The sequence below is a fragment of the Heptranchias perlo genome, chromosome 3 (genome assembly GCF_035084215.1).
Source record: "Heptranchias perlo isolate sHepPer1 chromosome 3, sHepPer1.hap1, whole genome shotgun sequence".
NCBI classification, from domain to species: Eukaryota; Metazoa; Chordata; class Chondrichthyes; order Hexanchiformes; family Hexanchidae; genus Heptranchias; species Heptranchias perlo.
The window spans coordinates 139,227,785-139,299,873 of NC_090327.1; the positions used below are offsets into that span (position 1 = coordinate 139,227,785).

Genomic DNA, 72,089 nt, shown 5'->3' on the forward strand with positions numbered 1-72,089 from the left:
TTCCTGCTCTGTGTGGGGCTCAGTATCACACCGGGTGAGATCAGGTAAGACAGCACTGGGTGGGGACTGAGCCTGGGCCTTTCCTGCTCTGTGTGGGCCTCAGTATCACACCGGGTGAGATCAGGTAAGACAGCACAGGCCAGGGACTGAGCCTGGGCCTTTCCTGCTCTGTGTGGGGCTCAGTATCACACCGGGTGAGATCAGGTAAGACAGCACAGGGTGGGGACTGAGCCTGGGCCTTTCCTGTTCTGGGCCCTTCCTCCTCCAATGCCTCTCCTCCATCGTCTTGCTGGGTGGGCCTGAGCTCGCCTGGTTCCATTCTTATCTGTCCATTCACAGCCAGAGCTTCTCCTATATTGGCTTCCCTTCCCACACCCACACCGTTACCTCTGGAGTCCCCCAAGGATCTATCCTTGGCCCCCTCCTATTTCTCATCTACATGCTACCCCTCGGTGACATCATCCGAAAACACAACATCAGGATCCACATGTCTGCTGATGACACCCAGCTCGACCTCACAACCACCTCCCTCGACCCCTCCACTCTCTCTCATTTGTCACACTGCTTATCTGACATCCAGTATCGGATGAGCAAAAATTTTGGGAAAACCGAAGCCATTGTCTTTGGCCTCTGCCACGAACTCCGTTCCCGATCCACTGACTCCATCCCTCTCCCTGGCCACTGTCTGAGGCTGAACCAGACCTTTCACAACCTTGTCGTCCGATTTGACCCTGAGATGAACTTCCGACCACATATCCGCTCCATCACCAAGGCCGTCTACTTTCACCTCCACAACATCGCCCGTCTCCGCCCCTGCCTCAGCTCATCTGCTGTTGAAACCCTCATCCATGCCTTTGTTACCTCCAGACTTGACGACTCCAATGCTCTCCTGGTTGGCCTCCCATCTTCCACCCTCCGTAAACTCCAGCTCGTCCAAAACTCCTGCTGTCCGTATCCTAACTCGCACCAGATCCCATGTGCTCGCTGACTTACATTGGCTCCCGGTCCAGGAATGCCTCAATTTCAAAATTCTCATCCTTGTTTTCAAATCCCTCCATGGTCTCGCCCCTCTGTATCTTTGTAACATCCTCCAGCCCTACAAGCCTCCGAGATCTCTGAGCTCTTCCAATTCAGGCCTCCTGCACATCCCCAATTTTAATCACTCCAACATTGGTGGCTGTGCCTTCAGCTGCCTAGGCCCTAAGCTCTGGAATTCCCTCCCTAAATTTCTTCGCCTCTCTACCTCCCTCTCCTCCTTTACGATGCTCTTTAAAACCTACCTCTTTGACCAAGCTTTCGGTCACCTGTCCTAATATCTCCTTATTTGGCTTGGTGTCAAATAGTGTTTGATAACGTTCCTGCAAAGCACCTAGTGATGTCTTACTACATCAAAGGAGCGATATAAATGCAAGTTTTTATTGTTGTGTAAGTATTTACAAGGGTCTGTGAGAGTGAGTCGATATATAAAGGAGTGCTCAGGATTGGAGACATTCAGGGAGCCCCCAGACTGTGTCAGTCTGAATCGGGGCCTGTGGGAGTGAGTTAATATTTGCAGGGGTTCCAAGGACCGTAGACATTCAAGCTTTATCCAGACCTTGTCAGTACTTACAGAGGTCTGTGGGAGTGATTCAATATTTATGGTGTTACTCGGCAGTGTACACATTTAGCCAGTCAACAGATTGTGTCAGGAAATCTGGAAGTGGGCCAATATTTTTAGAATTACCCAGAGCCTTTATCACAGTCTGTAGGAATATTTGGAGGGAAATCCATAGACTGTGCGAATATTTACAATAGAATCCAAAGAATGTGCCATTATTTACAGGTAAATCCAGAGACTGTACCAATATTAAGAAGAGGTTCCATAGACTTGCCAATATTGATGGGGTATCCAGAGATTGCACCAATATTCACAGGGTGGTCTCCAAACTAACTGGTAGAATGGTTCAGTTTCCATCTCTGAGTTTAAACCCGATTCTTGAGAAATGGATAGAAACTCTCTGAAATTAAAGGATTTCACTCCGAAATAATCTGAAATCTGTAAATGAAGCTGCTCTCACTTCACATCCATGCTGTCAGACTGTGGGCTCATAGTTCCTGTTGTTCCAAATATTTATTAAAATAATATACTGGGCTTTGGGTTTTCCATCTGCATAATATTTGGTTAAATATATGTTGTGCTGCAAAAGTTGTTGGATTGAAAGTTGTAAACAGAATCTGTTTGTTCAGTGACTGTAATTAATGTCAGTCTCCATTGGCCCTAATTGTGTCACTGGAGTGTTTCTCTCTGTTATTTATAAGCGACTACTTTCAACGTGTTATCCCATAGTGTCAGTGGGAGCATCACCCCCGGCACTAACAGGGATCAGCGGCTCCACAGAGAGGGAAAGAATAGATCGGAATCTGAGAACAATAGATTGGAATGTTACAACAATGGGTCGGAATCTGAGAACAATAGATTGGAATGTTACAACAATGGGTCGGAATCTGAGAACAATAGATTGGAATGTTCCAACAATGGGTCGGAATCTGAGAACAATAGATTGGAATGTTACAACAATGGGTCGGAATCTGAGAACAATAGATTGGAACAGTCCATTCTGGTTATTTCAATATCTCGACGTAAATTATGATTTTGTCTCATTCGAGGATCGGATAAATTTTGTGCTTTTGGGTATACAAGTAATTTACTATCCTCTGCTCGCTGCTATTGGTGTTTCTGGTAAGTCTCTATATCCAGCTATTAATTCGATAAAACATGTTTCACTGCATAATTGTTCTTGTTCCCTGTCCAGCACTCGCTGCTGTTTGATTTGATGGTAAGTCTCTATATCCAGCTCAAAAATTAAAAGGGGTACCCGGGCTGGGAGATACATTGATGGGGGAGTGGGATCAGTGATGAGAGATATATATACGGGGACTTTCTGGGTGTGAGATTTAATTCACAATAGGACCCTGAAAGTGAGGCTGTACTTCAGGGTCCCTGAGCATGCACCTGTTTTACAGGGTCACTGGGGTGTGTCAGTATTGGAATGGGGTCCAGACACGATACTAAAATACAGAGGATGCAGAGACAGTGATAATATACAGGGGATCCAGAGACAGTGATAATATACAGGGGATCCAGAGACAGTGATAATATACAGGGGATCCAGAGATGGTGATAATGTACAGGTGATCCAGAGAATGTGATAATATACAAGGGATCCAGAGATGGTCATAATATACAGGTGATCCAGAGACAGTGATAATATACACGGGATCCAGAGATCGTCATAATATACAGGGGATCCAGAGACTGTGATAATATACAGGGGATCCAGAGACTGTGATAATATATAAGGGATTCAGAGATGGTCATAATATAGAGGGGATCCAGAGACAGTGATAATATACAGGGGATCCAGAGACTGTGATAATATACAGGGGATCCAGAGACTGTGATAATATACAGGGGATCCAGAGACTGTGATAATAGACAGCGGATCCAGAGACGATGATAATATACAGGGGATCCAGAGGTGGTGATAATATACAGTGGATGCAGAGACAGTGATAATATACAGGGGATCCAGTGACAGTGATAATATACAGTGGATGCAGAGACGGTGATAATATACAGTGGATGCAGAGAGGGTGATAATATACAGTGGATGCAGAGACGGTGATAATATACAGTGGATGCAGAGACGGTGATAATATACAGTGGATGCAGAGACGGTGATAAAATACAGAGGATGCAGAGAGGGTGATAATATACAGTGGATGCAGAGAGGGTGATAATATACACTGGATGCAGAGTTGCCGTTAATATACAGGGGATCCGGAGGTGGTGATAATATGCAGGGGTTGCAGAGATGGTAATAATATACAAGGGATGCAGAGTTGGTGATAATATACAGGGGATCCAGAGATGGTGATAATATACAGTGGATGCAGAAACGGTGATAATATACAGTGGGGCTGAGACAGTGTTAACTTACAGCAGAGCAAGAGAAGGTGATAATATACAGGGATTCCAGAGAGGGTGATAATATGAAGGGGATCCAGAGATAGTCATAATATACAAGGGGTCAAAGAAGATGATAATATACAGGGGATCCAGAGATGGTGATAATATACAGTGGATGCAGAGACAGTGATAATATACAGGGGTTGCAGAGATGGTAATAATATACAAGGGATACAGAGATGGTGATAATATACAGGGGATCCAGAGGCGGTGATAATATACAGGGGATCCAGAGACGATGATAATATACAGTGGATGCAGAGATGGTAATAATATACAGGGGATTCAGAGACGGTCATAATATACAGAGGATCCAGAGATTGTGACAATATACAGCTCCAGAGATGATGATAATATACAGTGGATGCAGATACGGTGATAATATACAGTGGATGCAGAAACGGTGATAATATACAGTGGATGCAGATACGGTGATAATATACAGTGGATGCAGATACGGTGATAATATACAGTGGATGCAGAAACGGTGATAATATACAGTGGGGCTGAGACAGTGTTAACTTACAGCAGAGCAAGAGAAGGTGATAATATACAGGGATTCCAGAGAGGGTGATAATATGAAGGGGATCCAGAGATAGTCATAATATACAAGGGGTCAAAGAAGATGATAATATACACAGGATCCAGAGATGGTGATAATATACAGTGGATGCAGAGACAGTGATAATATACAGGGGGTGCAGAGACGGTGATAATATACAGGGGATGCAGAGACGGTGATAATATACAGGGGATGCAGAGACGGTGATAATATACCGTGGATGCAGAGACAGTGATAATATACAGTGGATGCAGAGACAGTGATAAAATACAGTGGATACAGAGACAGTGATAATATACAGTGGATGCAGAGATGGTGATAATATACAGTGGATGCAGAGACGGTGATAATATACAGTGGATGCAGAGACGGTGATAATATACAGGGGATCCAGAGACGGTGACAACATATACTGGATGCAGAGACCGTGATAATATACAGGGGATGCAGAGACAGTGATAAAATACAGTGGATACAGGGATGGTGATAATATACAGTGGATGCTGAGACGTTCATAAAATACAGCAGATACAGGAATGGTGGTAACATACAGTGGATACAGAGACGGTGATAATATACAGAGGATGCAGAGATGGTGATAATATACAGCAGATACAGGAATGGTGATAATATACAGCGGATCCAGAGACGGTGATAATATACAGGGGATGCAGAGACCGTGATAATATACAGTGGATGCAGAGACGGTGATAATATACAGTGGATGCAGAAACAGTGATAATATACAAGAGATCTGGAGGTGGAGATAATATGCAGGGGTTGCAGAGACGGTGATAATATACAGTGGATGCAGAGATGGTAATAATATACAAGGGATACAGAGATGGTGATAATATACAGGGGATCCAGAGGCGGTGAATATATACAGTGGATGCAGAGATGGTAATAATATACAGGGCATTCAGAGACGGTCATAATATACAGGGGATCCAGAGATTGTGACAATATACAGCTCCAGAGACGATGATAATATACAGGGGTTGCAGAGACGGGGATAATATACAGTGGATGCAGATACGACGATAATATACAGTGGTTGCAGAGACGGTGATAATATACAGTGGGGCCGAGACAGTGATAATATACAGTGGATGCAGATACGGTGATAATATACAATGGATACAGAGACAGTGATAATATACAGTGGATGCAGAGACGGAGATAATATACAGTGGATGCAGAGACGGTGATAATATACAGTGGATGCAGAGACGGTGATAATATACAGGGGATCCAGAGACGGTGATAATGTACAGTGGATCCAGAGACGGTGATAATATACAGAGGATCCAGAGACGGTGACAATATATACTGGATGCAGAGACCGTGATAATATACAGGGGATGCAGAGACGGTGATAATATACAGGGGATCCAGAGACGGTGATAATGTACAGTGGATCCAGAGACGGTGATAATATACAGAGGATCCAGAGACGGTGACAATATATACTGGATGCAGAGACCGTGATAATATACAGGGGATGCAGAGACAGTGATAAAATACAGTGGATACAGGGATGGTGATAATATACAGTGGATGCAGAGACAGTGATAAAATACAATAGATACAGGAATGGTGGAAATATACAGCAGATCCAGAGACGGTGATAATATACAGTGGATGCAGAAACGGTGATAATATACAGTGGGGCTGAGACAGTGTTAACTTACAGCAGAGCAAGAGAAGGTGATAATATACAGGGATTCCAGAGAGGGTGATAATATGAAGGGGATCCAGAGATAGTCATAATATACAAGGGGTCAAAGAAGATGATAATATACAGGGGATCCAGAGATGGTGATAATATACAGTGGATGCAGAGACAGTGATAATATACAGGGGTTGCAGAGATGGTAATAATATACAAGGGATACAGAGATGGTGATAATATACAGGGGATCCAGAGGCGGTGATAATATACAGGGGATCCAGAGACGATGATAATATACAGTGGATGCAGAGATGGTAATAATATACAGGGGATTCAGAGACGGTCATAATATACAGAGGATCCAGAGATTGTGACAATATACAGCTCCAGAGATGATGATAATATACAGTGGATGCAGATACGGTGATAATATACAGTGGATGCAGAAACGGTGATAATATACAGTGGATGCAGATACGGTGATAATATACAGTGGATGCAGATACGGTGATAATATACAGTGGATGCAGAAACGGTGATAATATACAGTGGGGCTGAGACAGTGTTAACTTTCAGCAGAGCAAGAGAAGGTGATAATATACAGGGATTCCAGAGAGGGTGATAATATGAAGGGGATCCAGAGATAGTCATAATATACAAGGGGTCAAAGAAGATGATAATATACACAGGATCCAGAGATGGTGATAATATACAGTGGATGCAGAGACAGTGATAATATACAGGGGGTGCAGAGACGGTGATAATATACAGGGGATGCAGAGACGGTGATAATATACAGGGGATGCAGAGACGGTGATAATATACCGTGGATGCAGAGACAGTGATAATATACAGTGGATGCAGAGACAGTGATAAAATACAGTGGATACAGAGACAGTGATAATATACAGTGGATGCAGAGATGGTGATAATATACAGTGGATGCAGAGACGGTGATAATATACAGTGGATGCAGAGACGGTGATAATATACAGGGGATCCAGAGACGGTGACAACATATACTGGATGCAGAGACCGTGATAATATACAGGGGATGCAGAGACAGTGATAAAATACAGTGGATACAGGGATGGTGATAATATACAGTGGATGCTGAGACGTTCATAAAATACAGCAGATACAGGAATGGTGGTAACATACAGTGGATACAGAGACGGTGATAATATACAGAGGATGCAGAGATGGTGATAATATACAGCAGATACAGGAATGGTGATAATATACAGCGGATCCAGAGACGGTGATAATATACAGGGGATGCAGAGACCGTGATAATATACAGTGGATGCAGAGACGGTGATAATATACAGTGGATGCAGAAACAGTGATAATATACAAGAGATCTGGAGGTGGAGATAATATGCAGGGGTTGCAGAGACGGTGATAATATACAGTGGATGCAGAGATGGTAATAATATACAAGGGATACAGAGATGGTGATAATATACAGGGGATCCAGAGGCGGTGAATATATACAGTGGATGCAGAGATGGTAATAATATACAGGGCATTCAGAGATGGTCATAATATACAGGGGATCCAGAGATTGTGACAATATACAGCTCCAGAGACGATGATAATATACAGGGGTTGCAGAGACGGTGATAATATACAGTGGGGCCGAGACAGTGATAATATACAGTGGATGCAGATACGGTGATAATATACAATGGATACAGAGACAGTGATAATATACAGTGGATGCAGAGACGGAGATAATATACAGTGGATGCAGAGACGGTGATAATATACAGTGGATGCAGAGACGGTGATAATATACAGGGGATCCAGAGACGGTGATAATGTACAGTGGATCCAGAGACGGTGATAATATACAGAGGATCCAGAGACGGTGACAATATATACTGGATGCAGAGACCGTGATAATATACAGGGGATGCAGAGACGGTGATAATATACAGGGGATCCAGAGACGGTGATAATGTACAGTGGATCCAGAGACGGTGATAATATACAGAGGATCCAGAGACGGTGACAATATATACTGGATGCAGAGACCGTGATAATATACAGGGGATGCAGAGACAGTGATAAAATACAGTGGATACAGGGATGGTGATAATATACAGTGGATGCAGAGACAGTGATAAAATACAATAGATACAGGAATGGTGGAAATATACAGCAGATCCAGAGACGGTGATAATATACAGTGGATGCAGAGAGGGTGATAATATACACTGGATGCAGAGTTGCCGATAATATACAGGGGATCCGGAGGTGGTGATAATATACAAGGGATACAGAGATGGTGATAATATACAGGGGATCTAGAGACGATGATAATATGCAGTGGATGCAGAGATGGTAATAATATACAGGGGATTCAGAGACGGTCATAACATACAGGGGATCCAGAGATTGTGACAATATACAGCTCCAAAGATGATGATAATATACAGGGGTTGCAGAGACGGTGATAATATACAGTGGATGCAGATACGGTGATAATATACAGTGGGGCCGAGACAGTGATAACTTACAGCAGATCAAGAGAAGGTGATAATATACAGGGATTCCAGATAGGGTGATAATATGAAGGGGATCCAGAGATAGTCATAATATACAGGGGGTCAGAGACTGTGATAATATACAGTGGATGCAGAGACAGTGATAATATACAGGGGATGCAGAGACGGTGATAATATACAGTGGATGCAGAGACAGTAATAATATACAGTGGATGCAGAGACAGTGATAATATACAGTGGATACAGAGATGGTGATAATATACAGTGGATGCAGAGACGGTGATAATATACAGAGGATGCAGAGACGGTGATAATATACAGTGGATGCAGAGACAGTGATAATATACAGTGGATACAGAGATGGTGATAATATACAGTGGTTGCAGAGACAGTAAAAATATACAGTGGATACAGAGATGGTGATAATATACAGTGGATGCAGAGACAGTAATAATATACAGTGGATGCAGAGACAGTGATAATATACAGTGGATACAGAGATGGTGATAATATACAGTGGATGCAGAGACAGTAATAATATACAGTGGATGCAGAGACAGTGATAATATACAGTGGATGCAGAGACAGTGATAATATACAGAGGATGCAGAGACAGTGATAATATACAGTGGATGCAGAGACAGTGATAATATACAGAGGATGCAGAGACGGTGATAATATACAGAGGATGCAGAGACGGTGATAATATACAGTGGATGCAGAGACGGTGATAATATACAATGGATGCAGAGACAGTGATAATATACAGTGGATGCAGAGACGGTGATAATATACAGAGGATGCAGTGACAGTGATAATATACAGTGGATGCAGAGAGGGTGAAAATATACAGTGGATGCAGAGAGGGTGAAAATATACAGTGGATGCAGAAACAGTGATAATATACAGAGGATGCAGAGACGGTGAAAATATACAGTGGATGCAGAAACAGTGATAATATACAGAGGATGCAGAGACGGTGAAAATATACAGTGGATGTAGAGAGGGTGAAAATATACAGTGGATGCAGAGAGGGTGAAAATATACAGTGGATGCAGAAACAGTGATAATATACAGAGGATGCAGAGACGGTGAATATATACAGTGGATGCAGAGAGGGTGAAAATATACAGTGGATGCAGAAACAGTGATAATATACAGAGGATGCAGAGACGGTGATAATATACAGTGGATGCAGAGACGGTGATAATATACAGAGGATGCAGAGACAGTGATAATATACAGAGGATGCAGAGACAGTGATAATATACAGTGGATGCAGAGACGGTGATAATATACAGTGGATGCAGATTCAGTGATAAAATACAGAGGATGCAGAGACGGTGATAATATACAGAGGATGCAGAGACAGTGATAATATACAGTGGATGCAGAGACAGTGATAATATACAGAGGATGCAGAGACGGTGATAATATACAGTGGATGCAGAGACAGTGATAATATACAGTGGATGCAGAGACAGTGATAATGTACAGAGGATGCAGAAACGGTGATAATACACAGTGGATGCAGAGACAGTGATAATATACAGTGGATGCAGAGACAGTGATAATATACAGTGGATGCAGAGACAGTGATAATATACAGAGGATGCAGAGACAGTGATAATATACAGTGGATGCAGAGACAGTGATAACATACAGTGGATGCAGAAAGGGTGAAAATATACAGTGGATGCAGAAACAGTGATAATATACAGAGGATGCAGAGACAGTGAAAATATACAGTGGATGCAGAGAGGGTGAAAATATACAGTGGATGCAGAGAGGGTGAAAATATACAGTGGATGCAGAAACAGTGATAATATACAGAGGATGCAGAGACGGTGAAAATATACAGTGGATGCAGAGAGGGTGAAAATATACAGTGGATGCAGAAACAGTGATAATATACAGAGGATGCAGAGACGGTGATAATATACAGTGGATGCAGAGACGGTGATAATATACAGAGGATGCAGAGACAGTGATAATATACAGAGGATGCAGAGACAGTGATAATATACAGTGGATGCAGAGACAGTGATAATATACAGTGGATGCAGAGACAGTGATAATATACAGAGGATGCAGAGACGGTGATAATATACAGTGGATGCAGAGACAGTGATAATATACAGTGGATGCAGAGACAGTGATAATATACAGTGGATGCAGAGACAGTGATAATATACAGTGGATGCAGAGAGGGTGAAAATATACAGTGGATGCAGAAACAGTGATAATATACACTGGATGCAGAGACAGTGATAACATACAGTGGATGCAGAGAGGGTGAAAATATACAGTGGATGCAGAAACGGTGATAATATACAGTGGATGCAGAGAGGGTGATAATATACATTGGATGCAGAGTTGCCGATAATATACAGGGGATCTGGAGTGGTGATAATATACAAGGGATACAGAGATGGTGATAATATACAGGGGATCCAGAGGCGGTGAATACATACAGAGCATCCAGAGACGATGATAATATACAGTGGATGCAGAGATGGTAATAATATACAGGGGATTCAGAGACGGTCATAACATACAGGGGATCCAGAGATTGTGACAATATACAGCTCCAGAGACGATGATAATATACAGGGGTTGCAGAGACGGGGATAATATACAGTGGATGCAGATACGGTGATAATATACAGTGGATGCAGAGACGGTGATAATATACAGTGGGGCTGAGGCAGTGATAACTTACAGCAGATCAAGAGAAGGTGATAATATACAGGGATTCCAGAGAGGGTGATAATACGAAGGGGATCCAGAGATAGTCATAATATACAAGGGGTCAAAGAAGATGATAATATACAGGGGATCCAGAGACGGTGATAATATACAGGGGATGCAAAGACGGTGATAATATCCAGTGGATGCAGAGACAGTGATAATATACAGTGGATGCAGAGACAGTGATAAAATACTGTGGATACAGAGACAGTGATAATATACAGTGGATGCAGAGACGTTGATAATATACAGGGGATCAAGAGACGGTGATAAAATACAGTGGATACAGAGACAGTGATAATATACAGTGGATACAGAGACAGTGATAATATACAGTGGATGCAGAGACGGTGATAATATACAGGGAATGCAGAGATGGTGATAATATACAGTGGATGCAGAGACGGTGATAATATACAGGGGATCCAGAGACATTGACAATATATACTGGATGCATAGACCGTGATAATATACAGGGGATGCAGAGACAGTGATAAAATACAGTGGATACAGGGATGGTGATAATATACAGTGGATGCAGAGACAGTGATAAAATACAGCAGATACAGGAATGGTGCTAATATACAGTGGATACAGAGACGGTGATAATATACAGAGGATGCAGAGATGGTGATAATATACAGCAGATACAGGAATGGTGATAATATACAGTGGATACAGAGACGGTGATAATATACAGTGGATGCAGAGACAGTGATAATATACAGCAGATACAGGAATGGTGGTAATATACAGTGGATACAGAGACGGTGATAATATACAGAGGATGCAGAGATGCTGATAATATACAGCAGATACAGGAATGGTGATAATATACAGTGGATACAGAGACGGTGATAATATACAGTGGATGCAGAGACAGTGATAATATACAGCAGATACAGGAATGGTGGTAATATACAGTGGATACAGAGACGGTGATAATATACAGTGGATGCAGAGACAGTGATAAAATACAGCAGATACAGGAATGGTGGTAATATACAGTGGATACAGAGACGGTGATAATATACAGGGGATCCAGAGATGGTGATAATATACAGCGGATACAGAGACGGTGATAATATACAGGGGATCCAGAGACAGTGATAATATACAGGGGATCCAGAGACTGTGATAATATACAGCGGATCCAGGGACAGTGCTAATATTTACAGCGGTCCAGAGACAGTACTAACATTTATAGGGGATCCAAAGAAGGTACTAATATTTACAGTGGGTTCCAGTGACAGTGCTAATATTTAAAGGGGATCCAGTGATGATTGTAATATTTACAGGGTGATCCAGGGACGGTACTAATATTTACAGGGAATCAAGAGACTGTACTAATATTTACAGGGGATCGAGAGACTGTACTAATATTTACAGGGGATCGAGAGACTGTACTAATATTTACAGGGGATCGAGAGACTGTACTAATATTTACAGGGGATCGAGAGACTGTACCAATATTTGGGGGAATCCAGAGATGGTGATAATACATAAGGGATCCAGAGTTGGTACAGATATTAAAAGGTGATCCGGAGATGGGACAAATATTTACACGGGATCAGGAGATGGTGACAATATACAGAGCATCCAGAGACAGTGATAATATACAGGGGATCCAGAGACAGTGATAATATACAGGGGATCTGGAAATGGTGATAATATACAGGGGATCCAGAGATGGTAATAATATACAGGGGATCCAGAAATGGTGATAATATACAGGGGATCCAGAGATGGTGATAATATACAGGGGATCCAGAGATATTGCACATATTTACAGGGGATCCAGAGAGTGCGATAATATACAACAGATCCAGAGATATTACTAATATTTACAGGGGATCCAGTGATGGAACTAATATTTTCAGGGGCTTCATTGACGGTAGTAATATTTACAGGGGTCCAGAGATGTTACTAATATTTGCAGGGGATCCAGAAAGTGTACTAATATTTACAGGGGATCCAGTGCTGGGACCACTGCTTTTCTTGATATATATTAATGACTTGGATTTGGATGTAGAGGGCACAATTTCAAAATTTGCAGATGACAGAAAACTTGGAAGGGTAGTGAACAGTGAGAAGGATAGTGATAGACTTCAAGAGGATAGAAACAGGGTGGTGGCATGGGCGGACACATGGCAGATGAAGTTTAACGCAGAAAAATGCGAGGTGATGCATTTCAGTAGGAATAATGAGGAGAGGCAATAAAAACTAGAGGGCACAATTCTAAAAGGGGTACAGGAACAGAGAGATCTGGAGATATATGTGCACAAATCATTGAAGGTGGCAGGGAAGGTTGAGAAAGTGGTTAAAAAAGCATACAGGATCCTGGGCTTTATGAACAGAGGCATAGAGTACAAAAGCAAAGAAGTCATGATGAACCTTCATGAAACACTGGTTCGGCCACAATTGGAGTATTGTGTCCAGTTCTGGACACCACACTTTAAGAAAGATGTGAAGGACTGAGAGAGTGTGCAGAAAAGATTTACTAGAATGATTCCAGGGATGAGGGACTTAAATTACATGGATAGACTGGAGAAGCTGGGATTGTTCTCCTTGGAACAGAGAAGGTTGAGAGGAGATTTGATAGAGGTATTCAAAATCATGAAGGGTCCAGACAGAATAGATAGAGAGAAACTGTTCCCATTGGCGGAAGGGTCAAGAACCAGAGGGCATAGATTTAAGGTGATTGGCAAAAGAACCAAAGGTGACATGAGGAAAACATTTTTTAAACAGTGAGTGGTTAGGATCTGGAATGTACTGCCTGAGGGGTTGGTGGAGGCAGATTCAATCATGGTCTTCAAAAGGGAACTGGATAAGTACTTGAAAGGATAAAATATGCAGGAGTACAGGGATAGGGCAGGGGAGTGGGACTAGCTGGATTACTCGCGCATAGAGCCGGAGTGGACTCGATGGGCCGAATGGCCTCCTTCCGTGCTGTAACCTATGATTCTATAATTCTTACAGGGGATCCAGAGGCGGTGCTAATATTTACAAGGGATCCAGAGACGGTGCTAATATTTACAGGGGATCCAGAGACGGTGCTAATATTTACAGGGGATCCAGAGGCGGTGCTAATATTTACAGGGGATCCAGAGTCGGTGCTAATAGTTACAGGGGATCCAGAGACGGTGATAATATTTCCAGGGGATCCAGAGAGGGTGATAATATTTAAAGGGGATCCAGAGACGGTGCTAATATTTACAGGGGATCCAGAGAGGGTGATAATATTTAAAGGGGATCCAGAGACGGTGCTAATATTTACAGGGGATCCAGAGGTGGTGCTAATATTTACAGGGGATCCAGAGAGGGTGATAATATTTACAGGGGATCCAGAGACGGTGCTAATATTTACTGTTGATCCAGGGATGGTAATAATATTTACAGGCAGTTCCAGCCTGATGTACAATTGCCCTGTTTATTTCCCTTCCTTACAGTTAACTTATTGACGATAGTTATCCTATCTCGGGGAAAGTGCGGTCTCTCCAAATGTGTCACTCGTTACCTGGTGGCGATGGCAGCGGCGGATCTACTGGTCGTTATCTTCGATCTGATACTCAGGCAGATTCCCATTGTCTATCGGGGTCAGTTTCGTTTCCTGTGGTCCATCCCCGTGTGTAATATCCACGCCGTCCTGCTTTTCGCAGCCACAGACTGTTCCGTCTGGTTCACCGTCACTTTCACCTTCGATCGATTTGTGGCCATTTGTTGCCAGAAGCTGAAAACTAAATATTGCACCGAGAGAACGGCGGCTGTGGTTTTGGGAACAGTGAGTGTGCTGGGCTGTTTGAAGAACATTTTCTGGTACTTTATGTTCACAGAATGGTATGTGCTTTACAATGAACCGTGGTTTTGTTATGTAACAGCCAGTGTTATGGATTCACCGATGTGGGCAACAATTGAATTCCTTCATTATATCCTCACCCCGGGGATCCCATTTGTTCTGATTCTGCTGCTCAATGCTTTCACCGTCAGATACATTTTAGTGGCCAGCAGAGCCCGCAGGAGACTCCGGGGTCACAGCAGGGCGGAGAGTCCCAGAGACCCAGAGATGGAGAGCCGAAGGAAATCAATAATTTTACTCTTTGTGATATCAGGGAACTTTATACTGTTCTGGGCACTGTTTATGGTGTATTTTATATGGAACCGGGTGTGGATGTTGGGGTTTTATTCTGTAATTCTACCCAGGTTTATACAGGAACTGGGATTCATGTTCCAGCTCATGAGTTGCTGCACAAACACTTGTATTTATGCCGTGACACAGTCTAAATTCAGAGAGCAGTTGAAGAATGCGGTGAAATATCCCTTTACTGTAATTATAAAATTCATGAAATAATGAGAAGATCTGAAGACTTTCTCAGATCAGAGACCGTTCTGCGTCATACGGTGTCTGATTCTCTCTCCACCAGGCCACGGTGCTGCAAACACTGTGTATTCTCCAATCACTGAAACCTTTCTAACCTGAGGGAATTTATCAACTCATTTACAGTGCTGTCAAAGATTATATATCAGGAAAGTACAAGTTGTAAAATTATATATCACGACTAATTGCACCAATACTTTCATCATATTGGAGAATTTAAAAGATAAAAAATAAACAAAAATACAAGTCCAGATTCTCCCCCCACCCCCTGGGGAGAGCAGTGAGTAGTAAAGTCCACACTCTCTCCCCACCCCCTGGGGAGAGCAGTGAGTAATAAAGTCCACACTCTCTCCCCCCACACACCTCTGGGGAGAGCAGTGAGTAATAAAGTCCACACTCTCCCCTCACCCCTGGGGAGAGCAGTGAGTAGTAAAGTCCACACTCTCCTCCCACCCCCTGGGGAGAGCAGTGAGTAATAAAGTCCACACTCTCCCCCCACCCCCTGGGGAGAGCAGTGAGGAGTAAAGTCCACACTCTCCCCCCACCCCCTGGGGAGAGCAGTGAGTAGTAAAGTCCACACTCTCCCCCTACCCCCTGGGGAGAGCAGTGAGTAATAAAGTCCAAACTCTCTCCCCCCACCCCCTGGGGAGAGCAGTGAGTAATAAAGTCCACACTCTCCCCCCACACACCCCTGGGGAGAGCAGTGAATTTTAAAGTCCACCCTCTCTCCCCACCCCCTGGGGAGAGCAGTGAGTAATAAAGTCCACACTCTCCCCACCCCCTGGGGAGAGCAGTGAGTAATAAAGTCCACACTCTCTCCCCCACACACACCCCTGGGGAGAGCAGTGAGTAATAAAGTCCACACTCTCTCCCCCACACACACCCCTGGGGAAAGCAGTGAGTAATAAAGTCCACACTCTCTGCCCCACACCCCCCCCCCTGGGGAGAGCAGTGAGTTTTAATGTCCACACTCTCCCCCTACCCCCTGGGGAGAGCAGTGAGTAGTAAAGTCCACACTCTCTCCCCCCACCCCCTGGGGAGAGCAGTGAGTAATAAAGTCCACACTCTCCCCCCACCCCCTGGGGAGAGCAGTGAGTATTAAAGTCCACACTCTCCCCCCACCCCCTGGGGAGAGCAGTGAGTAATAAAGTCCACACTCTCCCCGAACCCCCTGGGGAGAGCAGTGAGTAATAAAGTCCACTCTCTCCCCCCACACACCCCTGGGGAGATCAGTGAGTAATAAAGTCCACACACTCTCCCCCCACCCCCTGGGGAGAGCAGTGAGTAATAAAGTCCACACTCTCCCCCCACCCCCTGGGGAGAGCAGTGAGTAATAAAGTCCACACTCTCTCCCCCCACCCCCTGGGGAGAGCAGTGAGTAATAAAGTCCACACTCTCCCCCCACCCCCTGGGGAGAGCAGTGAGTAGTAAAGTCCACACTCTCTCCCCACCCCCTGGGGAGAGCAGTGAGTAGTAAAGTCCACACTCTGCCCCCACCCCCTGGGGAGAGCAGTGAGTAGTAAAGTCCACACTCTGCCCCCACCCCCTGGGGAGAGCAGTGAGTAATAAAGTCCACACTCTCTCCCTACCCCCTGGGGAGAGCAGTGAGTAGTAAAGTCCACACTCTCCCCCCACCCCCTGGAGAGAGCAGTGAGTAATAAAGTCCACACTCTCTCCCCCCTCCCCTGGGGAGAGCAGTGAGTAATAAAGTCCACACATTCTCCCCCCTCCCCTGGGGAGAGCAGTGAGTAGTAAAGTCCACTCTCTCCCCCCACCCCCTGGGGAGAGCCGTGAGTAGTAAAGTCCACACTCTCCCCCCACCCCCTGGGGAGAGCAGTGAGTAGTAAAGTCCACACTCTCCCCCCACCCCCTGGGGAGAGCAGTGAGTAGTAAAGTCCACACTCTCCCCCCACCCCCTGGGGAGAGCAGTGAGTAGTAAAGTCCACACTCTCCCCCCACCCCCTGGGGAGAGCAGTGAGTAGTGAAGTCCACACTCTCCCCCCACCCCCTGGGGAGAGCTGTGAGTAGTAAAGTCCACACTCTCCCCCCACCCCCTGGGGAGAGCAGTGAGTAGTAAAGTCCACACTCTGCCCCCACCCCCTGGGGAGAGCAGTGTGTATTAAAGTCAATTTATCCTCTTCCCAATAATTCCGATGAGACACGCTCCGTTGGGAAAGTGGGAAGGAGTGGAACAGAAACAATGACAGTATGAAGACGGTTAAACATCGAATTTCTGAAGAAAGACCACTTTGATATTTATACCCTAAGGTCATCATTTACTGATATATTTTGTGCTGGACAGAAAATTAAGGGGCTTGAGAATCTAAAGTGGAAATCTGGTTCCAATTCATGCCGTCTTCTGGCCCATAACTGATGTCAATTCTCAGGTACAACAGTTTTACTGATCCCAGAAAATACTTTGTTCAGCCTCCTTCTCCAAAATAGTTAATAAACAAATGGCTCTTTCCAAGACTTTTTAAAAATTTGTTCTCAGGATGTGGGAGATTTGGGATATTCATTACCCATCTCTAAGTGCCTGAAGATGGTGGTCGGCAGCCTTCTTGAACTGCAGCAGTCTTTGTGGTGATGTTCCTGGGATTGTTTCTCAATTGCTGGGCAACATCAGAGAGCATTAAGGGTCACCAGATAGTTTAGACCAGTCGTGAGTCGGCCTGATCATGCAGGGTTGGTCGGAGGTTCCTTTCCCTGAAAGACATGAGTGAACCATTTGGGTTTTTACAACCATTTAGCAGCTATCATGCTCATTTTTTTCCAGCTTGCCCACAAATTAGGAAATCAAATTTTTCCTGACTTGTCTTGGTGAAATTTGAACTCATGGGGGGTTAACTCGATAACCCCCGAATCCTGGTGCGGAGGTCGCGGTGCGCGATTAACCCGTGCCCGGTCTTTGCGATGCAGACAGCACATGAGATTGGTGCTGTCTGGTGGTTTACCTGATTCCTGTGAGCAGCCAGGCCGAGCTGCATTGTTTAATGGCTTCTCACCAGCAGGGGGGGTCCCAGATATTGCGTGAGTGGCTCACACCTCTTAAAGGCAGCCTGCACCTCCTATTTGCAAAATATAAGATGTGGGTCCACATGGAATCTGAACAGAGATCAGACATCTCACACACAAAACACAGATGCAGCTCCCGTCCTTACGTCGACAAATTCTTGAGTTATGTTAAAATATTGAATAAAAGTTGTGCACTGCTAAATCCCACATCCTCCAATCTGCACGCCACACCTCACCAATCTGCCAATCTGAGTTGGTATCAGGTCTGTGAGACTGTGCGCACCAAGACTCTCTGCTGATGCACTACAGACCTTAGTGCAAGAGGTGGACAGAAGGAGGGACATCTTATATCCACAGGGGGGCAAGAAGCCCTCCAGACATGTGCTCCCGAGGCAGTGGGAGGCAGCAGGGGATGAAGTCAATGCCAGGCGTGTCATGAACATGGATACAGTGCAGGAAGAAGTTCGATGCTTTGACATGAGTGGTCAATGTGAGTGAGGTCAACTGTCAAGTGGCATCTCCCACCAACTGCACCACGCACTCCACCCCCATCACCCACATACCAACAAACTCTTTCAATCAGTACTCAACTCTTCAATCAGATGCTTCCTCTTACCCTCACACATTACCATTACTGCAAGCCACCCACCCACAACTCACAGGTCACACACACTGTCAACTATTCAATCACGACAGGCAGAGCACCCAAACCTCTTGCAGGACACTCACCGACACACGGGAGGAGAGTCTGAGAGTCCAAGGCAAGTCATGGCAGCAGAGCTCGCACCTGTGATACGCTCCTCCTGCACTATGTGGGAAGTCATGGACACTACCAGTGTTCCTGGCGACCATGTGTGCAGGAAGTGTGTCCAGCTGCAGCTATTGGCTAACTGTATTTCGGAGCTGGAGCTGCGGGTGGATTCACTGTGGAGCATCCGCGATGCTGAGACTATCGTGGATAGCACGTTCAGTGAGGTGGTCACACCGCAGGTAAAGATTACGCAGGCAGAAAGGAAATGGGTGACCGCCAGGCAGAGTAAAAGGACTAGGCAGATAAAGCAGGAGTCCCCTGGGACCATCTCCCTCTCAAACAGATATTCTGCTTTGAATGCTGTTGGGGGAGATGGCTTATCAGGGGAAAGCAGCAAGAGCCAGGTTCGGGGCAGCACAGGTGGCTCTGCTGCACAGGAGGGGAGGAAGAAGAGCGGCAGGGCAATAGTGATAGGGGATTCAATTGTAAGGGGAACAGATAGGCGTTTCTGCGGCCATAAATGTGACTCCAGGATGGTATGTTGCCTCCCTGGTGCTCGGGTCAAGGATGTCACGGAGCGGCTGCAGGGCATTCTGGAGGGGGAGGGTGAACAGCCAGTAGTCGTGGTCCATATTTGTACCAACGACATTGGTTAAAAAAAAGGGATGAGGTCCTGCAAGTTGAATTTAAGGAGTTAGGAGATAAATTCAAAAACAAAGGTAGTGATCTCAGGATTACTACCGGTGCCACGTGCTAGTGAATATAGGAACAGGAGAATAGACAGGATGAATGAGTGGCTGCAGGGATGGTGTAGGAGGGAGGGATTTAGATTCCTGGGACATTGGGACTGGTTCTGGGGAAAGTGGGACCTGTACAAGCGGGACGGGTTACACCCGAGCAGGACCGGGACCAATGTCCTCACGGGGTTGTTTGCTCATGCTGTTGGGGAAGGTTTAAACTAGAGTAGCAGGGGGATGGGAACCTGAGCGGTGAGTCAGAAGGGAGTAAAGTTGAGAGCAGCAAGAGAGGGGAAGACCCAGGGGAAATTTACAATTCAAATAGTACAAACAGTTGTTCAAGAACAAGTGAGAGGGAAAAGCGTAGAGCAGCGGAAAGAAAGTGTACTTTAGGCACGACAGATAAAGTAAAAACTAGAAGGCATAAGGCGATTAACTCAGCATCAAAGCTGAAGGTCAGGCTAGGGTGTGTGGCCCAACTAAGAGTTCTATATACAAATGCACGGAGTAGAAGGAATAAATTAAATGAACTGCAGGTTCAAATTCAAATTGGAGGGTATGACATGATAGCTATTACTGAGACATGGCTGCAGGATGGTCAGGATTGGGAACTAATTATACCAGGTTATAAGGTCTACAGGAGAGATAGGGAAACTGGAAGAGGGGGAGGAGTAGCCTTAATGATTAGAGATGAAATCACTTCAATGATAAAGGGGGATATAACGAGAGGTAAGCAGCCAACAGAGACCTTATGGGTTGAATTGAGAAATAGGAAAGGATCGAAGACTATAGTGGGAATTGTGTATAGGAGCCCTGGCAGCAGATCTGAAGTGCGAGATTGTATAAATGCAGAGATTAGACAAGCGTGTAAGAAAGGCATAGTGGTCTTAATGGGGGACTTTAACCTTCACATAGATTGGGAAAAGCAGCCTAGCAACTGTCAGAAAGGTAGCAAATTTCTTGAGCGTGTCCGGGATAGTTTTCGATAGCACGATGTGCGAGAGGCAACAAGGGGGCAAGCCATACTAGATTTAGTAATGAGTAATGAACCAGATTTAGTTAACGGCTTAACTATGCGTGAACATCTATCCAATAGTGATCATAACATGATCAAGTTCAATGTTGTGTTTGAAAGGGAAAAAAGTGAATCAGCTGCTAAGATTCTAGACTTGGGCAAGGTCGACTTCAATTGGATGAAACAGAGACTGTCCACAGTAAACTGGGCAAATCTGTTAATGGGTAAAACGACTGATGATCAGTGGGAAATGTTTAAAGAAACATTTAACGTGATACAGAATCGGTTTAAGAAAGGAGAGAGAGGGAAACTGGGGAATTATAGACCAGTTGGCCTAACATCTGTTGTGGGGAAAATGCTGGAGTCTATAATTAAGGATAGGGTGACTAAACACCGAGAATTTTCAGTTAATCAGAGAGTGCCAGCATGGATTTGTGAAAGGTAGGTCATACCTGACAAACCTGATTGAATTTTTTGAAGAAGTGACTAAAGTAGTGGACAGGGGAATGTCAATGGATGTTATTTATATGGACTTCCAGAAGGCATTTGATAAGGTCCCACATAAGAGACTGTTAGCTAAGATAGAAGCCCATGGAATCGAGGGAAAAGTACAGACTTAGTTAGGATATTGGCTGAGCGAAAGGCGACAGAGAGTAGGGATAATGGGTAAGTATTCACATTGGCAGGATGTGACTAGTGGAGTCCCGCAGGGATCTGTCTTGGGGCCTCAATTATTCACAATATTTATTAACGACTTAGATGAAGGCATAGAAGGTCTCATATCTAAGTTTGCCGATGACACAAAGATTGGTGGCATTGTAAGCAGTGTAGATGAAAACATAAAATTACAAAGGGATATTGATAGATTAGGTGAATGGGCAAAATTGTAGCAAATGGAATTCAATGTAGACAAAAGTGAGGTCATCCACTTTGGATCAAAAAAGGATAGAACATGGTACTTTCGAAATGGCAAAAAGTTAAAAACTGTGGATGCCCAAAGGGACTTAGGGGTTCAGGCACATAGATCATTGAAGTGTCATGAACAAGTCCAGAAAATAATCAAGAAGGCTAATGGAATGCTGGCCTTTATATCTGGAAGACTAGAGTACAAGGGGGCAGGAATTATGCTGCAGCTAGACAAAACCCTGGTTAGACCGCACCTGGAGTACTGTGAGCAGTTCTGGGCACCGCACCTTCGGAAGGACATATTGGCCTTGGAGGGAGTGCAGCGTAGGTTTACTAGAATGATACCCGGACTTCAAGGGTTAAGTTACGAGGAGAGATTACACAAATTGGGGTTGTATTCTCTGGAGTTTAGAAGGTTAAGGGGTGATCTGATCGAAGTTGATAAGATATTAAGGGGAATGGATAGGGTGGATAGAGAGAAACTATTTCCGCTGGTTGGGGATTCTAGGAGTCGGGGGCACAATCTAAAAATTAGAGCCAGACCTTTCAGGAGCGAGATTAGAAAACATTTCTGCACACAAAGGGTGGTAGAAGTTTGGAACTCTCCTCCACAAACGGCAATTGATACTAGCTCAATTGCAAAATTTAAATGTGAGATAGATAGCTTTCTGGCAACCAAACGTATTAAGGGATATGGGCCAAAGGCAGGTATATGGAGCGATATCACAGATCAGCCATGATCTTATCAAATGGCGGAGCAGGCACGAGGGGCTGAATGGCCTTCTCCTGTTCCTATGTTCCTATGAGATGTTAGTAACGGCTGGTTAACCTGCTTGCTTAGAACATGTTGTGATCGCGGGTTTGATTCCTTTATGGGCTGGTGAGAAGTGAACTTTGTGTCGGGTATTTTTTAACTTTTAAAATGCAAGCTTTGCAAACAAATCCAAACACCAAGTCACGGGGACAGTTTTTTGAATAACATCCTTTGCATCTTTACGCTTGTGGTGGAGAAACAGATCTTTCTTTTTATTTGTCTTTCTCCGCTTTGCAGATAAACGATGAACTCGCGGCCTGTCCCCATTAATGGTCATCAGCAGTAACAGACAGATAGAACGTGTCTGACCGCCTCGAGATGTGGAAAAGGCATCAGTTCAGGACAAATGCATCAAATCAAATGGTCACCCGGCACTGAGAGAGACAAAAACAAGAGATAAAGACAGAAGGTAACTGAGAAATAAAAGCTCAATGAAGACGATAGAAATATTTTCCAACCTTGACGCGTGTCTTTTACATCCCCAATCCTTCAGTGGCAGGAATAGATTTTCACTGTAAATAAATGCAAGAATCGACCCAAAGAAGCAGAAGAGCACGGGTGGCAGTGAAATCATCTCCTGAGTATTAAAATATTCCACATAGGAAAGAAAGAGGGAGATGAGATTTATGTTTCTATTTATCCGGCATGTTCAAATTCCATCACCTCTCAATGCCCAGCACCTTTCATTCTCTCTCTCCCTGCTCCCCATGTCAGGATGGGTTTCAGGAATTCGCTGTGATTGCTTCGAGCACCTAATTCACTTGGCAGCTGGGGAAGCAGAGGAAGCAGGAGGGAAGAAAGAATCAGAAACAGGAGAAGCCACGTGACCGGATTACAGGTCAAAATAGGACAAAAAGTGTTGACAGGGCAAAATTAAAGGCACTTTATCTGAAAGCACGCAGCATTCGCAACAAGGTAAATGTATTGACAGCACCAATAGTAGTAAATGGGTTTGATCTAATTGCCATTACGGAGACGTGGCTGCAGGGTGACCAAGGCTGGGAACTGATTATTCAAAAATATTCGACATTTAGGAAGGACAGGCAAAAAGGAAAAAGGAGGTGGGGTAGCGCAGTTAATAATGGATGAGATCAGTACAATAGTGAGAAAGGATCTTGGCTCAGAACGTTGAGATATAGAATCAGTTTGGGTGGAGCTAAGAAACAGCAAGGGGCAGAAAACATTGGTGGGAGTTGTTTCTCGGCCAGCAAACTGTAGTGGTAATGTCGGGCACGGTATAAAGCAGGAAATTAGAAGTGCATATAACAAGAGTAATGCAGAAATCGTGGGGGTCTTTAGTCTACAATATAGATTGGGCAAACCAAATTAGCAGTAATACTGTGGAGGACGAATTCCTGCAATGTATACGAGATCGTTTTCCAGATCAGTATGTTGAGGAACCAACTAGGGTACAGATCTGGTATTGTGCAATGAGAAAGGGTTAATTTATAATCCTGTAAGGGAACCCTTAGGAAAGAGTAACCACAATATGATGGAATTCTTCATTAAGTTTGAAAGTGATGCAGTTATATCTGAAACTAGGATCTTTAATTTAAACAACGGAAACTACGAAGGTGTGAGGCGCAAGTTTTCTGTGGTTGATTGGGGAACTACATTAAAAGGTATGATGGGAGACGGTCAATGGTTCGCATTTAAAGAATTAATACATAATTTGCAACAAATATATATTCCTTTACTGCACAAAAACCCAAGAGTTAAAGTGGTCCAACCGTGGCTAACAAGAGAAATTAAAGATCGTATTAAATCAAAGGAAGAGGGATATAAATTTGCCAGAAAATGCAGTAAGCCTGTGGATTAGAGCAGAATAGAATTCAGCAAAGCAAAACCAAGAAATTGATAAAGAAAGGGAAAATAGAATATGAGAGTAAACTGGCGAGAAACATAAAAACGGACTGTAAAAGCTTCTATTGGGATGTAAAAAGGAAAAAATAACTGGCAAAGGCAAATGTGGGTCCCTTATAGACAGAGACGGGATAATTTATAATGGGGAATAAGGAAGTGACAGAGAAATTAACAAACACTTTGTGTCTGTCTTCACGGAAGAAGACACAAAAAAACCTCCCAGAAATAGTAGAGAACCAAGGGTCTGGGAGAATGAGGAACTGAAAGAAATTAGTATCTGTAAAAAAAATAGTACTCGAGGAATGAATGGGACTGAAAGTCAATAAATCCCAAGGACCTGATGATCTATATCACATGGTTTTGAGAGGTGGCTATGGAGATAGTGGACGCATTGGTTGTCATCTTCCAAAATTCAAGAAATTATAGAACTGTTCCTGCAGATTGGAGGGTAGCAAATGTAACCCCACTATTTAAGAAAAGAGAAAGAGAGCGAACGGGGACCACAGACCTGTTAACCTGACATCAGTAGTAGGAAAAATGCTCGAATCTATTATAAAGGATGTGATAACAGGAAACTCAGAAAATAATAATAGGATTTGGCAGAGTCAACATGGATTTATGAAAGGAAAATCATATTTGACAAACCTATTGGAGTTCTTTGAGGATGTAACTAGTAAAATAGATAAGGGGGGACCAGTGGATGTGGTGTATTTGGATTCTCAGAAGGCTTCAGATCAGGTCCCACACAGGAGGTTAGTGAACAAAGTTAGAGCACATGGAATTGGGGATAATATACTGGCATGGATTGAGAATTGATCAACAGCCAGAAACCAGAGAGTAGGAATAAACGGGTCTTTGTCAGGTTGGCAGACTGTGACCAGTGGGGTACTGCAGGGATTGGTGCTTGGGCTCCAGCTATTCACAATTATATCAATGACTTGGATCAGGGAACCAAATGTAATATTTCCAAGTTTGCTGATGACACAAAACTAAGTCGGGATGTGAATTGTGTGGAGGATGCAAAGAGGCTTCAAAGGGATATAGACAGGTTTAGTAAGTGGGGAAGAACAAGGCAGATGGAATATAATGTGGAATAATGTGAAGTTATCCACTTTGGTCGAAAAACAGAAACACAAAGTATTTTTTAAATGGTGAGAGATTGTGAAATGATGATGCTCAAAGTGACCTGGGTGTCCTTGTACATGAGTCACTGAAAGCTAACATGAAGGTGCAGCAAGCAATTAGGAAGGCAAATAGCATGTTGGCCTTTAATACAAGAAGATTTGAGTACAGGAGTAAAGATGCCTTATTGTATTTAAATAGGGCCTTGTTGAGATCGCACCTGGAGTATTGTGTACAGTTTTGGTCTCCTTACCTCAGAAAGGATATACTTGCCCTCGAAGGAGTGCAACAAAGGTTCACCAGACTGATTCCTGAGATGGCAGGATTGTCGTATGAGGAGAGATTGAGTAGACCAGGCCTGTATTCTCTAGAGTTTAGAAGAATGAGAGGTGATCTCTTTGAAACTTAAAAAATTCTTAAAGGTCTTGACAGGTCAGATGCAGGGAGGATGCTTCCTCTGGCTGGGGAGTCTCGAACCAGGGGTCACGGTTTCAGAATAAAGGGTAGGCCATTTAGTTCTGAGATGAGGAGAGATTTCTTCATTCAGAGGGTGGTGAATCTTTGGAATTCTCTACCCTAGAGGGCTGTGGAGGCTCAGTCATTGAGTACATTCAAAACAGAGATCGATAGATTTCTAGATATTAAAGGCATCAAGGGATATGGGGATAGTGCATGAACATGGTGTTGAGGTAGAAGTTCAGTCCTGATCTTGTTGAATGGTGGAGCAGGCTCGAGGGGCTGGATGACCTTCTCCAGCTTCTAATTCTTAGGTTCCTGTGTGAAACGAGCAGAACCTTGTATGTGGGCAATTGCTTCACATGATCCAGGGCGACCCTGCGTCACCTCGCAGCTTTCCCGGGAGATGCATCGATTTGGGCCGTGCGTGCGTGTGTTTTGGAAATGAAAACAGAGACATCAGCAGCTTGTGTCGAATTTGACCTCACTTTCCATTTCACGCGCAGGCCTACCCGCACTCGGTGCTCTCACTGCCTCAACAAGTCATTCTTGTCTCACAGAAAATGCCACTTTGTGCCAGCAGCTTGTCTGGACTGGACTGCACTGAGCTGGGACACTGAGGACAGTCAAATACTGAAATCAGTTCTTTGGACAGAAGTTCTCGATACCTGAATTATTGTTTCATTCATTGGAACATAAGAGCAGGGGTTGGGAATTCAGCCCCTCGAGCCTGGAGGTTAACATATCCTTCCTGTGGCGCGGTGCCCAGAACTGAATGCAGTATTTCAGATGGAGTCTCTCCACTGGTCTGTACAGCTGGAACATAATTTCCACCCCATTGTAGTCCAATCCCCTTGAGATAAAGGAGGAGAGTGAGAGTGCAAGGGAGAGAGAGCAAGAGAGGGGGAAAGGGAGAGAGAGAGACGGCACCCTGTATTGGACAAACTCTCACTGCGGAGATTTCTCAAGAACTGATTTGAGCTCCAACTGAGCTTTCCAAACACTCCTTCTACTTTGGCAGGAGTTCCTTAGCAGCTTGTGGGTACTGTGATAGACTGTACCTTTTAACGGGCTCTATGCCGCAATGGATAGCCCATTGGATTTCTAATATAATGTTTAAAAAATCATTGAAAGGTTGTAACCTCTCGTCCTAAAGTAGTTGGATTTTCGTGGTTCTGGCGTTGGGAAGTGAAATTTTGAAGTAAAACAGCAACAGGGTCAATCATATCTTTAGAGGAAACGAAACTGCCCCTTACACTTCCTCTGAGACAAGTGAGGCGGTGGAGCAGAGGGGGGAGTGAGGAGCACAGGATCAGCTGAGGCGGAGGAGCAGAGGGGGGAGTGAGGAGCACAGGATCAGCTGAGGCGGAGGAGCAGAGGGGGGAGTGAGGAGCACAGGATCAGCTGAGGCGGAGGAGCAGAGGGGGGAGTGAGGAGCACAGGATCAGCTGAGGCGGTGGAGCAGAGGGGGGAGTGAGGAGCACAGGATCAAGGACAGCCAGCATGGATTTGTTAAAGGCAATTCATGCGTGGAAAATTTATCTGAGTTTTTTAAAGAAGTGATCGATTGAATCGATAAAAAGGATTGCAGCAAATGTCATAAATATGGATTTTCAGGAGGTGTTCAGCGGAGGGACGGAGGGAAGGAGGGACGGAGGAGCGGAGGGGCGGAGGGACGGAGGGGCGGAGGGGCGGAGGGACGGAGGGGCGGAGGGACGGAGGGGCGGAGGGACGGAGGAGCGGAGGGACGGAGGGACGGAGGGGCGGAGGAGCGGAGGGAGGAGGGGCGGAGGAGCGGAGGGACGGAGGGACGGAGGGGCGGAGGGACGGAGGGTCGGAGGGGCAGAGGGGCGGAGGGACGGAGGGACGGAGGGACGGAGGAGCGGGGGACGGAGTGACGGAGGAGCGGAGGGACGGAGGAGCGGAGGAGCGGAGGGGCGGAGGGACGGAGGGGCGGAGGGACGGAGGAGCGGGGGACGGAGTGACGGAGGGACGGAGGAGCGGAGGAGCGGAGGGACGGAGGGGCGGAGGGACGGAGGAGCGGAGGGACGGAGGGACGGAGGAGCGGAGGGATGGAGGAGCGGAGGGACGGAGGAGAGGAGGGACGGAGGAGCGGAGCGGAGGAGCGGAGGAGCGGAGGGACGGAGGAGCGGAGGGACGGAGGGACGGAGGAGCGGAGGGACGGAGGAGGGGAGGAGCGGAGGGACGGAGGAGCGGAGGAGCGGAGGGACGGAGGGACGGAGGGACGGAGGAGCGGAGGGACGGAGGAGCGGAGGGACGGAGGAGCGGAGTGTCAGTGGGAGCATCACCCCCGGCACTAACAGGGATCAGCGGCTCCACAGAGAGGGAAAGAATAGATCGGAATCTGAGAACAATAGATTGGAAAGTTACAACAATGGGTCGGAATCTGAGAACAATAGATTGGAATGTTACAACAATGGGTCGGAATCTGAGAACAATAGATTGGAATGTTACAACAATGGGTCGGAATCTGAGAACAATAGATTGGAATGTTACAACAATGGGTCGGAATCTGAGAACAATAGATTGGAATGTTACGACAATGGGTCGGAATCTGAGAACAATAGATTGGAATGTTACAACAATGGGTCGGAATCTGAGAACAATAGATTGGAATGTTACAACAATGGATCGGAATCTGAGAACAATAGATTGGAACAGTCCATTCTGGATGTTTCAATATCTTTATGCACATTATGATTCGCTATCATTAGACGATCGGATATATTTTGCCCTTGCCTGTATACAAGTGATTTACTATCCCCTCCTCGCTGTTGTTGGTATCACTGGTAAGCCTCTATATCCAGCTATTAATTCTATAAACCATGTTTCAGTGTATTACTGTTCTTATCATTCCCTTCCCACACTCGCTGATCTTGGTGTCTCTGGTAAGTCTCTATATCTATCTATTAATTCTATAAACCATGTCTCACTCTATTACCGTTCTCTCATTTACGGTCACAGACTCACTGCCGTCAGTGTCGGTGCTAAGTCTCCACATCCAGCTGTTTATTCCCCACCACCTCCCTCGGCCCATCCACCGTCTCTCATTTGTCACACTTCTTGTCCAATATCCAAGAATGGATGAGCACCGATTTCCTCCAAATAAATATTGGGACAACTGAAGCCATTATTTTCGGTCCCCGCTACAAACTCCATTCCCCAGCCACCCACTCCACTCCTCTCCCTGGCCACTCTCTGAGGGTGAACCAGCCCGTTTCGATTTGACCCTGAGATGAGCTACCGATCACATATCCGCTCTATCACGGAGACCGCTTACTTCGCACTCCGTCAGCCTCCGCTCCTGCCTCAACTCATTGCTGCTGAAACCCTCACCCATGCCTTTGTTACCTCTAGACTTGATTATTCAAATACTCTCCTGGTGGGTCTCCCATCTTCCACCCTCCATAAACTTGAGCTCATCCAAAACTCTGTTGCCCGTAACTGAACTCACCCCTTGTCCCGTTCTCCCATCACCCCAGTGCTCCCTGACTTCCTTTGGCTCCCGTTTTGGTCACGCCTCGATTTTAAAATTCTCATCCTTGTTTTCAAATCCCTCCATGGCCTCGCCCCTCCCGATCTCTGCAACCTCCTCCAGCCCTACAACCCTCCGAGATCTTTCCACTTATCAAATTATTGCCTCTTGCTCATCCCCGATTTTAATCGCTCCACCATTGGTGGCCATGCCTTCAGCTGCCTACGTCCCAAGCTCTGGAATTCTCTCCCGAGACATTTTCAGCTCTCCACCTCTCTCCTTCTTTAAGATTCTTCTTAAAAACCTACCTCTTTGACCGAACTTTTGGTCATCTGTCCTAATAACTCCTTTTGTGGCTCTGTCATGAATTTTGTTTGATAATCGCTCCTTTGAAGCATCATGGGACTTTTTACTACGTTAAGAGCACGATATAATTGCAAGTTGTTGATGTTAATTCTGCAAACCGTGTTTCACTGTATTACCGTTCTTATTCCCTGTCCAACACTCGCTGCTGTTGGTGTCTCCGGGAAGGCTGTATGTCATGTTTCACTGTATTACCGTTCTTGTCATTCTCTTTCCCACACTCACTGATGTCGGTATTCCTGGTAAGTCTCTACATCCAGCTATTAATTATATAAATCATGTTTCACAGGGGATCCAGAGAATGTACTAATATTTACAGTGGGATCCAGAGACGGTACTAATATTTGCAGGGTATATAGTGACAGCAGTAAAATTTACAGAAAACCAGAGATGGTACTAATCAAGGCAGGGGATGCACAGTCTGAATCAATAGTCAGAGTGGATCAAGAGAAGGTGCTCATATATCCAGGGGAACCAGAAGTGGTTCCAATATTTCCATGAATCCAGAGACGGTACATAAGAACATAAGAACTTACGAAATAGGAGCAGGAGAAGGCCAATCGACCTGTCGAGCCTGCTCCACCATTCAACAAGATCATGGCTGATCTTCTATCTCAACACCATTTTCCTGCACTATCCCTATATTCCTTGATGCCTTTAATATGTAGAAATCTATCGATCTCTGTTTTGAATGTACTCAATGACTGAACCTCCAAAGAGAATTCCAAAGATTCACCACCTTCCGAGTGAAGAAATTTCCACTCATCTCAGTCTCAAATAGCCCACCCCTTATTCTGAGACTGTGACCCCTTGTTCTAGACTCCCCAGCCAGGGGAAACATCCTCCTTGCATCCACCCTGTCGAGCCCTTTAAGAATTTTTGCCTGTTTCAATGAGATCATCTCTCATTCTTCCAAACTCTAGAAAATGCAGGCCGAGTCGACTCAATCCCTCCTCATACCACAATCCCTCCATCACACGAATCAGTCTGGTGAACCTTCGTTGCACTCCCTCGATGGCAAGTATATCCTTGGAGATCAAAATTGTACACAACACTCCTGTTGCAGTCTCAATTAATTGCAGTAAGATATCTTTACTCCTGTACTCACATCCTCTTGTAATAAAGGTCAATATACCATTTGCCTCCCTAATTGCTTGCTGCACCTGCATGTGAGCTTTCAGTGACTCATGTACAAGGACACCCAGGTCCCTTTGAACATCAACATCTCCCAATCTCTCACCATTTTAAAATATTCTGCATTTCTGTTTTCTCTGTCTTTCCTACCAAAGTGGATAACATCACATTTTTCCACATTATATTCCATCTGCCATGTTCCTTCATACTCACTTCACCTGTCTGTATCCCCTTGAAGCCCCATTGCATCCTCCTCACAACTCACATTCCCACCGAGTTATGTGTGTCATCAGCAAACTTGGAAATATCATATTTGGTCCCCTCATCCAAATCTTTGATACAGATTGTGAATCGGTGGGGCCCAAACATCGATCCCTGCGGCACCCCACCAGTCACAGTCTGCCAAATCGAAAAATACCCGTTTATTCCTACTCTCTGTTTCTGTCTGTTCACCAATTCTCAATCCATTCCAGTATATTATCCCCAATTCCATGTGCTCTATCTTTTTTTTTTATTCGTTCATGAGATGTGGGCGCGCTGGCAAGGTCGGCATTTATTGCCCATCCCTAATTGCCCTTGAGAAGGTGGTGGTGAGCCGCCTTCTTGAACCGCTGCAGTCCGTGTGGTGAAGGTTCTCCCACAGTGCTGTTAGGAAGGGAGTTCCAGGATTTTGACCCAGCGACGATGAAGGAACGGCGATATATTTCCAAGTCGGGATGGTGTGTGACTTGGAGGGGAACATGCAGGTGGTGTTGTTCCCATGTGCCTGCTGCCCTTGTCCTTCTAGGTGGTAGAGGTCGCGGGTTTGGGAGGTGCTGTCGAAGAAGCATTGGCGAGTTGCTGCAGTGCATCCTGTGGATGGTACACACTGCAGCCTCAGTGCGCCGGTGGTGAAGGGAGTGAATGTTTACCAATCAAGCGGGCTGCTTTGTGCTGGATGGTGTCGAGCTTCTTGAGTGTTGTTGGAGCTGCACTCATCCAGGCAAGTGGAGAGTATTCCATCACACTCCTGACTTGTGCCTTGTAGATGGTGGAAAGGCTTTGGGGAGTCAGGAGTTGAGTCACTCGCCGCAGAATACCCAGCCTCTGACCTGCTCTTGTCGCCACAGTATTTATATGGCTGGTCCAGTTAAGTTTCTGGTCAATGGTGACCCCCTGGATGTTGATGGTGGGGGATTCTGCAACTGTAATGCCGTTGAATGTCAAGGGGAGGTGATTAGACTCTCTCTTGTTGGGGATGGTCATTGCCTGACACTTGTCCAGCGCGAATGTTACTTGCCACTTATCAGCCCAATCCTGGATGTTGTCCAGGTCTTGCTGCATGCAGGCACGTACTGCTTCATTATCTGAGGGGTTGTGAATGGAACTGAACACTGTGCAATCATCAGTGAATACCCTCATTTCTGACCTGATGATGGAGGGAAGGGCATTGAGGTTCAACAACCTCCTGTTTGGGACCTTATCGAAAGCCTTCTGAAAATCCAAATGCACCACATCCACTGGTTCGTCCTTATCGATTCTACTTGTTTCATCCTCAAAGATCTCCAATAGGTTTGCAAACATGATTTCCCTTTCAAAAATCCATGTTGACTCTGCCAAATCCTGTTCATATTTTCTCAGTGTCCTGTTATCACATCCTTTATAATAGAGTCTCGCACTTTCCCTGCTACTGATGTCAGGCTAACAGGTCTGCAGTTCTCTGTTGTCTCTCTCCCTCCTTGCTTAAATAGTGGAGTTACATTTACTACCCTCCAAGCTGCAGGAACCGTTCCAGAATCTATAGAATTTTGGAAGATGATTCAGAGACGGCAATAACATTTGCAGTGGGATCCGGAGACGGTAGTAATAATTACAGGGGTTCCACAGATTTTATTAAAATTTACAGGAGATCCACAAACAGTACTAATATTACAGAGGATCCAGAGACGTTACTAATATTTCCACGGGATCCAGAGACGGTATTAATATTTACAGTGGATCCGGAGGCAGTGCGAATATTTATCGGAGATCCAGAAATGGTAATAATATTTACTGGAGATCCAGAGACGGTACAAATATTTACAGGCAGTTCCAGCCTGATGTACAATTGCCCTGTTTATTTCCCTTCCTGACAGTTAACTTATTGACGATAGTTATCCTATCTCGGGGAAAGTGCGGTCTCTCCAAATGTGTCACTCGTTACCTGGTGGCGATGGCAGCGGCGGATCTACTGGTCGTTATCTTCGATCTGATGCTCAGGCAGATTCCCATTGTCTATCAGGGACAGTTTCGTTTCATGAGGTCCATCCCCGTGTGTAATATCCACGCCGTCCTGCTTTTCGCAGCCACAGACTGTTCCGTCTGGTTCACCGTCACTTTCACCTTCGATCGATTTGTGGCCATTTGTTGCCAGAATCTGAAAACTAAATATTGCACCGAGAGAACGGCGGCTGTGGTTCTGGGAACAGTGAGTGTGCTGGGCTGTTTGAAGAATATGTTCTGGTACTTTATGTTCATGGGCCAGTATAATTTTTACAACGAACCTTGGTTTTGTGCTATACCTTTCATGGGTTTGTTTTCACCTCTGTGGGCAGTCATCGAACTCCTTCATTATATCCTCACCCCGGGGATCCCATTTGTTCTGATTCTGCTGCTCAATGTTTTCACTGTCAGATACATTTTAGTGGCCAGCAGAGCCCGCAGGAGACTCCGGGGTCACAGCAGTGGGGAGAGTCCCAGAGACCCAGAGAAGGAGAGCCGAAGGAAATCCATCATTTTACTGTTTGTTATATCAGGGAACTTTATACTGTTCTGGGCGCTGTTTCCAGTGTATTCTATATGGTTCAGGATGTTGATGTTGGGGTTTTATTCTGTAATTCTACCCAGGTTTCTACTGGAACTGGGATTCATGCTCCAGCTCATGAGTTGCTGCACAAACACTTGTATTTATGCCGTGACACAGACGAAATTCAGAGAGCAGTTGAAGAATGTGGTGAAATATCCCTTTACTGTAATTATAAAATTCATTAAATAATGAGAAGATCTGAAGACTTTCTCAGATCAGAGACCGTTCTGCGTCATACGGTGTCTGATTCTCTCTCCACCAGGCCACGGTGCTGCAAACACTGTGTATTCTCCAATCACTGAAACCTTCATAACCTGAGGGAATTTATCATTTACAGCATTTGTAAAAGTTTACATCTCAAGAAATTACAAGTTGTAAAATAACATATCGCAACTAATTACACCGAATGTTTCATCGTATTGGAGAATTGAAAAGGTAACAAGACAAATATTATTTAATATTAGTATCATCTCGGCATTCCCTGTAAGATAGCAGTGAGTAATAAAGTCCACACTCTCTTCCCCTACACCCCTGGGGAGAGCAGTGAGCAGAAAAGTCCACACTCTCTCCCCCTGCACCCCTGGGGAGAGCAGTGAGTAATAAAGTCCACACTCTCTCCCCCTACACCCCTGGGGTGCACAGTGAGCAGAAAAGACCACACTCTCTCCCCCTGCACCCCTGGGGAGAGCAGTGAGTAATAAAGTCCACACTCTCTCCCTCCACACCCCTGGGGTGCACAGTGAGGAATAAAGTCCACACTCTCTCCCCCTGCACCCCTGGGGAGAGCAGTGAGTAATAAAGTCCACACTCTCTCCCCCCACACACCCCTGGGGAGAGCAGTGAGTAATAAAGTCCACACTCTCTCCCCCTACACCCCTGGGGAGAGCAGTGAGTAATAAAGTCCACACTCTCTCCCCCCACACACCCTTGGGGAGAGCAGTGAGTAATAAAGTCCACACTCTCTCCCCCACACACACCCCTGGGGAGAGCAGTGAGTAATAAAGTCCACACTCTCTCCCCCTACACCCCTGGGGAGAGCAGTGAGTAATAAAGTCCACACTCTCTCACCCCACACACCCCTGGGGAGAGCAGTGAGTAATAAAGTCCACACTCTCTCCCCTCACACACCCCTGGGGAGAGCAGTGAGTAATAAAGTCCACACTCTCTCCCCACACACACCCCTGGGGAGAGCAGTGAGTAATAAAGTCCACACTCTCTCCCCCCACACACCCCTGGGGAGAGCAGTGAGTAATAAAGTCCACACTCTCTCCCCCCACACACCCTTGGGGAGAGCAGTGAGTAATAAAGTCCACACTCTCTCCCCCACACACAACCCTGGGGAGAGCAGTGAGTAATAAAGTCCACACTGTCCCCCCACACCCCTGGGGAGAGGAGTGAGTCATAAAGTCCACACTCTCTCCCCCTACACCCCTGGGGAGAGCAGTGAGTAATAAAGTCCACACTCTCTCACCCCACACACCCCTGGGGAGAGCAGTGAGTAATAAAGTCCACACTCTCTCCCCTCACACACCCCTGGGGAGAGCAGTGAGTAATAAAGTCCACACTCTCTCCCCCCACACACCCCTGGGGAGAGCAGTGAGTAATAAAGTCCACACTCTCTCCCCACACACACCCCTGGGGAGAGCAGTGATTAATAAAGTCCACACTCTCTCCCCCCACCCCCCTGGGGAGAGCAGTGAGTAATAAAGTCCACATTCTCTCCCCACACACACCCTTGGGGAGAGCAGTGAGTAATAAAGTCCACACTCTCTCCCCCACACACACCCCTGGGGAGAGCAGTGAGTCATAAAGTCCACACTCTCTCCCCCACACACACCCCTGGGGAGAGCAGTGAGTAATAAAGTCCACACTCTCTCCCCCCACACACCCCTGGGGAGAGCAGTGAGTAATAAAGTCCACACTCTCTCCCCCCACACACCCCTGGGGAGAGCAGTGAGTAATAAAGTCCACACTCTCTCCCCACACACACCCCTGGGGAGGGCAGTGAGTAATAAAGTCCACACTCTCTCCCCACACACACCCCTGGGGAGGGCAGTGAGTAATAAAGTCCACACTCTCTCCCCCCACACACCCCTGGGGAGAGCAGTGAGTAATAAAGTCCACACTCTCTCCCCCACACACACCCCTGGGGAGAGCAGTGAGTAATAAAGTCCACACTCTCTCCCCACACCCCCCTGGGGAGAGCAGTGAGTAATAAAGTCCACACTCTCTCTCCACACACACACACCCCTGGGGAGAGCAGTGAGTAGTAAAGTCCACACTCTCTCCCCCCACACACCCCTGGGGAGAGCAGTGAGTAATAAAGTCCACACTCTCTCCCCACACACCCCTGGGGAGAGCAGTGAGTAATAAAGTCCACACTCTCTCCCCACACACCCCTGGGGAGAGCAGTGAGTAATAAAGTCCACACTCTCTCCCTCACACACCCCTGGGGAGAGCAGTGAGTAATAAAGTCCACACTCTCTCCCTCACACACCCCTGGGGAGAGCAGTGAGTAATAAAGTCCACACTCTCTCCCCCACACACCCCTGGGGAGAGCAGTGAGTAATAAAGTCCACACTCTCTCCCCCCACACACCCCTGGGGAGAGCAGTGAGTAATAAAGACCACACTCTCTCCCCACACACCCCTGGAGAGAGCAGTGAGTAATAAAGTCCACACTCTCTCCCCACACACACCCCTGGGGAGAGCAGTGAGTAATAAAGTCCACACTCTCTCCCCCACACACCCCTGGGGAGAGCAGTGAGTAATAAAGTCCACACTCTCTCCCCACACACACCCCTGGGGAGAGCAGTGAGTAATAAAGTCCACACTCTCTCCCCACACACACCCCTGGGGAGAGCAGTGAGTAATACAGTCCACACTCTCCCCCCACACACCCCTGGGGAGAGCAGTGAGTAATAAAGTCCACACTCTCTCCCTCACACACCCCTGGGGAGAGCAGTGAGTAATAAAGTCCACACTCTCTCCCCCACACACCCCTGGGGAGAACAGTGAGTAATAAAGTCCACACTCTCTCCCCCACACACCCCTGGGGAGAGCAGTGAGTAATAAAGTCCACACTCTCTCCCTCACACACCCCTGGGGAGAGCAGTGAGTAATAAAGTCCACAATCCCCCACACACCCCTGGGGAGAGCAGTGAGTAATAAAGTCCACACTCTCTCCCCTCACACACCCCTGGAGTGAAATACATTGAAGTTATGGAAAGCTGACCCACCAGCGGCGACCTCACAGTGTTCGGGATGAAAAGCATTGGTCAAACTCCTGCCTTATGATATCAAGGACTAAGCAAGCCTGATTTGACTGATCAGCTCCCTGCTCTCACGTTTTGAGTTTATTAACTAATATCATGGGCTCTATTTTACCATCCGCTATCGGGTGCGTTCCTGGCGGGGGGGCTCCGAAAATCGGAGAATCCCGGCGCGGTACCGGAGCCCGCCCCGAACCCGCGCACTTCCGGGTTCCCCGCTGACGCGCCGGCGTGCGCGCGCAGCCCCCGCTGGTGGGAATCCCGCAGGCAATTAAAGCCAGCGGGATGCTACTTGAGAATATTTTTTTAGGTATTTCAGGTCATTAACTGACCTGATTAAGGGACTATGTGGGATTTTAGAACAAATGTTAGTATGCTCTTCTGCACTCCCTGTTGAACGAGGACTGATACCCTGGCTTGTTGGTAATGGTAGAGTGAGGAATATGCCGGCTGTGAATTTACAGATTGTGCTGGAATACAATTCTGCTGCTGCTGATGGCCCACAGCACCTCATGGATGTCCTGTTTTGAGCTGCTGCATCTGTTCTGAATCTATCCCATTTAGCACGGTGGTAGTGACACACAACAAGTTGGATGGTGTCTTCAGTGTGAACATGGGACTTCATCTCCACATGAGCTGTGCAGTGATCACTCCTACCTATACTGTAATGGACAGATGCACATGCGACAGGGAGATTGGTGAGGACGAGGTCAAGTCGGTTTTTCACTTATGTTGGTTCGCTCACCACCTGCTGCAGGCCCAGTCTGGCAGCTATATCCTGAGGGACTCGGCCAGCTCGGTCAGTAGTGGTGCTACCGAGCCACTCTTGGTTATAGACGTTGATGTCCCCCACCCAGAGTACATTCTGTGCCCTTGCTACCCTCAGTGCTTCCTCCAAGTGGTGTTCAACATGGAGGAGGGCTGATTCATCAGCTGAGGGAGGGTGGTAGGTGATAATCAGTATCGGGTTTTCTTGCCCATGTTTGACCTGATGCCATGAGATGCCATGGGTTCCAGAATCAATGTTGAGGTATTCCCAGGGCCACTCCTCACTAACTGTATACCACTGTACCGCCACCTCTGGTGGATTGGTCCCGCAGGAGGGACAGGACATACCCTGTGTCGTTGACTGAAAGATATGGGGCATCATTTTAGCACCCGCTATCGGGTGCGTTCCTGGCGGGGGGGCTTCGAAAATCGGGGAATCCCGGAGCGGGACCGGAGCCCGGCTCCAACCCACCCACTTCCGGGTTCCCCACTGACGCGCTGGTGAAAGTATTTATTTTGCTTGTTCAGGTCATTAACTGACCTGATTAAAGGATTATGTGAGGAGGGGTGGGATTTTATAGAAAACTGGGACTGTTTCCCATACTGGGGGAAACACTCCCAGGTCAAATGGACCTGTTGCAGCTGTCAGCCTGTGGCAGCTGCAAAGGTCCATTTGACAGGTGTTGGGGGAGACCCTCACCCATTGCAGGAGGCCACTCTGTCACTTGGGACAAAGTTTGGCTTCCACCACCCTCCTCCTGACAGTCAAAGTCACCAACTTGCACACTTACCCCGGGGTCCGGAGACATGTACCTACCTTGCGGACCCCCTCAGATGTACATCTTGCGGATGGGGGCCGCCGTAGCTGCAGTCATGACCTCCTCGGAGGGCGAACAGCATCACCAGCCTCACCAGCCTCGCCATCCACGCCATCCACCTCTGACACGCGGAGCTCCACAACAGAGTGCTGTGACACATCCACCTGTACAGCAGGAGGGAGGGCTACCGCAGAGAGAGATGCGTCGCAGAGGGCACTACCCTCGCCACAGGGTCCACAGACCGAGGCTCAGCCTCCTGGACCTCTCTGAGCAGCAGTGCACACGGAGGCTCAGAGTCACTCGACATGTCGTCATGGACATCTGCAGCCTCCTTCATGCCGAGCTGCTCCTGGCTGGCCCGAGCACCATCTTCTTACCTGTCGCTGCCAAAGTCACCACTGCCCTCAACAACTTCTCCTCCGCATCCTTCCAGGGTGCCACCGGGGACATCGCCGACGTTTCTCAGTCGTCTGCACAAAAGAGCCCTGAAAATACACCTACACCCACTCTGCAGTGACACAATGGGTGGCATCAGTTGTGGGTCTTCATAGTGATCCTCAGGAAAGGGCATTATTGCACAAACCAGACAGGATTCGCGAAGACGATGCAGTAGTGGTGCCAATATAATATGTATTGGGAGTTGGTCAGAAAATTCAATGTAAGTAACACCCATGACAAACCCTCAAACACCCTTGTGCATCCCCTTCATGCTCACAACACGTTTGCCTTACGCTGCCTACTGCACACATGTGATGCATGTCCTGTGGCTGCAGCACAGGTAGTGGCAGGTTGAGTGAGGCTGACTGTGAAAGAGATGCACGAGAGGGTGAGTATGAGATAGAGCCATGAGATTGTATGAGGATTGGGGTGAGTGGGAGTGGTGGGATGAGTACTGGCGAGGTGAGGAAGTGCAGGTAAGATGAGGATGAGGTTTGAGTGGGTGTGAGGGGTGATGTGACAGAGTAGTGTTGGCAGTGCAGAAGGAGATGTGGGGTGGGGGCGGTGATGTGGCAGACGGAGTGTAGGGGAAGGACTACGTGTACTCACTTTGGCTGACCTACTGAGGTCATTGGAGCGCCTCCTGCACTGTATGCAGGTTTGTGATATGTTGGTGGTGCTGGTGACCTCCTCTGCCACCTCGAGACAGGCCTTCTTGGTGGCAGAGGCAGGCCGCTTCCTCCCGCCCACCGGGGGGAAGATCTCTGTCCTCCCCCTCCTCCTCACCCCATCTATTGATACCTGGAGTGAGGCATCATTAAACTGGGAGCAGCCTTCCCCCTGGGCTGCTCCATGCTGTAATTTTTCCTATTTGTTGCAGCATCTGTCAGTAGAGGACTGCCCCTTTAAATAGGGCTCCTCCAGCTGACAGACCTTACTGCGCATGCGCAGTCCGCCCGATGCGCAGATCAGCAGTGGGGAACCCGGAAGACAGAGTAAGTGGCTCCAACTGGGCTGCGATCGCGCGGGTGGCTGACTAATTTCACCGGGCGCGTTACCCACGCGCCCAATCGCCCCCCCGCCGCGAACCCACAGCCCTGCTAACATCGAGCCCATGATTCTGTGAGTATGGCTATGTCAGGCTATTGCTTGACTAGTCTGTGGGACAGCTCTCCCAATTTTGGCACAAGTCCCCAGATGTTGGTGAGGAGGAATTTGCAGAGTCGGCTGGGCTTGGTTTGCCTTTGTTGTGTCCGGTGCCTTGTGGTCTGTCCGGTTATATTCTTGTTGTGACTTTCTTCAGCGAGATTGTCCAACTGAATGGCTTGATCGTCTATTTCAGAGAGTGATTAAGAATGAACCACATTGCTGTGGGTCTGTGGTCACAGAGAGGCCAGGCCGGCATGTTTCATTCCCTAAAAGATATTCGTGAACCAGATTGTTTTTTACAACAATCACATGTCCACCATTATTGATATTTTTTTCTTTAATTTCAGATTTTATTTAATTAATTGAATATTAAATTCCCCAGCTGCTGTGATAGGATTTGAACTCATGACTCTGGATTATTAGTCCAGTAACATAGCCACTATGCTACCGTACCCATACTGTGGGCAGTGTGAAATACACTGAAGTTTTTATAAACACTGGAATATGACACGGTGTGAAGTACACTGAAGTTATCATAAACACAGAGAGCTGACACACCAGGGGAGGCCTCACAGTTATGGACACGGAGTCAAATACACTGAATTGCTTATAAACTCAGAAAGCTGACACACCAGGGGAGGCCTCACAGTGTTAGCCACGGAGAGAAATACATTCAGGTGTTTATTAAAACAGAAAACTGACACACCAGGGGAGGCCTCACATTGTTGCACAAGGAGTGAAATATATCGAGGTGTTTATAAACACAGAAAATTGACAGACCAGGGGAGACCTCACATTGTTTGACACGGAGTAAAATACAATTAAGTGTTGATAAACACAGAAAGCTGACAGACCAGGGGAGATCTCACATTGTTAGAAACGGAGAAAAATACAATTAAGTGTTGATAAACACAGTAAGCTGACAGACCAGGGGAGATCTCACAGTGTTAAAACAAAGAAACATAGAAAATAGGAGCAGGAGTAGGCCATTCGGCCCTTCGAGCCCGTTCCACCATTCAATATGATCATGGCTGATCCTCTATCTCAATATCTTATTCCCGCTATCTCCCCATACCCCTTGATGCCTCTCTGTCTAGAAATCTATCCATCTCCTTCTTAAATATATTCAGTGGCTTGTCCTCCACAGCCTCCTGAGGTAGAGAATTCCACAGGTTCACCACCCTCTCAGTGAAGGAATTTCTCCCCATCTCAGTCCTAAATGTCCTTCCCCGTATCCTGAGACTGTGACCCCTCGTTCTGGACCCCCCAGCCAGGGGAAACATCCTCCCTGCATCCAGTCTGTCCGGCCCTGTCAGAATTTTGTACGTTTCAATAAAATCCCCTCTCATTCGTCTAAACTCGAGAGAATACAGGCCTAATCGACCTAATCTCACCTCATACGACAGTCCTGCCATCCCAGCAATCGGTCTGGTGAACCTTCGCTGCACTCCCTCTCTGGCAAGTATATCCTTTCTTAGGTAAGGAGACCAAAACTGCACACAATACTCCAGGTGTGGTCTCACCAAGGCCCTGTATAACTGCAGTAAGACATCCTTGCTCCTGTACTCAAATCCTCTTGCAATGAGGGCCAGCATACCATTTGCCTTCCTAACTGCTTGCTGCACCTACATGTTTGCTTTCAGTGACTGGTGTACAAGGACACCCAGGTCCCTTTGTACATCAACATTCCCAATCTATCACATTTACATAATACTCTGCCTTTCTGTTTTTTCCTTCTGAAGTGGATAACTTCACATTTATCCATGTTATACTGCATCTGCCATGTATTTGCCCACTCACTCAACTTGTCTAAACCGCCTTGAAGCCTCTTTGCATCCTCCTCACAACTCACGATCCCACCTAGTTTTGTGTCGTCAGCAAACTTGGAAATATTACATTTGGTTCCCTCATCCAAATCATTGATATATATTGTGAACTGGTCCCTGCGGTACCCCACTAGTCACCGCCTGCCACCCCGAAAAAGACCCATTTATTCCTACTCTCTGTTTCCTGTCTGTTAACCAATTCTCAATCCATGCCAGTATATTACCCCCAATCCCATGTGCTTTAATTTTGCACACAAACCTCTTAACGTGGCACTTTATCAAAGTCCTTCTGAAAATCCAAATACACCACATCCACTGGTTCTCCCTTATCTATCCCACAAGTTACATCCTCAAAAAACTCCATTAGGTTTGTCAAACATAATTTCCCTTTCATAAATCCATGTTAACCTTGTCAAATCCTGTTGATATTTTCTAAATGTCCTGTTATCACATCCTTTATAATAAACTCTAGCATGTTCCCTACTACTGATGTTAGGCTAACCGGTCTGTAATTCCCTGTTTTCTCTCTCCCTCCTTTTTTTAAATAGTGGGGTTACATTTGCCACCCTCCAATCTGCAGGAACTGTTCCTTAATCAATAGAATTTTGGAAGATGACAACTAATGCATCCATTGTTTCCATGGCGACCTCTTTTAGTGCTCTGGGATGCAGATTATCAGGCCCTATAGATTTAGCGGCTTTCAGACTCATTAATTTCTCCAGCACTATTTTTTACTAATACTGATTTCCTTTAATTCCTCATTCTCACTGGACCCTTGGCTCCCCAGCATTTCTGGGAAATTAATTTGTGTCCTCTTCCATGAAGGCAGAACCAAAGTATTTGTTTAATTGCTCTGCCATTTCCCTGTTCCCCATTATAAATTCTCCCGTTTCTGACTGTAAGGGACCTACATTTGTCTTCACTAATCTTTTTCTTTTTACATGCTTGTACAAGCTTTTACAGTCCACCTTTATGTTCCTTGCAAGTTTACTCTCATACTCTATTTTTCCCCTCTTAATCAATCTCTTCGTCCTTTTTTGCTGAATTCTAAACTGCTCCCAATCCTCAGGCTTGCTACTTTTTCTGGCAACTTTATATGACTCCTCTTTGGATCTAATACTATCCTTAATTTCTTTTGTTAGCCATGGTTGGGCCGCTTTTCCTTTTGTGTTTTTGCTCCAGAAAGGAATGTATAATTGTTGCAATTCATGCATTTGTTTCTTAAATGTTAGCCATTGTCTATCCCCCATCGTGCCTTTTTATGAAGCTCTCCAATCTGTCATAGCCAACTCACTGCTCATAAATTCGTAGTTCCTTTGTTTAGATTTAGGAACCCAATTTTGCATTAGATTACTTCATTTTCCATCTGAATGAAGAATTCTATCATGTTATGGTCACTCTTCCCTAAAGGACCCCACACAACAAGATTATTAATTAACCCCTTCTCATTGGATCTAGGATAGCCTGCTCCCGAGTTGGTTTCTCAATCTTCTGGTCTAAAAAAAGCCATCTTGTACACACTCCAGGAATTCATCCTCCACAGTATTATAGCTAATTTGTTCTGGCCAGTCTATATGTAGATTAAAGTCACCCATTATTACTGTAGTGCCCTTGTTACATGCATCTCTAATTTCCTGTTTGATGCCGTCCCCTACATTAACATTACTGTTTGGAGGCCTATAGACAACTCGCACCAGTGTTTTCTGCCCATTGGTGCTTCTTAACTCCACCCAGACTAATTCTACATCTTGATTTTCTGAGCCAATGTCTTTTCTCACGATTGCTCTGATTTCATCCTTTTCTAACAAAGCCACCCCACCTCCTTTTCCTTTTTGTCTGTCCTTCCCAAATATCGAATACCCTTGGATATTCAGCTGCCAGCCTTGATCACACTGCAGCCATGTCTCCGCAATCGCAATTATGTTGTATCTGTTTACATCAAGTTGTGCTGTGAAATTGTCTACCTTATTACGAATGCTTCGTGCATTCAGGTTATGTGCCTTTAGATTTGTATTTTTAAAATTTTTAGACATCTTAACATTTTTTTGTACTCTGGCCCTATTTGTCTTATTACCATTTTTTCTTACCCCCACCCTATTTGTTAGTGCACTTTTTCATTTATACGCTCTGTCCCTTCCTAAAGAACAATCTGGTTATCCTTATCCCAATCACTTTCCTGCACTGCGTCCTTGTCTTTTCTCTTTAGCGTTCTCGACTTCGCTCCATCAGGACCCTCCCCCCGCCTATTTACTTTAAAGCCCCATCTATGACCCTAATTATTAGATTCGAGAGAACTCTGGTCCCAGCACGGTTCAGGTGTAGTCTGCCCAACAGAATAGCTCTGTCTTTCCACAGTACTGGTGCCAGTGCCTCACGAATCGAGTCCCACTTCCCCACACCAATATTTGAGCCACAAGGAGTGAAATATATTGACCATAAGAGATTGGAGCAGGAGTAGGCCATTCGGCCCCTCAAGCCTGCTCTGCCATTCAGTGAGATCATGTCTGATCTGATTTTTACCTCAACTCCACTTTCCTGCCTTTTCCCCATATCCTTTGACTCCCTTGCTGATCAAAAGTTTGTCCAACTCAGCCTTGATTGTATTCAATGACTCAGCCTCCACAGCTTTTTGGGGTAAAAAATTCCAAAGATTCCCAATCCTCTGGGAGAAGAAATTCCTCCTCATTTCTATCTTAAACGGGCAACCCCTTATTCTGAGACTATGCCCCCTAGTTTTAGATTCCCCCATGAGGGGTAACATCCTCTCAGCATCTACCCTATCGAGTCCCCTCAGAATCTTGTATGTTTCAATAAGATCTCCTCTTATTCTCCTCAACTCCAGTGAGTATAGACCCAACCTGTTCAATCTTTCCTCATAAGACAATCCTTCCATACCCTGAATCAACCGAGTGAAACTTCTCTGAACTGCCTCCAATGCAAGTATGTCCTTCCTTAAATAAGGGCACCAGAACTGTACGCAGTACTCCAGGTGTGGTCTCACCAGCACCCTGTACAGTTGTAGTATGATTTCCCTGCTTTTATACTCCATCCCACTAGAAATAAAGGCCAATATTCCGTTTGCCTTCCGGATTACCTGCTGCACCTGTATGTTGACTTTTTGTGTTTCATGTACGGGGGCACCCAGATCCCTCTGTACTGCAGCATTTTGTAATATTTCTCCATTCAAAAAATATTTTGCTTTTTTATTTTTCCTCCCAAAGTGGACGACTTCACATTTTCCCACATTATATTCCATCTGCCAAATTTTTGCCCATTCGCATAACCTGTCGATATCCCTTTGCAGACACTTTGTGTCCTCATCGCAACTTACTTTTCCACCTTTGTATCATCATCACGTTTGGCCACAAGACCCTCTGTTCCTTCATCCAAGTCATTGATATATATTGTAAATAATTGAGGCCCCAGCACTGATCCCTGTGGCACCCCACTAGTTACAGATTGCAAATTTGAAAATAACCCTTTTATCCCGATTCTTTGTTTTCTGTTAGTTAGCCAATCCTCTATCCATGCCAGTATATTACCCCCAACACCATGAGCTCTTATCTTGTGAAGTAATCTTTTATGTGGCACCTTATCGAATGCCTTTTGGAAATCCAAATATACTGCATCCATTGGTTCCCCTTTATCCACCCTGCCCGTTACTTCCTCAAAGAACTCTAATAAATTTGTCAGACACGATTTCCCCTTCATAAAATCATGTTGACTCTCCTTGATTGTATTATAAGTCTCCAAATGTCCTGCTACTACTTCCTCAATGATGGATTCTTGCATTTTCCCAATAACAGATGTTAGGCTAACTGGTCTATAGTTACCTGCTTTCTGTCTCACTCCATTCTTCAATACATTTGCGGTTTTCCAATCCACTGGGACCTTTCCAGAATCTAGTGAATTCTGGAAGATTGCAAACAATGCATCCATTATCTCTGTAGCCACTTCCTTTAAGACCCTCGGATGCAAGCCATCAGGTCCAGGGGACTTGTCAGCCTTTAGACCCATTACTTTACCTAGTACTTTTTCTCTAGTGATAGTGATTGTTTTTAGTTCCTTCCTCCCCTTTGCCCCTTGATTTTCTACTATTATTGGTACATTATTTGTGTTTTCTACTGTGAAGACAAATACAAGATATCTGTTCAATTCCTCTGCCATTTCCTTGTTTTCCATTATTATTTCCCCAGTCTCATCCTCTAAGGGACCAATGTTTACTGTAGCTATCCTCTTCCTTTTTATATACTTGGAGATGCTTTTACTGTCAGTTTTTATATTTCTTGCTCGTTTACTCTCAATTGATTTTCTCCCTCTTTATTATTCTTTTAGTCATCCCTTGCTGCTTTTTAAAGTTTTAAAGTTTTCCCAATCTTCAGGCCTACCAGTAATCTTAGCTCCAAACCTTGGTCACCTTGCAACCACATCTCTGTAATGGCCACGAGATCAAACCCATTTGTTTCTATTTGTGCCGTCAATTCATCTATCTTATTACGAATGCTGCGCACATTCAGATAAAGAACCTTTAATTTTGTCTTTTTACCATTCTTTCCTACCCCGGCCCCATTTACTAGTGCACTCTTATGTTTGTACGCTCTGTCCCTTCCTGACACACTGTTTATCATTACTCCCATTACTTTCCTGGACTACTTCCTTGTCTTTTCTCTTTATCAATCTAAACTTCGCCCCACTGAACCCTCCACCCCCCCCCCCCCCTATTTAGTTTAAAGCCTTCTCTACCGCCCTAGTTATTCAGTTCGCCAGAAAACTGGTCCCAGCACGGTTCAGGTGAAGCCCATCCCAACGGAACAGCTCCCTCTTTCCCCAGTACTGGTGCCAGTGCCCCATGAATCGAAACCCACTTCTCCCACACTAATCTTTGAGCCACGCATTCATCTCTCTGATCTGATTTACCCTGTGCCAATTTGCTCGTGGCTCAGGTAATAATCCAGAGATTATCACCTTTGTGGTTCTGCTTTTTAATTTAGTCCCTTGCTGCTCAAACTCCCTCAGCAGAAACTCTTTCTTGGTCCTACCTATGTCATTGGTACCTACGTGGACCAAGACAACTGGATCCTCCCCCTCCCACTCCAAGTTTCTCTCCAGCCCTGAGGAGATGTCCTTAACCCTGGCACCGGGTAGGCAACACAGCCTTCGGGACTCTCGCTCTTGGCTGCAGAGAACTGTGTCTGTCCCTCTAACTATACTGTCGCCTACTACAACCACATTCCTTTTTACTCCCCCCACTTGAACGGCCCCCTGAACCACAGTGCCGTGGCCAGTTTGCTCATCCTCCCTGCAGTCCCTGCACTCGTCCACAAGGGCTGCAAGAACCCCATATCTATGGGACAAGAGCAGAGGCTGAGGCTCCTGCAATGCTCCCTCCTGGATCCCCATACCTGCCTCACTCGCAGTCACACCCTCCTGTCCCTGACCACGTGCCAATTCTGCAGTATTTATATCATAGAATCATAGAATCATAGAAGTTACAACATGGAGACAGGCCCTTTGGCCCAACATGTCCATGTCGCCCAGTTTATACCACTAAGCTAGTCCCAATTGCCTGCACTTGGCCCATATCCCTCTATACCCATCTTACCCATGTAACTGTCCAAATGCTTTTTAAAAGACAAAATTGTACCCGCCTCTACTACTGCCTCTGGCAGCTCGTTCCAGACACTCAGCACCCTTTGAGTCAAAAAATTGCCCCTCTGGACCCTTTTGTATCTCTCCCCTCTCACCTTAAATCTATGCCCCCTCGTTATAGACTCCCCTACCTTTGGGAAAAGATTTTGACTATCTACCTCATCTATGCCCCTCATTATTTTATAGGCTTCTATAAGATCACCCCTAAACCTTCTGCTCTCCAGGGAAAAAAGTCCCAGTCTATCCAACCTCTCCCTGTAAGTCAAACCATCAAGTCCCGGTAGCATCCTAGTAAATCTTTTCTGCACTGTTTCTAGTTTAATAATATCCTTTCTATAATAGGGTGACCAGAACTGTACACAGTATTCCAAGTGTGGCCTCACCAATGCCCTGTACAACTTCAACAAGACATCCCAACTCCTGTATTCAATATTCTGACCAATGAAACCAAGCATGCCGAATGCCTTCTTCACCACCCGATCCACCTGTGACTCCACTTTCAAGGAGCTATGAACCTGTACTCCTAGATATCTTTGTTCTATAACTCTCCCCAATGCCCTACCATTAACGGAGTAGGTCCTGGCCCGATTCGATCTACCAAAATGCATCACCTCACATTTATCTAAATTAAACTCCATCTGCCATTCATCGGCCCACTGGCCCAATTTATCAAGATCCCGTATTTAGTCTAAGGGGGTCACTGCCTCCTGGATCAAAGTGTCCAGGTAACTTTCTCCCTCTCTGATGCTTCGCAATGTCAGCAGCTCGGACTCCAGCTCCTCAACTCGGAGCTGAAGTTCCTCGAGCTGCAGACACTTACCGCAGATGTAGTCGCCCTGAACAATACTGTCTGGTAGCTCCCACATATTGCAGCTGCAACACATCTCCTGCCGTGTCATAACTATTTTATTTATTTAATTGATTACTACAATGCCAAATATTGGAGTGTTTATAACCACATAAAGCTGAGACACAAGGGGAGACCTCACAAAGTTGGACAAAGTTGGACACGGATTGAAATACATTGAAGTCTTTCGAAACACAAAAAGCTGACACACCAGGGGAGACCTCATTTTGTTGGAAATGGAGTAAAATACAGTACAGTGTTTATAACCACAGAAAGCTGACACACCAGCGACACCTCACCGTGTTGGACACAGAGTGAAATACATTGAAGTGTTTATAATCACCGAAAGCTGACAGACCAGGTGAAACCTCACAATGTTGGACACGGAGAGTAATACAGTGAAGTGTTTTTAAGCACAGCAAGCTGACACGCCAGGGGAGACCTTACAGTGTTGGACATGTACTGAAGTACACCGAAGTATTTATAATCACTGGAGGCTGACACGCCAGGGGAGACACCACAGTTTTAGACGCGGAGTAAAATACATTCAAGTGTTTATAAACACAGAAAGCTGACACACCAGGGGAGACACCACAGTGTTGGACAAGGAGTGAAATATATTGAGATGCCGTAAGGGGGTCCTAGTGCAAGAAAATCAAAAAGTTGGTATGCAGGTGCAGCAGGTGATCAAGAAAGCCAACGGAATGTTGGCTTTTATTGCTAGGGGGATAGAATATAAAAACAAGGAGGTATTGCTGCAGTTATATAAGGTATTGGTGAGACCGCACCTGGAATACTGCATACAGTTTTGGTCTCCATACTTAAGAAAAGACATACTTGCTCTCGAGGCAGTACAAAGAAGGTTCACTCGGTTAATCCCGGGGATGAGGGGGCGGACATATGAGGAGAGGTTGAGTAGATTGGGACTCTACTCATTGGAGTTCAGAAGAATGAGAGGCGATCTTATTGAAACATATAAGATTGTGAAGGGTCTTGATCGGGTGGATGCAGTAAGGATGTTCCCAAAGATGGGTGAAACTAGAACTAGGGGGCATAATCTTAGAATAAGGGGCTGCTCTTTCAAAACTGAGATGAGGAGAAACTTCTTCACTCAGAGGGTGGTCGGTCTGTGGAATTTGCTGCCCCAGGAAGCTGTGGAAGCTACATCATTAGATAAATTTAAAACAGAAATAGACAGTTTCCTAGAAGTAAAGGGAATTAGGGGTTATGGGGAGCGGGCAGGAAATTGGACATGAAGCTGAGTTTGGATCGGTCAATGCCCTGTGGGTGGCGGAGAGGGCCCAGGGGCTATGTGGCCGGGTCCTGCTTCGACTTCTTGTGTTCTTTAGATTTGTGGTTGGGATCAGATCAGCCATGATCTTATTGAATGGCGGAGCAGGCTCGAGGGGCCGATTGGCCTACTCCTGCTCCAATTTCTTATGTTCTTATGTTCTTATGTTTCCAAGCACAGAAAGCTGACAGACCAGGTTAACCTCTCAGTGTTGGACACGGAGTGAAATGCATTGAAGTGTTTATAAAGTCAGAAAGCTGACACATAGGTACATAGGAATATAATAGCAGGAGTAGGCCATTCAGCCCCTCGAGCCTGTACCACCATTCCATGAGATCATGGCTGATCTGTTACCTCCATAATACCAAAGGTATGAATGGATATTGGGCCTTAGCATCATATCCATTAATACCTTTGGTTAACAAAAATCTTTCAATGTCAGATTTAAAATTGACAATTGAGCGAGCATAATCTGCCATTTGTGGAAGAGAGTTCCAAACCCTTTGTGTGTAGAAGTGTTTCCTAACTTCACTCCTGAAAGTATTGGCTCTAGTTTTTAGACGACGTCTCCTCGTCCAAGACTCCCCAAACAGTGGAAATAGTTTCTCTCTATCTATCATATCAGTTCCCCTTAATATCTTGAAAACTTCGATCAAATCACTCCTTAATCTTGTAAACTCCAGGGAATACAACCCGAGTTTGTGTAATCTCTCCTCGTAATTTAACCCTTGGAGTGCAGGTATCATTCTAGTAAATCTACGCTGTTCTCCCTCCAAGGCCAATATATCCTTCCTAAGGTTCAGTGCCCAGAACTGAACACAGTACTCGAGCTGTGGTCTAACCAGGGCTTTGTATATCTGCAGTATAACTTCTACCCCCTTGTATTCTGGTCCTCTAGATAGAAAGGTCAGCATTCCATGAGTCTTTTTTGATGATTTTCTGTACCTGTCCATGACATTTAATGATCTATGTACATGGACCCCAAAGTCTCTTGTGATTTTGTGATTTCCGTTCCCACTGCTATTTTCCTGCTCCAGTTACAAAGTACAGACCTGGTCCCACTGCTGCTGAGTCCCTGATCTGAGCTTCTGCCATCTCAAGTCTTCATTTCACCAACATTCTCGCCACCTCACATATTTAAATTAGCCGAGCGAGGAAATCCCACCTGGAATCCTACAGCACAGAAGGAGGCCATTCAGCCCATCATGCCTGAGCCGGCTCTTTTATAAAGCTATCCAATTAGTCCCACTCCCCCGCTCTTTCCCATAGACCTGAAAATGTCTCCTTCAGTGTATATCTAATTCCCTCTTGAAACTTACCACCTGGTCCAATGTCAGGAACATTGGGGCTGCTCCCAAGCTCAGTCAATGCAGTTCCAGTGGGACTACTGCCGAGGGGAACATCCAGTCCTAAGTTTCCACTTGGAGGCCCAGTGAGTATCAGTAACCGCACTCCAGGCCTCGGCCTACCTGTGGGTAAAGTCACAGGAAATCTGACAGTGACAACAAATCAATCACTCGACCCTGCTGTGCCTCAGTGTTACTGGATCTGTTCAAATGTTCACACCTTCGAATCCGCTCCATTTGCCCACTGGACCAAATGGTGACTGTAGCCCACTGACCATTCAGCGCATTCCCCATCTACTGCTGCTCAATTACAGAACAGAAGAAGATACCTTAGATTGACCAACTCTGACCAGTGCAATGTGGTAATGCGAGCCGTCCAGTTAAAGGGGCCTCACCCTGTGATCTCACGGTGTGACCCGTCCAGTTAAAGGGGCCTCACCCTGTGACCTCACGGTGTGACCCGTCCAGATAACGTGGCCTCACCCTGTGATCTCACGGTGTGACCCGTCCAGTTAAAGGGGCCTCACCCTGTGATTTCACGGTGTGACCCGTCCAGATAACGTGGCCTCACCCTGTGATCTCACGGTGTGACCCGTCCAGATAACGTGGCCTGACGCTGTGATCTCACGGTGTGACCCGTCCAGTTAAAGGGGCCTCACCCTGAGATCTCACGGTGTGACCCGTCCAGATAACGTTGCCTCACCCTGTGATCTCACGGTGTGACCCGTCCAGATAACGTTTTCTCACCCTGAGATCTCACGGTGTGACCCGTCCAGATAAAGAGACCTCACGCTGTGATCTCACGGTGTGACCCGTCCAGATAACGGGACCTCACCCTGTGATCTCACAGTGTGACCCGTCCAGTTAAAGGGACCTCACCCTGAGATCTCACAGTTTGACCCGTCCAGTTAAAGGGGCCTCTCCCTGATGAAACAGTGTTTGGCACCCCTTCGGTTTCATGTTGGTTACACCGACTTGATGCGCTAGAATGCATCGAGTTCCATCGAGTCAAAGGCGAGAGAGTGACAGAGGTGATTGTCCCAGCTCCAGAGAAGCATGCAGGATCTGCTCCAGCTGCAGTCGATGGGGGTCGATGCCGGGGAGGCACTCAGAGAGGTGAAGGGCCAGCAAGCCTCGCTCTTTGCCTCTGAGGACCCAAAGATCATCTTCCGGTCCAGAGTCCGCTCCGTGGAGCAGGACGAGAAGTGCTCGAGCTTCTTGTTCCAGAAGCTGCACAGAGAGAGCTCTGTGATCAGCAGCCTGAAGGAGGAAGACGGCTCGGTGACGTCTTCACAGGCCGACAAACTGAGGATCAGCAAGTCCTTTTATGCCGTGCTGTATGACGCAAAGCCCACAGACAGCACGGCCTCCCAGTCCTCCCTGTCCTCTATCACAGAGTCTTCGAGGACAGCGAGTGGCAGAGCGTGGGTCAGACACCGACTTTGGTCGAGCTGACGAAAGCCATCCGGCCCTTCGAGAAAAGTAGAACTCCCGGAAGCGATGGTTTACCGGTTGTGTTGTCCTCGGCTCTGTGGGACTGGATAGGCCCAGACCTGCTGGAAGTGTATGAGAGTTTGCTTCTGGCGGGCAGCATATCAGAGTCCATGAATAAAGGCATCATCACCCTTATCAACAAGTGGAAGGGGGAGAGGGAAGAAATCAGAAATTGGACATCCTTTTCCTTGTTAAATGTCGACCACAAGATTCTGTCTGAGCTCATCACCAACAGGCTGGAGTCTGCTCCAGAGCGGGTGATCCACCCGGATCAGACCTGTACCGTACCTGGCACGAAGGTCTCTGATAACCTTGCGCTGCTCAGGGATACAATCGCCTATGTGCAGGACAGGGGGTGAACACCTGCCTCATCAGCCTGGACCAGGAGAAGGTCTTTGACAGAATATCCCACACGTACATGATGGACGTGCTCTCCAAAATGGGGTTTGGGGAGGGAATCCCTGATTGGATCCGACTGCTCTCTGCAGATATCCGTAGTGCAGGTCTAATCAACAGGTGGGAGTCGGAGAGCTTTCCAATCAGATCTGGAGTCAGACAAGGCTGCCCTCTCTCTCTGTGGTCTTGTTCGTACGTTGTATCGGCCGTTTGCCGCGTCCGTCAGGAAGGACGCAGGTATTTGGGAGGCGGGGGTGGGGGCATGACAATCCCAGGCAGCGGAGGCTCTCAGGTTAAACCTCCCTGCACATGGACAATGGCACCATGTTTTGCTCCGATCAATGGTCGGTTCACAGACTGATGGGCATCTGAGACTGGTTCGAACTGGCCTCGGGGGCCAGAGTGAACCGAATTAAGAGCGAGGCCATGTTCTTTGGCAGGTGGGAGACTCGATCCTTTGTCCCCTTCACCGTCAGATCCGTCTACCAGAAGGTGCTGGGGATCAGGTTCTGTGGGTCACAAGCCTGCATCAAGAACTGGGAGGAGCAGATCGCCAAGGCCAAATACAAGCTTGGTATGTGGATGGGGCGATCCCTGTCCGTCCCATGCAGGAATCTGGTGACAAGGTATGAGGTACTCGCGGTGTTGCTCTACGTGTCCCATGTCTGGCCCATTCATCGCCCCTTGGCCAACACAGTCACCTGAGCTATCTTTCAATTTGTCTGGAAGTCCAAGGCAGAACGCGTCCGCAGGGAAACCATGTACAAGCCCCCAGACAATGGAGGGAAGAGCGCCCCCAATGCTGCCCTGATCCTGATGGCCACCTTTGTGTGTGGCTGCATGAAGATGTGTGTGGAGCCCCAGTACGCAAAGACCAAGGGGGTGATTTTAAACCTCAAGAACGGGTGGGTCGGGGGCGGGTGGGAGTTGAAAATAGTTGTTTTTTCTTGGGTTGCGACCGCAAATTCTTTGGACTTGGCGTTCCCAGTGGGAACCCTGTACATTTCTGTGCTGACGGTAAACCGCAAATAAAGCCAGGTTGCATTCGCGACCCAAAAAACAAATGTTTTCAACTCCCACCGGCCCCCCACCCACCCGTTCTTGGGGTTTAAAATCAACCCCCACCTGTCACTACGTGCTGAGTTTCTACCTGTCCACCACACTGAGAAGGCTGGGTCTGGCCACGCTGGCCGAGCAGACGCAGAACGTCCATCTGGACTGTCCCCCACCACCTGTCCCAGGTGAAGAAGGTCCTGACGAGGAACCCCTTCTACCACAAGGCCATCAGACCGTGGTCAACACCGAATGTTCTGGGGGTCCTGCAGGGAAAGGAGAGGGTGGAGCCGATCGGGCAATTCTCCAATCAGAACGTCTCGTCACCAGAACTGACCAACAGGGTGTAGCCTGGATTGTGTTGAGAAGGGCCCTCCCAGTGTGGTCCTTCCAACATGCACAGAATCTCAGCACTGCTGCGAGCTGCCCTCAAGGCTACAGCACAGAGAAGACCGCTGCCCACCTCCTGATGGACCACCCCTTCACACAGAAGGTGAGGAGAGAGATGTGTTGGTATCTGTCCCAGTTCATCCCCAACAGCTCGGTAAAACAGGACGCTGTGCTCTACGGGCTGTTTCCAGGGATGACACTGAGACAGAATTCAACTGTTGCTGGAAGACCACCAACTCGGTGAAGGAGGTCCTTTGGTCCGCCTGAAACCTGCTGGTCTTCCAGCTGAAGGAGCTGTCCATGACTGAGAGTATCCGACTGGACATTCCAAGGTCCAGGAGTACGTGCTGTGACCTACACAAAGGCCCTGTGGGGAAAGGCCACCGTGTAAGGCAATCCGACCTTGTATTGTACTCAAAGTATTAAAGAGATGTATCCTTAAATTTTATGAAATAAAGTATATTTTGAAAAATCAAGAAGAAAAAGGGTTTGAAGTGTTGCTGCTCAAAGGCACCCCCTGCTGGTGAGTGGAGGCGAATGGAGACGATGGGCCGAATGGCCTCCATCTGTGCTGTAACTTTCGATGATTCTATGAAATGCTTGAGATAAACAGTCGTGTTCGGGCAGACACAGAAACCTTTAACGTTTGAGAAAGCTAAAAAGTTGTTCTGTGCCTTTGTGCCAACATGTTAAACTGTAAACTCCCCGTAAAGTTAAGAGCCCAGCCTTGAGCTAATTGCTGCTTACTCCAAAAGCACACTCACTCCTTCGAGGCAGAATGGAACCGGTAAATTCAGGATGATTTGTGTTTCGGTTTTTTACTCTATGTCATCTGCTCGAGCAGCTGACCTATCGAGAGAGCAACAAAGGTTCGTCTCGTTGGTGATTGTTCACCGTGCACCTTTGGACACTCCTGGACTCGTGGAGTTACGTGGACATGACCGAGACTGACTCGGTACCTGCTCATACTGCAGCTCTGTGAGAGCGTGAACTGCTGCTGACACTTCACAACTTGCACCAGTGGAGCAATGGTTAACATATTTGGCTCTGGGTTAATAGTTTGTAGTTTCGAATCCGACCTGGTTGGAAAGTTTTTGCAAACTGCGCATTACTTTATGACTTTTGATGCCTTGCAAACTGTCCCACTTGCTTAACGCAGCAGGCAGCACGTCACTTTCATTAATCCTGAAGGCCCTGATTTCAATCCTGAGAAAAAGGCTTCAGGGTTTGTGGAGCGTTTTTTCCATCTTTACTCAACAGTAAAATCAAGAACTTTTGCTTCCTGCCGCAAACCAATCGATTTGCTGCCCTTTGACCTCTCCGTACCACAGCACGCGGCGAAGCTCAGGAAGTACGTGGGTTACAGGCTCGCTGAAAACTGACGCCACTTTTGTTTCAGGACAATTGCCCCGAGGAAAACTAAAAATACAAGCATTGATCCTGCTCTTTCTGATATGCTGATCAAGCACTCCACCATTTGAGGGAACTTCCGGGTCACTGTTTGGAAATTGCCCTTCACAGTCGTCACTTCACACTCACCTCCAGGAAACTCCACCATCAGCAGAGAAAGTTTGCCTTGGGTTGGCCCCTCCCTGAAAACATTCAATAATTTGGGGACAAGAGCGGGGGAGGGGCGGTGACCTGAGCGGGGAAGGGGCGGTGACCTGAGCGGGGGAGGGGCGGTGACCTGAGCGGGGGAGGGGCGGTGACCTGAGCGGGGGAGGGGCGGTGACCTGAGCGGGGGAGGGGCGGTGAACTGAGCGGGGGAGGGGCGGTGACCTGAGCGGGGGAGGGGCGGTGACCTGAGCGGGAGGGGCGGTGACCTGAGCGGGGGAGGGGCGGTGAACTGAGCGGGAGGGGCGGTGACCTGAGCGGGAGGGGCGGTGACCTGAGCGGGGGAGGGGCGGTGACCTGAGCGGGAGGGGCGGTGACCTGAGCGGGAGGGGCGGTGACCTGAGCGGAGGAGGGGCGGTGACCTGAGCGGGGGAGGGGCGGTGAACTGAGCGGGGGACGGGCGGTGGTCTGAGTGGGGGAGGGTGAACTGGGAGGCTCAGGGTGGAGGGGGAGCTGAGTGGGGGAGAGGGAGTGATTTGTGGAATGAGAGTGACTGAAGCGGTGGGAGGAGGAGTGTGAGAGGGGAGGTGGACCGGAGTGGATGCAGGGAATGGGAGAGGGTGACCGGAGCGGGGGAGAGGGGGAGGAGGAGTCGTGGGGGGGTGCGGGTGGAGAGGAGGGATGATGGGTGAGCGGGGGAGAGGGACCAGAGCGGGGGAGGGGAGAGGCGAGAGTAGGTAGGAGGAGGTGGTGTGGGTGGAGGGAGTGGTGAGAGGGAGGTTGAGTGGAGGGGGTGAGTGGGAGGGAAGGGACGGGTGAGGAGGTGTCTACTGGAGCGGGCAAGGGGACGGGTGAGGAGAAAGTTGGGTGAGTGGGTAGGGGGAGAGGTGAGGGTGAAGGAATTGGCGGGAGTTGTGAGTGTGGAATTGGGTGAGGGAAGAGGGGGCCAGAGTAGGGGAGGAGTCGGGGCAAGGGGATTTGAGAGGGAGGGGACCGCAGCAGGGGAGGGGTGAGGGTGTTAGTGAGGAGTGGACCGGAGTGGAGAGGTGAGGAAGAGGGGAGGGGGTGAGAATTGATGGGTGAGGGTGGGTGATGGGTGAGGAGGCAAGTGGTGAGGGGGCAGGAGACCGGAGTGGGGGATGGGTGAGACGAGGAAGTGGACTGGAGCGGGATAAGGGTGAGGGGGAAAGGGTGGGTGAGGGTGGAGGGGGACCGGAGCGGGGGAGGGGGAGGGGTGGGAGAGGGTGGAGGGGGACCGGAGCGGGGGAGGGGGAGGGGTGGGTGAGGGTGGAGGGGGACCGGAGCGGGGAGGGGGAGGGGTGGGTGAGGGTGGAGGGGGACCGGAGCGGGGGAGGGGGAAAGGGTGGGTGAGTGTGGAGGGGGACCGGAGCGGGGGAGGGGGAGGGGTGGGAGAGGGTGGAGGGGGACCGGAGCGGGGGAGGGGGAGGGGTGGGTGAGGGTGGAGGGGGACCGGAGCGGGGGAGGGGGAGGGGTGGGTGAGGGTGGAGGGGGACCGGAGCGGGGGAGGGGGAGGGGTGGGTGAGAGTGGAGGGGGACCGGAGCGGGGGAGGGGTGGGTGAGGGTGGAGGGGGACCGGAGCGGGGAGGGGGAGGGGTGGGAGAGGGTGGAGGGGGACCGGAGCGGGGAGGGGGAGGGGTGGGAGAGGGTGGAGGGGGACCGGAGCGGGGGAGGGGGAGGGGTGGGTGAGGGTGGAGGGGGACCGGAGCGGGGAGGGTGAGGGGTGGGTGAGGGTGGAGGGGGACCGGAGCGGGGGAGGGGGAGGGGTGGGTGAGGGTGGAGGGGGACCGGAGTGGGGAGGGGGAGGGGTGGGTGAGGGTGGAGGGGGACCGGAGCGGGGGAGGGTGAGGGGTGGGTGAGGGTGGAGGGGGACCGGAGTGGGGAGGGGGAGGGGTGGGTGAGGGTGGAGGGGGACCGGAGCGGGGGAGGGGGAGGGGTGGGAGAGGGTGGAGGGGGACCGGAGCGGGGGAGGGGGAGGGGTGGGTGAGGGTGGAGAGGGACCGGAGCGGGGAGGGGGAGGGGGAGGGGTGGGTGAGGGTGGAGAGGGACCGGAGCGGGGAGGGGGAGGGGGAGGGGTGGGTGAGGGTGGAGAGTGACCGGAGCGGGGGAGGGGGAGGGGTGGGGGAGGGTGGAGGGGGACCGGAGCGGGGGAGGGGGAGGGGTGGGGGAGGGTGGAGGGGGACCGGAGCGGGGAGGGGGAGGGGTGGGGGAGGGGAGGAATTGGGTGAGGGGGAAGGGAGTTGGGTGTGGGGGGAGGGGACCGAAGTGGTGCAGAGTGAGATGGTGAGGGACCGGGCCTGACAGGAGTGAGCGCAGAGTGGCTCACAAACAACAACAACAATACAGGAGTGAGATCACAGGGCACCAGGTCAGTGATTGATCGGTGAGTTTTACCGTTTTTCTAGAACTGTGGTTTACACTAAGAGCTGGGAAATTAAAAAGGGGTCGGTTAATCGGGGTAAGTAAACAGTAAGTAAATTAATAATGAGTATTTTAGTTTATTTCTGATGAGTTTAGCGAGTAATCTAATAAATCGAGGCATGGCAGAGCTCCTCAGCCCCATCGAATGCACACCCTGTGCCATGTGGGAACTCCAGGATGCTTCCTGTGTTCTGGACAATCAAAGGTGCAGGAAGTGTCGCCAGCTGGAGGAGCTCGAGCTCAGAGCTTGAGCAGCGGCTGGTGTCACTACAGAGCGTCCGCCAGGCCGAGAGCTACCTGGATAACATGTTTCAGGAGGTGGTCACCCTGCAGCTTAAGAGAGTGCAGGCAGAGAGGGACTGGGTGACCCCCAGACAGACAAGGATGACCAGGCAGGTAGTGCAAGTGTCCCCTGAGTGTATCTCACACTCTAAACGGTATCAATACTGGTGAGGATGATGGTTCCCTTTGGGAGTACAGCCAGAGCCAAGTCCAAGGTACCATGTGTGGCTCAACTGTACAGGGGGGAGGAGAAAGGTCAGGAGAGCAATAGCGAGAGGGGATTCTATCTTTAGGCGAACAGGCAGGCGTTTCTGTGACCACAGACCTGAGTCCAGGATGGGATGTTGCATCCCTGGTGGCAGGGTCAAGGATATCACTGAGCAGCTGCGGAATGTTCTGAGGGCGGAGGGTGAACAGCCAGAGGTCATGGTTCATATCAATACCAACGACACAGGTAGAAAGAGGGATGAGGTCCTGTGGGCAGAATTTAGGAAGCTGGGAAAGAGATTAATACGGAGGACCTCAAAGGTAGTAATCTCCGGATTACTCCCACTAACCCGCGCCAGCGAGTACAGAAATAGGAGGATAGAGCAGATCAATGCGTGGCTGGAGAGATGGTGCAGGAGGGAGGGCTTTAGATTCCTGGGGTATGGGGACCGGTTCTGGTGCAGGTGGGACCTGTACAGGCCGGTCGGGTTGCACTTCAACAGAGCTGGGACCAATATCCTCGCAGGGAGGTTCGCCAGTGCTCTCGGGGAGGATTTAAACTAATTTGGCAGGGGGATGGGCACCAGGATGTAGCATTGGAAAGGAGAAACAAAGTGTACAAAGCATTGGGGGGGACAGACAGCACTCGAGTAAGAAATAGGTGGCATTAGGTGGGATCAGGCTAAGACTGAATACAAGAAGGTCTAAGATAGGTTTACAGTGCATGTGTGTAAACGCACCAAGCATGGTAAACAAGGTCGGTGAGCTGCAGGTGCAAATAGCCACATGGGAATATGATGTCGTGGTGATAACAGAGACCTGACTCTAAAAAGGGCAGGATTGGGTACTAAATATTCCAGGATACAAGTTGTTCAGGAAAGATAGGGAAGGAAAGAAAGTGGGGGGGAGGGGGTGGTAGTATTGATTGAGGAGAACATTGCAGTGCTGGAGAGAGAGGATATCCTGGAGGGGTCAAGGACAGAATCTATTCGATTAGAGTTAAGAAACAATAGAGTTGCCAGCGTACTACTCGATGTGTTCTATAGGCCACCAACTAGTGGGAAGGACATAAAGGAGCAAATTTGCAAGGAAATTACAGAGATGTGCAAGGACTATAGAGCAGTGATAATGGGGGACTTCATCTATCCAAATATAGACTGTGATAGTAATAGTGTAAAGGGCAAAGAGGGGGAGGAATTTTTGAAGTGTGCTCATGAGAACTTTCTTATCCAGTACGTTTCCGGCCAAATGAGGAAGGAAGCATTGCTGGATCTGGTTCTGGGGAATGAGGCGGGCCAAATGGAGCAAGTGTCAGTGGGGGAACATTTGGTGGACAGCGATCGTCGTATCATAAGGTTTAGATTAGTTATGGAAAAGGACAAGGAGCACTTTAGAGTAATTTTTTAAATTGGAGTAGGGCCAATTTCAGTGGGTTGAGAACGGATCTGGCCCGGGTAAATTGGAATCAAGAGTTAGCAGGCAAAACTGTAATTGAACAATGGGCGGCTTTTAAAGAGGAGAAGGTTCAGGTAGAGTCTCAGTACATTCCCACGAGAGGGAAAGGTAGGGCAACCAAAGCCAGAGTTCCCTGGATGATGAAAGAGATAGAGAGTAAGGTGAAGCAGAAAAGAAAGGTGCCAATGACAGATATCAGTTTGATAATACCAGTGAGAACCAGGCTGAATATAGAAAGTTCAGAGGGGAAATGTAAAAGGTAACAAGAGGGGCAAAGAGAGAGTATGAGAATAGATTGCAAGCAAACCAAAATGGAACCCAAAGGTCTTCTATAGGCATGTAAACATTAAACACGTATTAAGAGGAGAGGTGGGACTGATTTGGGACCAAAAAGGAGATCCACGCATGGGGGCAGAGGGCATGATGGAGGTACTAAATGAGTACTTTGCGTTCGTCTTTACCAAGATACTGACAAAGTCACAGTAAAAGAGAAGTTAGTTGAGATACTGGATGGGCTAAAAAAAGATTAAGAGGAGGTTCTAGAGAGTGTAGCTGTACTTAAATTCGATATGTCCCCCGGTCCAGATGGGATGCTGAGGGGCGTAAGTGTGGAAATTGTGGAGGTACTGTCTATAATCTTCCAATCCTCCTTAGATACTGGGAGTGGTGCCAGAGGACTGGAGCATTGCAAATATTACACCCTTGTTCAAAAAAGGGTGCAAGGATAAACCCAGAAATTATAGGCCAATCAGTTTAACCTCGGTGGTGGGGAAACTTTTAGAAATGATAATCCTGGACAAAATTAACAGTCACTTGGACAAGTGTGGATTAATTAAGGAAAGCCAGCACGGATTTGTTAAAGGCAAATCGCGTTTACCGAACTTGATTGAGTTTTTTGACGAGGTAACAGAGAGGATCGATAAGGGTAATGCAGTTGATGTAGTGTATATAGACGTCCAAAAGGTTTTTGATAAAGTGCCACATAATAGACTTGTCAGCAAAATTGAAGCCCATTGAATAAGAAGGCAGTAGTAGCATGGATACAAAATTGTTGAAGTGATAGGAAACAGAGAGTAGTGGTGAACTTTTTTCAGAGCGAAGGGAGATATGCGATGGTGTTCCCCAGAGCTCGGTGCTAGGAACACTGCTTTTCTTCATATATATTAATGACTTGGACTTAGGGGTACAGGGCACAATTATAACATTTGCAGAGTACACAAAATTTAGAAGGGTAGTGAACAGCAAGGAGGATAGTGATCGACTTCAAGAGGACATAGAGAGGCTGGTTGAATGGGCAGACACGTGTCAGATGAAATTTAATGCAGAAATGCAAAGTGAAAAATTTTGGAAGGAAGAACGAGGAGAGGCAATGAAAACTAAAGGGTACAATTCCAGATGGGGTTCAGGAACACAGAGATCTGGGGTAGATCTGTATTACTCACTGTACTCAGTCTCTCCTTTATCTTTCTTCCTCTATTGGTGTCTCTGCATCACTGCACTCAAGTCTCTCCTTTATCTTTCTTCCTCTGTTGGTGTCTCTGCGTCACTCCACTCAGTCTCACCTTTATCTCTCTCCCTCTATTGGTGTCTCTGCATCACTCCACTCAGTCTCACCTTTATCTCTCTCCCTCTGTTGGTGTCTCACTGTATCATTCATCGCACTCAGTTTACCCTTTATTTGTCCTTCTTTCAATTTAGTATACTACTGCTCATGATGCGGTCTCCTCGACATTGGGAAGACCAATCACAGATTGTGTGATCACTTTGCTGAACACCTCCGCTCAATCCAGAAGCTTGCTCACCATTTTAATTCCCGTCTTGGTCACACTCTGACCTCTCTGTCCTCTGCCTCTTACAATGTTCCAATGAATCTCAACGGAAGCCCGAGGAACAGCTCCTCATCTTTCGATTAGACATTTTACAACTTCCGGAATCAACGTTGATTTCAATAACTTCAGATCATCACCACTGCTCCCATTTTTATTCGGACAGCAGGTGTTGGGAATGGTTCAGCTGTTGCCATTTACACAACTCTAGACCCTTCTTTTGTTTCTTTTCTTGTCCCATTCCCACCCTCCTTGCCTTGCACCATCATCCCTTTTGTCATTTAATCACTCCTGCTCTCCACCCTATCAGAGGTCTGCCCTTTTGTTCTTTCCTCCCCCTCCTCACCCCCTCCTTTCCCTGGCTCTGTACTTACTAAAAAACTGTTTCATCTTCAACTTCTTCCATTTCTGAAGTAAGATCATCGACCTGAAATGTTAATTCTTTCTTTCCCCACAGATGCTGCCTGACTTGCTGAGCTTCTCCTGCATTTTCTGTTTTTATTTCAGATTTGCAGCATCCACAGTATTTTGATTTGATTTAATGTTTAATTCACGGCCACTTCTCTCCCAGGAATGCTCCACCTTGAAGAAGTTCTGCTCTTCTCTCCGACTGGATTTCCGTTTGTCTCATTTACCTTGTTCACCTTCATTGATTTCTGTTCCCTTCTCCTGTTTGATCAGGTTTCTACTAAAACTCACTTTCACAGACATAACTTTTTCCTCATTAACTGTCCCCAGCTCCGAATTATCCCACGTGGATTCCAATTTAAATTCCACCCGTCATATTTCGGATCCACACGTGATTACAGATATCTCCCTGATATTCAGCGTTCCTCGAACCACTGCTCTCGCCGTTTCCTCAGATCCACGCTCAATGTCATGCTCCGCCATATCCACACTCTCCACCTCTCTCTCCAGCAGCACCGACTCACTCTATCTCAGAGCTGTCCTGGTCCACAGTTCCATTTCATCCTTCGCTCATCCGATGCTTTAACAGCAAACTTTTCTTTTTCCTTTCAGTTGTCAAGGACTGCAAGTTTCAACAAGCTTTAGATATCAGCGCCCCTCCTGATCCTTGTTCCCCTTTGCTTTCCTCTGACTCCATCCCTCCCTCCAATCTCACACTTTGTCGTGTTTTCACAATCCCCTCTGACCTTCCCCTCTCTGACCCCAAACGATTAGTCACAAGGACTTTAAACGAGTAAATGGTGGTTTGGGGGACAGCGCAGGTGGTAAAGGGAGTATAAATAATAATTCTAAAACAAACAAAAATGAAGAGAGTCGAGTGAGAGTCAGGGATTATGCTTTAGGCACGACGGGTAAAGGAAAAACGAAAAGATGGAAAGTAATTAAATCGGGAGGGAGAAATAAGAAATGTGTGAGAAAGGCAAAATTAGTAGAAGGACAGATAAGGGTGTGTGGCTCAAATAAGCGTTTTTTATACGAATGCACGGAGTATAAAAGAGAAACTCAATGAATTGCAGGCGCAAATTCAACTTAGTGGGTCCGATGTGTTTGCCATTACTGAGACACGGCTGCAAGGCGGCAGGACTGGGAACGGAATAAACCAGGTTATAAGGAATAGAGGAAGGAGAGGGAAACTGGTAGAGGGGGAGGAGCAGCCTTACTGATTAAGGATGAAATGACTTCAATGATAAGAGAGGACATAGCGAGAGGCCATTTGGCAGTGGAGACTTTATGGGTACAATTTAGAAATAGAAAAGGATTTAAGACTGTAGTGGGAGTTGTGTATCGGCCCCCCTGGTAGCAGCTGTGAAGTGATGGAATGTATAAATGCAGAGATTGGACAAGCATGAAGCAAAGGCAGAGTGGTTTTAATGGGGGATTTTAACTTTCATATAGATTGGGATAAGCAGACGAGCTCATGTCAGAAAGGTAACGAATTTCTTCAGTATGTTCAGGACAGCTTTCTGCAACAATATGTCCTGGAACCAATAAGGGAGCAGGCCATATTAGCTTGAATAATGAGTAACGAGCCAGATTTAGTCAACAGACGAATGGTGCGTGAACATTTATCTAACAACAGTGACAATAGTGTGAATGAGTTCATCGGTGAGTTTAAAAGGGAGAAATCCATATCAGCTGCTAAGGTTCTAAATTTAGGTCAGGCCGACTTCAACGGGATGAGACAGAGACTGTCCACAGTAAACTGGGCAAATCTGTTAATGGGTAAAACGACAGAAGATCAATGGGAGTTGTTCAAAAAAGCATTTAATGAGATACTGAACCACTTTATGCCCCTAAGAGGCAAGAGCTCTACTTACCAAAAAAAACAGCCATGCACGACAAAAGAGGTAAGGCACAACATGAAGCTATAAGAAAAAGCATACAAAAATGCCAAAAATAGCACAGATCCTGGCAAGTGGGAGAGATACCAAGAACAGCAAAGGATGACAAAACAGATGGTAAGAACTATAAAAAGGGAGTATGAAAAGAAACTTCCTAGGGGTATCAAAATCAACTATTTCTTTTTTACAATTATATTAGAAAAAGACGATAGCCAAGAGCAATGAGGGTTCCTTAAAAATGGTGACATTATAAATCAAAATAAGGAAATGGTGGACATGTTAAATAATTACTTTACCTCAGTATTTAGAGTAGAGGAAGAGGGTGGAAAGCAGGACACCCCAAGGAAACTAATTTTGAATCATTAGGTCGGGCACTCACCATAATTAACGGAAGCAAATTAACAGTAATGAAGAAAATAATGGCACTGAAAGGTGACAAATCCCTCGGATTAGATAGTTTCCAAACCAGGGTTTTAAAGGAAGGAGGTGAGAATATTGCACCTGTCCTAACCATGATGCTGTGATGTTCACACAATTCAAGAACCGTTCCTCTAGATTGGAAATTTGCACATGTCACTCCATTATTTAAGAAAGGTGAGAGAGGGAAACCAGGGAATTATAGACCAGTCAGCATAACATCTATTGTCTGGAAATTAACAGAGTCTATAATTAAGGATAGAGTGACTGAACACATTGAAAATTTTCAGCTCGTCAGAGAAAGCCAGCATGGATTTGTACAGGGTAGGTCAAATCTAACGGAACTGATTGAATTTTTTGAAGAGGTGACTAAGAAGTGGACAGGGGAACGTCTACGGATGTTGTTTATATGGACTTCCAGAAGGCATTCGAAAAAGTCCCTCAAAAGAGATTGTTAGCTAAAGTCATTGAATTGAGGGCGAATTATTGATCTGGATCGGAAATTGGCTAAGTGGCAGGAGACAGAGAGTAGGGATAATTGGCAGGTACTCAAATTGAAAGATGTGACTAGTGGTGTCCCACGGGAACTGTGTTGGGGCCTCAACTATTCACTGAATTTATTGACGATGCAGATGACGGGATAGAGAGCCACATATCCAAGTTTGCCCATGACACAAAGATAGGCAGCATTGTAAGCAGTGTAGGTGGAAGCATAAAATTACAGAGAGATATTAATAGATTACGTGAATGGGTAAATGGATTTCAATGAAGACAATTGTGAGGTCATCCACTTCGGACCTAAAAAGATAGAACGGAGTAATTTCTAAATGGTGAAGAGGTCGAAGCAGTGGAGGTCCAAACAGACCTCGGGATCCATGAATATAGATCATTAAAATGTCATGGACAGGGACAGAAAATAACCAAAAAGGCTAATGGAATGCTGGCCTTTATAGCTCGAGGACTAGAATACAAGGGGTTAGAAGTTATCCTACAGATACACAAAGCCCCAGTCGGACCACACCTGGAATATTGGGTTCAGTTCTGGGCACCGCACCTTAGGAAGGATATATTGGCTTTGGGGGGAGTGCAGCGTAGATTTACAGGAATGATACCTGGATTCCAAGGGTTAAATTACGAGGAGTGATTACACAAACTGGAGTTGTATTCCTTTAGAAGATTAAGGGGTGATTTGATCGATTTTTTCAAGATATTAAGGGAAACTGATAGGGTAGATAGAGACAAACTATTTCCGCTGGTTGGAGAGTCCAGGACGAGGGGACGTGGCCTAAAAATTAGAGCCAGGACTTTTAGGATTGAAGTTAGGAAACACATCTACACGCAAAGGATGGTAGAAGTTTGGAACTCTTTTTCACAAAGGGCAGTCGATCTTAGCTCAATTGTTAATTTTAAATCTGACATTGATATATTTTTGTTAGCCAAAGGTATTATGGGATATGGGGCGAAGGTGGACATAAGGAGTTAGGTCACAGATCGGTCATGATCACATTGAATGGTGGAACAGGCTCGAGGGGCTAAATGGCCTATCCCTGTTCCTATGTTCTTACCCGCAGTGAGATGTCCATGTACAGGAGATGACACTGAGTCACACACAGGATTGCCTGTGTCTGTCTAGCAGCTGTCTCGACCTGTCTGCGTTATTTAAAGAGGAGATGGTTCGGGTGCAGTCTAGGCTCATTCCATGATGCAGAAAAGTAGGGGAACTAAAGCCAGAGCTTCCCGGACAACAAAAGAGATAATGAGTGAGATGAAACTGAAAAATGGGGCGTATGGTAGATGTCAGGTTGATATCGCAAGTGAGAACAGGAATAATATAGAAAATTCAGAGGAGAAGACAAAAAGGAAGCAAGAGGGGCAAAGAGAGAGTATGAGAATAGACTGGTGGCCAACATAAAAGGGAATCCAGAAGTCTTCTACAGGCATGTAAACAGTAAGCGGGTAGTCAGAGGAGGGGGGCGAATAGGGACCGTAAAAGAGATCTACTCATGGAGGCAGAGGGCATGGCCGAGCTACTATATGAGTACTTTGCATCTGTCTTTACCAAAGGAAGAAGATGCTGCCAGAGTCTCAGTGAAGGATGATGTCGTTGAGAGACTGGATGGGCTAAAATTGATAAAGAAGAGGTACTAGAAAGGCTATCTGTACTTAAAGTAGATAAGTCACCCAGTCTGGATGGGATGAATCCCAGGTTGCTGAGGGAAGCAAGGGTGGAAATTGGAGAGGTACTGGTCATAATCTTCCAAACATCCTTCGATACAGGGGTGGTGTCAGAGGACTGAGAATTGCAAATGTTACATCGTTGTTCAAAAAAATGATATAAGGATAAACCCAGCAACTATAGGCCAGTCAGTTTAACCTCGGTGGTGGAGAAAGTTTTAGAAACGATAATCCGGAACCAGATTAACGGTCATTTGGACGAGTGTGGATTGATTAGTGAAAGCCAGCACGGATTTGCTAAAGAAAAATCATGTTTAATTAACCTGATAGAGTTTTTTTTGATGAGTTAACAGAGTGGTGTATATGGACTTTCAAAAGGTGTTTGATAAAGTACCGCAGGGTAGGCTTGTCATCAAGATTGCGGCCCATGGAATAAAAGGGGCAGAAGCAACATGGATACAGAATTGGCAAAGTGACAGGAAACAGAGAGTGGTGGTGAACGGTTGTTTTTCGGACTGGAGGGAGGTGTACAGTGGTGTTCCACAGGGGTCAGTACTGGGGTCACTGCTTTTCTTGATATATATTAATGATTTGGAAGTGGGTGTATGGGGCACAATTTCAACATTTTCAGATGACGCAAAACTTGGAAGGGTAGTGAACAGTGAGGAGGATAGTGATAGACTTCAAGAGGATATAGAGAGGCTGGTGTCATGGGCAGACACGTGGCAGATGAAATTTAACACAGAAAAATGCGAATTGACACATTTCGGTTGGAAGAACAAGGAAAGGCAATCTAAACTAGAGGGCAAATAGCTAAGGGTTATAGGAACAGAGAGATCTGGGGGGTATATGTGCACAAATTGTTGAAGGTGGCAGTGCAGATTGAGAAAGCGGTTAAAAAAGTATATGAGACCCTGGGCTTTATAAATAGAAGCCTAGTGTGCAAAAGCCATGATGAAACTTTACAAAACACTGGTTCAGGCACAACTGGAGTATTGTTTCCAGTTCTGGGCACCGCATTTTAGGAAAGATCTGAAAGCCTTCGACAGGGTGCAGAAGAGTCTTACTAGAATGATTCCAGGGATAAAGGACTTTAGTTACGTGGATAGACTGGAGACGCTGGGCTTGTTCTCCTTGGAACAAATGAGGTTGTGAGGAGATTTGATGGAGGTATTCAAAATCATGAAGGGTCTAGGCAGAGTAGATGGAGAGAAACTGATCCCATTGGCGGAAGGGTCAGGAACCCGTAAGCATAGATTTAAGGTGATTGGCAAAAGAACAAAAGGTGACATGAGGAATAACATTTTTACCCAGCGAGTGGTTAGGATCTGGAATGCACTGCCCGAGGGGGTGGTGGAGGCAGATTCAATCATGGCCTTCGAAAGGGGACTGGATAAGTAATTGAAAGTGAAAAATTTGCAGTGATACGGGGATAGAGCGGGGAATGGGACTAGCTGGATTGCTCTTGCATAAAGACAGCGCGGACTCGATGGGCCGAATTGCCTCCTTCTGTGCTCTAACCTTTCTATGATTCTTTGATTCTAACCTGTGTGTGGAGGTGGAAGATGTGGGTATGGTTCTTAATGAATACTTTGCATCTGAATTCACAAAAGAGGGGGAGGATTCAGACATTGTAGTTAAGGAGGAAGTGTGTGAAATATTGGATGGGATAAACATAGTGAGAGAGGAAATATTAAGGTGTTTAGCCCGGTTGAAATGTATCCCAGGCTGTTAAGGGAGGTAATAACTGAGGGTCTGTCTATCATTGTCCAATCCTCTCTGGTTACAGAAGTGGTACCGGAGGACTGAGGACTGCTAATGTTGTACCTTTGTTTAAGAAAGGAGAAAGGGATAGACTGAGTAATTACAGGTCAGTCAGCCTAAACTCGGTGTTGGGCAAATTATTGGAAAAAAATCTGAGGGACAGTATTAATCGTCACGTAGAAGTGCACGGATTAATCAAGGACAGTGAGCATGGATTTGTTAAGGGAAGGTCATGTCTGACTAACCTGATTGAAATTTTTGAGGAGGTAACAAGGGGGGGTCGATGAGGGGAGCGCGTTTGATGTTGTCTCCATGGATATTAGCAAGGATTTTGACAAGGCCCCACAAGCCTGACTGGTCAGAAAAGTAAAAGCCCATGGGATCCGAGGGAAACTGGCAAGTTGGATCCAAAATTGGCTCAGTGGCAGGAAGCAAAGGGTAATGGTCGACAGTCGTTTTTGTGACTGGAAGGCTGTTGCCAGTGGTGTTCTGGTGGACTCAGTACCTGGTCCCTTGCTTTTTGTGGTATATAATAGAAACATAGAAACATATAAAATTAGAGCAAGAGTAGGCCAATCGGCCCTTCGGGCCTGCTCTGCCATTCAAAATGATCATGGCTGATCGTCTAACTCAGTACCCTGTTCCCGCTTTTTTCCCATATCCCTTGATTATTTCAGCATTAAGAAATATATCTATCTCCTTCTTGAATACATCAAATCACTTGGCCTCCACTGCCTTCTGTGGTAGAGAATTCCACAGGCTCACCACCCTCTGAGTGAAGAAATTTCTCCTCATCTCGGTTCTAAATGGCATACCCCGTATCCTGAGACTGTGACCCCTGGTTCTGGACTCCCCAGCCATCGGGAACATCCTGCCCGCATCAAGTCTGTCTAGTCCTGTTAGAATTTTATATGTTTCGATGAGATCACCTCTCATTCTTCTAAACTCTAGTGAATACAGGCCGAGTCGACCCAATCTCTCCTCATACGTCAGTCCTGCCATCCCAGGAATCAGTCTGGTAAACTTTTGTTGCACTCGCTCCATGGCAAGGACATCCTTCCTCAGATAATGAGACCAAATGATGATCAGTGGGCAATATGTAAAGAAACATTTAACGTGATACAGAACCGGTTTATACCCCTGAGGGGCAAGAACTTTACTTGCCAAAAAAGCAGCCATGGACAACTAAAGAGGTAAGGGGCATGATAAGACGTAAGGAAAGGGCACACAAAAAGACAAAAAATGGCACAGATCCTGGCGAATGGGAAAGATACAAAGATCAACAAAGGGTCACAAAACAAATAGTAAGAGCTACAAAAAGAGAGTATGAAGTCTCCAGCTTTACTCCTAACGATCAACTGCACTGCCATTTGTTTATCAGCTGCAAACTTCTTAATCGTCCCCCTACTTTTAAGTCTAAACCATTGACATATTTGAAGCTGATCAGCAAAAGAACCAAAGTTGACGTGAGGAATAGATTTTTTCACAGTGAGTGGTCAGGATCAGGAATGCACTGCCCAAGGGGGCAGTGGAGGCAGATTCAAGTAAGCCTTCAAAAGGGAACTGGGTAATGACCTGAAAGGACAATAATTGTAGGACTACGGGGATAGGGCGGGGGAGTGGGACTCGCTGCAATGTTCTTGCAAAGAGTCGGTGCAGACTCGATGGGCCGAATGGCTTCCATCTGTGCTGTAACCATTCTATGATGCAATGCTTCATGAGGTCTGAGAGGTGAGCGCAGTGTAAAAGGAGAGTCAGAGAGGTGAGCGCGGATTAAAAGGAGAGTCAGAGAGGTGAGCGCGGTGTAAAAGGAGAGTCCGAGAGGTGAGCGCAGTGTAAAAGGAGAGTCAGAGAGGTGAGCACAGTGTAAAAGGAGAGTCAGAGAGGTGAGCGCGGAGTAAAAGGAGAGTCAGAGAGGAGAGCGCGGTGTAAAAGGAGAGTAAGAGAGGTGAGCACAGTGTAAAAGGAGAGTCAGAGAGGTGAGCGCGGAGTAAAAGGAGGGTCTGAGAGGTGAGCACCATGTAAAAGGAGAGTCCGAGAGGTGAGCGTGGTGTAAAAGGAGAGTCCGAGAGGTGAACGCGGTGTAAAAGGAGAGTCCGAGAGGTGAACGCGGTGTAAAAGGAGACTCAGAGAGGTGAGCGCCGTGTAAAAGGAGAGTCAGAGAGGTGAGTGCAGTGTAAAAGGAGACTCAGAGAGGTGAGCGCAGTGTAAAAGGAGAGTCCGAGAGGTGAGCGCGGTGTAAAAGGAGAGTCCGAGAGGTGAGCGCGGTGTAAAAGGTGAGTCAGAGAGGTGAACGCAGTGTAAAAGGAGAGTCAGAGAGGTGAGCACAGTGTAAAAGGAGAGTCCGAGAGGTGAGCGCGGTGTAAAAGGTGAGTCAGAGAGGTGAGCGCGGTGTAAAAGGTGAGTCCGAGAGGTGAGCGCGGTGTAAAAGGAGAGTCAGAGAGGTGAGGAGGTGAGCGCGGTGTAAAAGGAGAGTCAGAGAGGTGAGCGCGGTGTGAAAGGAGACTCAGAGAGGTGAGCGCCGTGTAAAAGGAGAGTCAGAGA

The 72,089-nt window shown here is 46.9% G+C and overlaps 2 protein-coding genes across 2 annotated transcripts; both read left to right on the forward strand.

The window, feature by feature from the left end:
- The first annotated feature begins 2,430 nt into the window (after positions 1-2,430).
- On the forward strand, positions 2,431-15,858 carry LOC137307524 (probable G-protein coupled receptor 139). The gene is made up of 2 exons (XM_067976854.1): positions 2,431-2,719; positions 14,960-15,858. Exons 1-2 carry the CDS (start codon positions 2,431-2,433, stop codon positions 15,856-15,858), a joined length of 1,188 nt encoding a protein of 395 aa, XP_067832955.1.
- A 13,269-nt stretch (positions 15,859-29,127) lies between these two features.
- On the forward strand, positions 29,128-34,570 carry LOC137307535 (probable G-protein coupled receptor 139). Its single transcript, XM_067976863.1, has 2 exons — positions 29,128-29,374; positions 33,672-34,570. Exons 1-2 carry the CDS (start codon positions 29,128-29,130, stop codon positions 34,568-34,570), a joined length of 1,146 nt encoding a protein of 381 aa, XP_067832964.1.
- Positions 34,571-72,089: the final 37,519 nt, after the last annotated feature.

Coding starts and splice junctions, on each gene's coding strand:
- LOC137307524 (XM_067976854.1), top strand. CDS start 2,431: ATGGGTCGGAATCTGAGAACAATAGATTGGAATGTTACAACAATGGGT. Junction 2,720..14,959: donor CGCTGCTATTGGTGTTTCTG/GTAAGTCTCTAT, acceptor CCTTCCTTACAG/TTAACTTATTGACGATAGTT.
- LOC137307535 (XM_067976863.1), top strand. CDS start 29,128: ATGGGTCGGAATCTGAGAACAATAGATTGGAATGTTACAACAATGGGT. Junction 29,375..33,671: donor CGCTGTTGTTGGTATCACTG/GTAAGCCTCTAT, acceptor CCTTCCTGACAG/TTAACTTATTGACGATAGTT.